The 72,089-nt window shown below is 37.4% G+C and overlaps 1 long non-coding RNA gene across 1 annotated transcript; it reads left to right on the forward strand.

Moving 5' to 3' along the window:
• The first annotated feature begins 23,132 nt into the window (after positions 1-23,132).
• Positions 23,133-54,555, forward strand: LOC309971060. The gene is made up of 5 exons (XR_014326716.1): positions 23,133-23,498; positions 23,993-24,184; positions 31,884-31,977; positions 52,950-53,014; positions 54,222-54,555. It is a non-coding gene; the product is annotated as an uncharacterized lncRNA (long non-coding RNA).
• Positions 54,556-72,089: the final 17,534 nt, after the last annotated feature.

Consider the following 72,089-nt stretch of genomic DNA (forward strand, 5'->3'; position numbering starts at 1 on the left):
TTGCTTAGAACATTAGCAGATTAACCAGTGACTGTAACAGAGGTATTTCTGTTTGATTCCAATTTGGCTTATGCTTATCTTTAATAAAAACAAAAGGAAACTAAAAATCTGTCAATCATAACAGTACGCCTATGTGAACATTTAGAAATAGAGATGATCCGGAACAAGAAAATAAATACCACTCATTATTCTACCATCCAAATATAAACAACATTATATGTTGCTGCCTATTTAATAAATTATTTACAAAAAAAGTATTTTATTGTACTTAAATACATATAGTTTTGTTACTTATTTTTTTCTACTTCTTATGGCATGAATCTTTTTGTTATTAAATATTATACTATTATATTTTATATACGTATATATATAAGATGATGCATTATATGGCCTACCAGAATTTATTGAGAAAATTCACTTATTGGTTATGTTATTTCTATTCTTTTACATGCATCTTCCCTTGAATTCTTTCAGTCAACAAATATTTTTTGAGCATTTACTATATCCCAGACACTGTGGTTAATGATGGAGATATCATGGGAACAAGATAAATAAGGTCCCTGTTCACATGGAGCTACAGTCTAGAGTGAGAGACAAGTATAAATCTCAAACTCATCACGTCTAGAACTTACCTCAAACATGCTTTCTCTGAACTCCCATGATTCACTTAGACTTTTGTAGTCAAGCTGAACTCCTTCTGTTCCCTCATTTCTCATGACCAAAAATTCACTAATTGTGTCAGTTGTCAGTTCTATCTTCTGAAAAGCTCTTGAAGCCCTTGTTCTTCTGTATGTCCCTTATCATTCTCTAGTACAATTCTTATTGTCTTTTGCCATCATTTGTTACCTCTAAAATCTTAATAAGTACTTAATAAGTACTGTCTTTTATGACCATGATTTCCTATTACTCTAGTTTTACTGATTTCCTACTAAATCTCTTCCACAAATTCCATGAAATTTTCTTTTCCTTGATCCCTCTATTTGTCCCATTTCATGGATCTCTACCTGCTTTCCCTCCTTTCCTACTCAGTCTAGACATAATATTTTATATAAGCCCATAAGTCTCAGCTTCCTCAGAATACAACTCACAATGGGTTTGAAAGACATTCTGGCTATTTTCTAGTTACGAATAACATTATCCAGTAATCAGCTCTCACCTTCACTGCTTTTTCAAGTTTTGGATGAAGTCCTTTTCCCTGAAATATTTCAAACATTAGATAGCAGAGACTACACCTCTGTCTGAAGAAAGACAGACAGGCTGAGGTTCACCATGCTCCAGCTCTGTGGGCATGGACTGAAGAAGACTTCCCTGGTGTCCAGTTGACCTGCCTTCCCTTGAGAAGTCAGTGTACTTGAAAATGATGACATCAAGTGGAAACATTTCCTTTCTCATTGGGGGTATGGGCCAGAGCTTCTTTTATTCACTAATGAAAACATTCCAACGGGGCAAATACGGAAAATCCACATGATGTCAGATAGAGTTAGACGTAAAGACTGAAGTAACTTGTATATTTTTGTTCCCCTCCCTCATTATAACTTACCTAAATGGCCTGTGGGAATTGAATAGCCTAAACTTTGCAGCACCATAGTCTCCTACTGATATTAGATCAAGTTCATGAGTTCTTCAATGAAGGAAGCATAGTTACACAACTAACAGCCAAGATATCAGTAAGTTAAAGAAAGATTGTCCAGTGGCTTTCTGACATACCAGTGGATGATGTTAATTCATGATCTAATTTAATGTAGCTCAACAAAAAATTCTGGGACAATGTATTTGATTTCAATGCTTTCCTAGCTTAGTGTGCAGAATAGTAGCCATGATGTGCTTTAATCGTCAGGAGCAAGTGTTACACAGGAAGAATCATATTTTTAAGCAATTAAGGAATTTAATATTAGGTTGATTCCGAAAGGGAAGTGGGTACTTTCATATGAGAGAACACAGGCAGGAAAGAACTACAGTTTCAAATGAGCAGATATATGTCATTCCTATGCTAGCAAGTGAAGTGAGCAGCTCAATTTTATAAGGCTTAGGGGAAAGAAAAATCATTGCAGGGGCTATGGTGAAAGAGAACTTTACATATGTGTGGTGTCAAAACCAAGGGCTACCTATGAAGAGTAACAGGCACTGAACAAGAACATGTCCACCGTTGAAAAAAAGAAATGGTGAGACACCACGATGATTAGAATTAGGACATAGGCGAGAACAAATACTCAGAGCAGATCCACAATGAGGAGGAGCTAGAGATTAATGTCATTATCATTATGATGCTATAGTACTGAGTACCTAGTGTGAGTTAAATTTTATGCTAGTTAGCTTATTCTACACAATTTTCCCGACAACAGTATGAGGTGGGTACTCTTATTTCCATTCTGTAGCCAAGGACATTGGGAAGGCAAACTGCCCAAGGTCATGCTGCTAGTGTGTGTTATTCAACAAATCTGTGTCTGAATTCAGATATCTTAAGCTCCGCAGAACACAGCCTTACCCACTCAATCAATACCAATCTACTTAATAATATTTCATTGCAATTATATACAGTTAGGCTTAAGTTAATGTATGTTAAAGTGTATACAATTCTCCTGTCAGCATTAGGTTCAGATTTTTCCAAAAATCTTTTTGAAACTAAAATAAAGTTTACAAAATTCAGATTTAAAAGTCACCCATTCATAACTAAGTCTCTCTCTTAGTTATGAATAAGATATCCATACTGAATATTCTTTCTGCCTATTCTGATCAAAATATTGGTATATAGCATTAACATAAATTGTCCTTTTTACAGAAATATCTGTTAAGAAAAGTTTTCTTTATGGGCATGCTGCTCACATAGTATTTATTATGATCATTTAAAGTTCTTCACTCACCGAAGAAACCCTACCAATGTAAGCATATAAGCTCAACCACCAAGGCATCTGTTCTGTTGAAGCAAAGACTTTTGAAGTGAGAATATATTGAACATCTTCCTTTCTTTTTTTTCCACTGGTTCCTTCAAGCTGATATGACTTGTCCTTTGTGCTCTGTGTTCTCTGAAAATAATTGGTTTTATTAAAATAATTGTGATGGCACAGTTAGTGCCCTATCAGATATGACAGGCAGCTAGAGCCTGCTGCTCTTCTATATAGAATGCTGCCTCTAGGTTTTTAGTCATCATTTTCTTCTAAAGGTTTTCTCTCCCAATGAGTAAGAAGAATGGATTCTTACTATTTACTTTGTTGGAAAGAATGAAAAACCATAAACGATTGTCAAGTGTATCATTTAAATATGGCTTACTGGATTGCTTATCTCTGGGCCTTTATGTGGAACCTGGAAATGACTGTCTGATAAAATAGGTCTTCTCTTCCTTCGTGGTTTTTGTACACTGCAACCTAAGATCATTAAAAAGACTTTTCTTTTGGGCAGAGAATTTTTTTCCCCTTTTGATCTTGTATTCCCCTAAAACTTCAGGAGCAAACTTATTTATTTTTTTCTTTTATTGTGAAAACAATGTAATTTTTTTTCTGCTTAACTTTTTTTCATACCTCAGCTAGAATTGATCTTGTGACATGCAGAAATAGATACCCCTGTTTTTCCATTGAGTATTATACATAATATTTTTCATTATTTTGGAGAATAATAAAGATAAAAGGGATATAAATATCAATGGAATGGAAAATAATTCTAAGCAGTGATTTTCAATGGGTAAAAGTAACTCTACCAAGGCTACTCTATTGCTCATTCTTTCTAGAACCCTGGTTCTCAAGTGTCTGCCTTTTTATTTACTTTTGTTCCGTTCTCCTCCTTTGAGGACAAGGTTTCACTGCTTATTTATCTCTATATCCTAAAATGTGGACCTCAAGAATCCACAAGGTCTTTTAGTTCAAGAGCTTTCTACCTACTGAGTATAGTTAGTCTTGAAAGAAATTCTTGAAAAAGAAAATATTGGTTGCTGACTAGCAAATTTCCTTTTATTGGATGAACTGTTTACTACTGGTCCGGTTAGTCATGGCAAGTATTATAAGGTCATAAGGTACATTTGGGACCTGTTGGCACGCCAGGCATATTTACATTATATGATCATTAAGAACTGTGACTGGCCAAAGAAATATGGTACTTGTCTTTGTGAAGATTACCTTTTTGCAAGTCTTTAAATACACCTCTCATTTCAAATAGTTAGCCATCTGTATTAGGGAATGATATTTAAAATATCTTCATAGTCTTACTTGACCTTACCATACCTTTAAGGAATCTTGACTTATTCATATTCAGGACTTTTTAGTTTCATTAAAAACAGTTGCATGAGACCCTTCTTACTTTTCTCCTAACTCTAGTCCTATACCATTTTTCCCTTCTGCTTGGCACTTGGCCTTAATGTTTATCTCCTATAGACACCTAGTAGTTGTTCTTAGTTTCTTTCGCTAGACCAGAGGCTCTGTTGCTCTGGCTTTTCCTTCTCCTTGCTGTCTTGGATAGAATGCTTTTTTTAGTTCAGATTCTAAGACTCAAACTTCAGTACTGAAACCCTTTGTGACTATCTTGACTCCCTTCAAATTTCCAAACCTTATTTAGATGATTATTGTGACTGTAATATTTAAATTATTTCTGTGGTTCCCCATTTTCTTTCTAAGGAGAGCTAATGAGAACTCTTAATGGTAGAGACAGTAGTTTTTATAACTTTGTTGGTTATGAATAAAATGTAGAAGAAATATTATTTTCATATTTGTTTTCTGACACCCATGAATGAAAATCAAATCAGCATTTATTTAGGTAAGAAACACATGAGACTATTAGGGTGAAAAATCTTATAGGAAAATCTTCTGGTTGGAAGGACATTTTAACTAGAAGAATATCTTTGGGGGCTAAAGATAAGAGTTCATTCTTATAAATTTTACGTATTATAATTTTTGATATTTTATCTCAGCAGCCTTTGAGACTGATATGAAACTCCAGAAAAATCAGTGATTTCAGTTTTCTTGCTGGCCTCTTAATAGATTCACCATTGGTCTTTTCATCCAAGGAGGATTTAATAATATGTCTGAGACTCTTAACAGCAGTATCAAAGCACTGAATGCTCCTGAGGTCCAGCCCTAGATCAGAACCCAACACAAGATACTATACCATACTGTCTTCCCAGTTCACTGGGATATTAGGATTTTTGAGGTTTGGTAACCAAGGAGATGGCTTATTTGGACTATTAAGATATGAGAAAGATTTTTTAACCCAAAGAGGTAAACCAGCAGTAAGCTCTATTTCCCTTTAAATATCATCTTTCTACCTCACTATGGATTATAGCACTGAACAAGTTCTTGAACTATGATTTTAGAATATATAAAATCTTTGAGAGCTGATTTCTTTGAGTTGGGTTTGGCCTGAAACTGAAGGCATAGAGAAGTACATGCCTGTAAGTAATGAAATTCCCTAAACTTCTGTTGGCTGATGATTGATCTTAACTGTGTAGACCACGGACTCCAGAGTGGAAGTCAGCCACAGGCCACTGTGTGGCTTCAGACATCACGTAGCCTGATAGCCACTATTTCAGTAAGAAACTTATTAAATGTACACAATTAAACATGATTTATATTATTCTTTTCCCCTACAAAATGTTTTTCCTATGAGTTAACTCAGAAGTAGAAAAAAAATTCTTTACCTGTCCACATATCCTGACTTTTATTTTAAAAATATTGTTATTGTACCTAATGCACATTCATGAATATATGCTAGAGAGTAATGTAGACAGTTTGTAAGCCCTTGCAGAGCTCTCATTCTAGCAGTCTTGGGATAAGATGATTATGATCATGGGAAATTTGGAATAAGCCTTACTTTTACTTGGTGCAATCTGATGGAATATTTTATTTTTATTCATTTTCTCCTTCCTCTGTATTTATGCACTGGCACCCTAGTGCTATCTAGAAGTGAAATAAATGGCTTAGAAGCTATGATTCTGTAACTATCAAGATGTTAGAATGGAAATAGCTATCTGGAGGTGTTTGCATACATAATGTACCCATGTCCATTTTAACCTAAGAAGTCTGCAGGAAGCTTCTGCCTATGTGCCTCTGAATCAGTGAAGAATTGTTTTTTAAAAAAGGGAATTATAAATAAAGGCAGATATGACAAAGGAAAAATAACATATTTCAAATAAAATGCGTGAAAAATCATCTTTAGGCAGCCAAACAGGTAAGGCAGCTCTCCAGTCATTGTACACCAGTTCCGTTTGTGTGCTCCGTGGCCCAGACCAATATGAGGAAGCTGTATCAAAGGACGTTTAAATATTACTCCATCTTATAAACACTTTTTGGAATTGGTTGAAAGTAAAAGTGAATCATTTTTGCATCAGGCAGAATTTTAAACTTTTTCTGTTATTTTCATAAAAACTTACATTTGTTCTCAACCACAGTATCTCTAATACCAAAAAAAAAAAAAAAGTAGGAAATCACCAGAGAACTTTTATCATTGGAGTCTGTTCTAAGTCAGGCTTTGATTCTCTATTTCAAGCTCACAGTGCTCTGAAATTGAGTAGTTTCCTTCTCTGAAGCCAGCACAGAGTAAACCATTCTCCCCTTCTTCCTCTACTCTCCTTCTCTCCCTCCCTATCTTTGCTCCTCTCTTCCCCCCCTTTTATTCTCTCCCTACTCCTACCTTTTTCCTTTTTTTCACCTCTCACTTCCCCCTTTTTTTATCTCAAATATTTACTAAGCTCTTAAGTGGCATACACTAAGCACATTACAGACATAAAAACAAATAAAATGTAATCACTGACTCTGAGTTATACACAATCTAGAAAAATGGTTTCAAACTGTTTTTAACTGGGCCCATAGTAAGAAATACATTTTACCTTACAACCCATGTAAGGTAAACATGTAGACACACATGTATTTGTTTGTTAGGGCTGCTTTAACAAAGTACCAAAAACTGAGTGGCTTAAAACAACAGAAATCTATTGTTTCCCAGTTCTGGAGGCTACAAGTCTGAAATCAAGGTTTTGGCAGGGACCATGCTCCCTCTGAAACCTGTAGGAGAGAATCCTTCCTTGCCTCTTCCTAGCTTCTGGTGGTTTGCTGGCAATCGTTGGCATTCCTCAGCTTGCAGCTGTAGCATTTCAGTCTCTGCCTGGCAGGGATCTCCCATGGCATCCTCCCCTCCTGTGTCTTCTCTCTCTGTGTCTCTTCTTTTTTTTTAATTGGCTCATAATTTGTTTTGAAAAGGGTCTTGTAATACAAAGTGTTGAATAATGAAAGATGGTTGATAGGTACCTATGACTAGGGCTGACAGTTTTAGAGAACTATCCCCTTTTCTAAATAAGGGTCCACAGCACAAGTGACCAGTCTTTAATTATATGGAGAAACAGAAGTGATAGAATGAACACAACCCATTCCTGGGAAAGCATGTGAATAGGTGAATTACCATTATCAAATGGCTTACACACTCATCACGTTAGGGCAATACGTGTTTTAAAAATAACAGGTGCCTCCTTTTGGTGATAGTGTATTTTCCCTATTATATAAGAAATTCACAGAGTTCTCTTAAGTTACTTGGCTGTATCAAGGACACTAGACATGTTGGATTAGCGCCCACCCTACTCTAGTATGACCTCATTTTAACTTAACTAATTATATCTGCAATGACCCTGTTTCCAAATAAAGTCATATCCTGAGGTATTGGGGGTTAGGACTTAAACATATATTTGGAGGTGACACAATTAAACCCATAACAACACATACCCAATGAAACAATAGTTTCATGAATCAATATTCAGTTTTTACTGTATGATATTTTTTACTCTTATTATCAAAAAATTTTATTTTGACCAACTAAATTGGTTTACAACTCACTAATAGATGCAAGTCCCAGTTGGAAAAACACTGTTCTAGAAAGGGAGATAAAGATGCACAAGGATACTTAAAATGTAATATTATAGGTGCTAGTAGAAGAGTGTATGTATATCATGAGTGTTCTAGTATGGGAAAAAAATTATGAAAGGATTGAAAATCTACAAAAAGAGGTAACCCCTGCTGAATCTTAAAGGATAAATAGGAATCACCAGTGGTGGGGTATTTGAGGAGTGAAGGAAGAAGAAAGTAGGTGTACAGGGAAGACTTGACCCCTGGAGGATAAAGAGGAGTTCATGAAACAGTGTGACCAGTTTATAAAAGTTCTTATATACGATGCTAAGGTGTTTTGCTTTTATGCTGTAATAATGGAGAATTTTGAACAAAAATAACTGGTTAAGAATATAGGTAGAATTATTTGGATTTAAATCCCAATGTGACCTTACATAAGTCATTTTTCTTTGCTTTGGTTCTCTGATATATATTTGGGAATAATAATACCATGTGCCTCATTGAGTTGTAGGAATAAATGAATTACGACATAAAAAGAATTGTGTCTGACTCACAGGGAGCCCACAATAAGGGTTAGTTATTGCTTTTGTAATTACCATTGAAAACTTTTAAGCAAGGGAGTGAAACAAGGTGAGCAAACGTTAGTGGACAGTTTGAAGATCATTGCAGGTAAATCAATAGAAGACTAAAGTCATTGGGTGAAAAATAATCAGTGCTACACAACAGTTTCAAAGTCCACCTCTCACGAATATTTGATTCCATTTCCCCCTCTTCCAGGTTAACTGGGATAATTGATTGCTCGGTGTCCTCTAAGTATAGCTCCATAAAAGCTCTTTCCCTTTAGACAGTTCTATTGACAGGAGTAAGTTCTTCATCATTTTCATAGTTTTAAGTTCCAAAGTGAGGGCACTGTCTTTCCACCTTACAAACAGTTTTTTCGAAGAAAGGTCTTGGGGTTACACACATATACCTGCAGCCACAAACAAGTAACTCTTTAAAAAATAAGGCGTTTCAAATGAACAAAATAGATAATCTATAATTTCTGAATGTGATATAAAACATTACAGAATAGTTAGGCCTTTGATCAAAGTCAAATAAAAATAAAACGCTTTATCACCAATTGGGATTAATGTTAGAATTAGATTTGGAGGTTTATTGTAATTCGACTTTTTCTTTTGTTTAAACTACCTTCATTTTGTCTCCAGCCGCCCCGCCCCATGGCTTTAACGTTATAAGAACAGAAAATCTAAACTCGCGTTAGTAGTTGTTACAGCAGCTGCACTGCGTGTGGTGAATAAATCTGGGCAGAAATCTGTGTCTTAATTCCACCCAGGGGCAACTGCTTTCACACTGAGCCAAAATCTGAGTCAGCCAAAGAGCCACAGAGATGGCTGGCTATCAAAGGGAAAGGAAGAGGAAACCATCCCAGGAACTTGGGGTCAGCACCCTAGGAGGAGGTCCGCTGTGTAAGCCCGGCAAGACGGGCACCCCTCCACGGGATCACTGCTGCGGGCACAAATCCTACGGGGCGACCGATGAATCCGGTTCCTACGCGGAGGAATAACAGCCAGACAAGAACGCGCTCGCATGAACGCGCCCACACGGAGCGCTGCTCCGTGGCGCTCACCGGGGGTTCTCTTTCTCCTTAGTCTCTTGGAGGTTGCAGGGCTGGGCAGTGCACTGACTCAGCAGCAGTGATTCCGCAGATGATCGTGTTTTGCTTTTGCTAAGGGCGGCTCTGTAGATTCAGTGAAGGTCACTTGCAAATTTCCTGGCTCTAGTTCTGAAAGAGTTCCCCTTTCAGGGCTTGAAAATTAAAGTCAGAGAACTCACCAAGCAAGTTGAAGATTTTGTAGATTTCTCCCCTTGCTGAGAGAAAAGAACTAGTGATTGTAAATAGACCTTGGTGAGGGCCTTAGTCCAGCAAGCAGGGGAGCCAGACTTTCATTTTACATAGCACCACTGCTTAATACAACTTCTGTACATAATAACAGCTGTTAGTGGTTTAACTCTCATTGTGGACAGAGCAGCATAGGAGGAATGTTACAGTCTCCTTTTTTTAGTTTGCAAAGAGGGCTCCTCCTGTTTGGTCCATTACAAGTTTCAAAGGATTTGTAAACTGAGCTTTCATTCTTCTAGCTATCCATTCTTCTCTTTCATTCTGATTCTTAAAATACAGCACACCATTGCCTATAGAAATTATTTACAATATTACCTACATGACATTAGTCATAGATACTGATGGATGCATTTTCTGAATTTACAAAATAAATAGAGGAAGACAAAAAGATTTCAGGCTCTTTAAAAAAAGAAAAAAACCTTTTGTTTCCTTCTATCACAAAATAATACATATCTATTACTGAAAATTTAGAAAATACTGAAAAGCAAAAGAAAGATAAATAATAGCTACCATAATCCTACTGTCCTGAGATGACCAAAATGTAATTTGTATATTCCTTGGGAACAGGAAGGAATATACAAATTCCACAGAACTCAACTCAGAGCCTTGCATAGATGAGGGCATTGGTTACAACCTTGACTGAGCATCTGTGGAACTAAAAATAAGTGCAAAAACAGAATGAGTATGCCTGGGTTCCACCTCAGAGCTACTGCCTCAAAGTTTTTGAGTGATGGCCTAGTGGCAGTATTACAAGGAAATTCCACAAAGGATTCTGCCAGGGTTGCAAAGTAACGGATGCAATACTCAAAAACATCTTTTAAATAGAATTAGAGTTTCTTTTTGCAAAAAAGTAAAATAAAAGAGGGTACACAAAGAGTACATAATGATATTTTTCCCCAACTGCCGAATTTGTGGCTCAACCCAGCAGAAGTTACTGTGCACATTTGAAAATTAGTGTTTCATGTCCTGAGAGCTTACCCTCAATCTTCTTGAACAAGGCGTGGCCTATGATTGTACTCAATGGCTCCATTTCTGGCTTTTGAATGTTGGCTATTCTAGCACGTAAGAGCAAGCTTCAGACATGATTACATGCTTTAAGTAATTGGCTGCACCATGTTCCAAATACTTCTTCCAGCTTCTTAGGCTTTAGTTTCCCATTAAATTCTCTCTGGTTTGGGTTTTGGCCTTTCTCAGTCTTCCTCCCTGGAATTCTTCTCGCCTGCCTTGGTCAGTGGAACCACCAGCTAGGATGATAGTCTGGGCTTTGCCCACAGGGGACCTTAGAACTTGGAGACCAGATCATAAAGAACAATTTAATTAAAGTGCCCTAAGTTTTTCTCTTCACTTCGGAGACTCTCTTTTTCAAGATTCTGTATTCAGGTCTAGAGTGCACACTTTCATTCATTCATCCATTCAACAAATACTGATTGAGCACTCATTATCTCCCAGATACTGTTTGAGGTTCTGGGGATTCAAGAGTAAATAAAACCTACAAAGACCCTGCTCCCATGGATCTTACAATCTAGTGGAAGATGACTGAAAAGAAATCTGTCAGATGGTGATTAGTGCCATGAGGAAAAATTAAACAGCTTAAGGAGATGTCATTGTGAAAGTGACTGTTTTATATAGGGTGGTCAGGGAAAGTTCTCCTAAGGAGCAGTAGGTGGTTGTTTTATACAGAATGGTTAGAGAAGGCTTCTCTCTGACCACAGAATCTAAGGCTAAGGGTTAAAAGCCTTTGGTCAGAGCATGTATGGTTAAAGAAAAGAGAGGGACCAGTGTGTCTAGGCACAGCAATAAAAGCACAGTGGTAGAAGATGAGGTCAGAGAGATATTGCAGGGGCATGGGTGAGATTGTTTAAGGATTTACAGGAAAAGGGAAGCATTTTGCATTAATTCTGAGCTGATATGAGAAGCCATAGGAGGGTTTTGGAAAAATTATCTGACATATTTTAAAAGGAACACACTGACCACCGGGAGGGAATAAGAGTAGAGGCAATTGCAGATATCTAAGTGAGGGTCAGGTAGATTGGATGAGATTAGTGGTAGTGGAGGTAGTGAAAAACCGTCTGCTTTGGATGGTAGAGCCAATAGGATTTGCTGATAGACTGGATGAGGTATGACTGAAAAAAAAGAGTGAAGATGACTCGAGTGTTGGCTAGAGTAACTGACAGAATGGAGTTTCCACTTATTAAGATGGGAAAGAAAGTTGAAGGAGCACATTGGAGGTGGTTGAAATTAAGGATTTGATTTTAGACACATTAAATTTGAGATGCCTATTAGATAGCCAAGTGGAAATGTAAATAGTTAGGTATTTGAATTTGAGTTCAGGGGAGAGGTTGGGGCAGAAGTTACACATTTTGAGGTTGTCAGCTTAAAAATGGATTATCTGTTAGGATTAGATTTGATTGCAAACACCAGAATAGCAACATCACATTGGTTTAAGTAAGTTTATATTCCATTATGCAAAAAGTCGAGGTAAACGAGTAGGAGCATGACTCCACAATCATCAGGAAACTAGACTCCTCTCTGTTGCTCTGCTGTACTCAGTATGTGACTTTTAGCCTCATGGTCTAATGAGGCTACCTGAGCTCCAGTCATTATGCCTCCATTAATGTCAGAAGGAGGAGGAAAGAATGAAAAAGTATGTGGTCCCTCCCTTTAAGAACACTATCTAAAGGCTGCATGTCACATTTCCAATTATAGCCCAATAGGCAGAACTTGGTGTCATTTGGACACAGCCAAATGCAAGGGATGAGAGAAGTGCAGTATTTATTCAAGAAGGCATGATACCAGATGAAAATTGCAGTTTCTCTTACTATTGGAGAACAACTAAAATGCTATGTTACTGATAATATTTAAGTCAAGGCACTGCATGAGATCACTTAAGTAGTGAATGTAGGTATAGAAAGATCAGTCCGTATTTGCCCACATACACAGATATTTCAAGTACTCTGGCAACTGTCAAAGCTGTGCCCTCCTCTATTTCAGCTAACTGTTGCTGTGGAACAAAGCACTCCAAAGCTAAGTTACTTGTAATAACTATGTTGCTAATACCTATGCATCAGTGGGTTGACAAGGGTTTGGTTGAATGGTTTTTCTGCTGATTTCCCTTGAAATCTCCTGAAGCTGTAGACAGATGGCAGCTGTGGCTAGAAAGTCCAAGATGGCTTCACTCGCGTTCCTAGTGTCTTCATGGGGATGAGTGGAAGCCTAGGCTCAGCTGGGATGTTGGGATGGCCAAGCTCCTATCTCTCTCCATGCATTTCAGGGTTTCTCTCTCTCTCCACATGGTCTCTCTAGGTTGTTTCTCCATGAAATCTCTCCAGCAGCATAGCCAGATGTATTACATATAATCTCAAGGCTCAGAAGAGCATAAAAGCAGAAGCTACCTGGCCTTCTTAAGGCTTAGCTCCAGAGCTGTCAGAGCATCATTTCTGCTGTATACTCTTGGTTGAAGTGAGTCACAGGGCCAGATTCATTGTGGGAGGAACCTACACAAAAGTGTGAATAGCAGGAGGCATGACTCATTAGGGACTATCTTCACAGATTAGCTGCTGTGTGCTCTAATGACCAAAAAGGCTGACAAATGTGGTATGCCTGTAAATCATCAAGAAAGATACTAGAAAGCAGATTGAAGACATTATTTTTTCCAAGTGCAAAAGCATGTTTTCCCCAGTGAGATCATTGCGTGTCCTTTAGGAATGATATAATGGAGATCCATAGACAGTCCATTGAAGGCGACAAAGAATGTTCATGGCAATCCCATATGAGTCGGGTTGAATGAACATTTGTGTGCATCCCATGTGCCAGGTGCTGTGCAAAGGACTTTAAGAAATGTTATCATAGTAACATTAACATCCTTATTAGAATATTAAGAAGGAAGTGTTATCTGCATTTCACACCTGAGGTTGAGCAAAGTTTCCAAGGTTACCCATCTAGAAAATGTTAGAACTTGCAGGGTTAGCTCAGGCATCCTCTTACATGTGACCTTCTCCCCAGGCTGCCTCACTTTACATTTCCTGCCTCTGTAGTTTTAGAAATGATGTTCTGTCTGCCAAAAACACTTACTTCTCCTTTGGTTGCCTGGGTATCTATTTTCTAAATGTAGTTTAGGAAATCCTCTTCTTGGAAAGCTGTCTTAATAGCCTCTTTCCCACCTACCAATGGCTTTAGCCTTCCCTCACTTTCTTCTGTGCCTTATACATGTTTCTAATTGTAACTGCAACTTTAATAAGTTTAGCTCTAATTATCATGTTTGTCTCTAATAATAGACTGTGAGCTCCAATGGGGGAACAGATATTTTTTTAAAAATATCTTTAAGCCCCAGGAAACAGTCCAGTGCTTAGCAGTTAGTGATTTTATTGATTAAATGAATGAAGGCATAGTCCCTGCCTTTAGACATTAGTCATAAACTTCTGGGGCCAGGGAGATAACATCAATATAGGCAATTAGACTGAATATAAGCACTGGTTAATGAGGGTGTATGGGGAGAGTGCTATGGTGATTGCAGAAATCTTGGCTCCATCTGAAGATATCCAAGCTCAGATTTTTAATAAGACAACAAGTCAGCTTAAAAAAAAAAAAAAAGAAAGTCTACAGGGGAGAATAGGCTTGTGGGATACAGTTTTCCCCTCCTGCCTCAGTTTATAATCTCATTAAGGGAGGCATCCTAAGAGAAACAAGAAAAGGCTGGATTAATCAGACAAGGGTTATCCACTGAGCTCCCACATTCTGCAGTGCACTAAGGGGACAGCGCAGATTAATTACTTGGGGCACCAGCTACTTCTTTAAGTGGCTTCTGTGGTCACAAGCACTTTCCCTCCTTTATTTAGCTCACTCTTTATTCAGTGGCTGCCATAGTGCCCTAGGGCAGTGCGAGAGTTGACACAGCTTCCAAAGGTGGTGTTGGTGCTATTGAATAATTACCAGAGTCTAGATCACAATTTTATTATCCAGTGCAATGAGCAGTAGGAAGCCTCATATCAGAAAGGACCACTCTATTCATGGACTCATAAATAGAGATGGTTGGGACTTTAGAGATCATTTAAGCCCTGAAAGTTACATTTATTGTTTCGGGTTACATAGGAGATCTGTGTTAGAGTCAAAATTAAAGCTTAAGTCCCTAGATATCCATGTGCTTTTTATACAACATGACATGGAGAAGCTAATGTTCTGACCACTGATCCTTTAGTTGAGTCCTTTATAAAGTGTATTCTCTTGATCCCTCATGAAGGGCCTGGGCCAGGGAGGGAGGGTACAGGGCTCTGCCCTTCTCAGTCCCTGCCATCATAGCTGCTCTAGTTTTTTTTTTTTTTAATATCTTTATTGGAGTATAATTGCTTTACAATGTTGTGTTAGTTTCTGTTGTACAACAAAGTGACTCAGCTCTAAAGAGGCTCTCTGACTTTAACATTTAGCTTTTAATTACCAATTAACCACTCTCAGGTCTATATTTTTGCAGGGCTTCAGTTGAGTTTAGCAAGAGTCACACAATTCCACTGCTCTTACAGTTACTATTTCCTCCATATTTCTCAAATGCCTAGTACATCATACTCATTTCCTTTCATTGGTGAGCCATCTCAGTTCACTGCTTTTAACTATTTTAAGAATTAAACTCTACCTTGTACCAAGGCTATCTGTGCTCTATTTACTACCAATAATGGGGCCCTCATTTAGTTATCTTGGACTTAACTTCAGCTGCATATAGCACTTTATTATTTTTTAATTACGAGCAGATGTATTAATGGGTCTATGATCACAGAGCGGTTCTTCTATGGAGCTAATTTATATTTATATTTTATATCTACAATTCTCATTCTATGATTGGGTTCAGCCCAAGCACTTTCTGCAGTTTTGGACCAATAAGACAGTTGGAGACCAGTTCAGAAATCATAGTTGTAAGCTTAGGCAGGCCATCTCTGTTTATATCAAACTTATGAGAATTCACTAAATGGTGTTTTTATAACACTATCAGTTATCAGTTTGATGTACTCTTTTAAACTACACATTTTCAAGTTTTAGGAGCCTAATTTTTCTTAGCTGGCAAAATTCAATGGAGGTGAAGCTAGAAGGGGGGTCATGGCCAGTCACTGCAGTTTATTTTGTTCTAGTCAAAGTATTTATGAACTACTTTTTTTTTCACTCAAATTTGCACATTAATTTCTATTAATTAAAGTCAGTGACACCTGTTCTAGAATTTTGCTTGTCAGCTAAGATTTTAGCAGTCCCACTTTCTTTGTTTCTCCATGGCTACTGTCACATTAGTAGCTCTATAAATTTCACAAAGTCTTCTTAGACACATGGATTTTGAGATTCTTTTGGGGGGAATTAAATGGAATTTTTCATGGAAGGAATTACATTCAAGTTAAACCAGAGCTTTACACATCAAAATCCATGTTCTGATATTACGGTCTGAAGAGCAAACTCCGCTTACACTGATCTGCTAGGATTATGTGACTTATCAGCTGTTACTGTTGTTTTATCAATGAGATAAGATCATTCATGATATACACTGATGACTCTAGAACATTTAATCTTAAAGATTACCTTGGTAATAAGAGTTTTCTATTTCTAAAAATGTATACCAATCTCCACTTGAGCACTGCAGAGATTTTATGTCAAATAGCTGAATATAGGAAGGAGTGAGTTGAAAACGTCCTAGCATGTCAGAAAAATGTTAGCTCTTATTGAAATTCTTGAGAGAAAGGGAAAATGACTACATATAGGTTATTTTTGTATAAAGCTTAAAAATTAATTTATAATAGAGAAGAAATAGCATGGGCTTAGCTGAGAGTTTAGAAAAGTCCTCCTACTCCATAAACTTAGGAATTATGCCCCAGTTGTAGTAATGACTAACTCAGCAGAGATTTTTTCATTGGTGAACTGTTTTTTGTGGCTCTTAGGAGGGTTGAGCATATATTCCAGAGTGGTCAGTGAAGCAGAAGCAGAAGGAGATGCCAGGTCCATTGTGGAATCTTATTTGGGACACACTGACAGCAGGCCAATAAGCTGGTAAACCACTGGCAAATAGGAGTACGGCTGATGACACACTACAAGGTATGGCCTTGCCAAATCAGGAAGCTCAGTTATTACACACTATTGCTCATTTATTCTTGGAGTTTTCATCTCTATTTCCAAAGAAACTGGCAATCTTGTAGTTCAGTTTAGAGAATTGTTTATAACATTCCTGGTGCTAGAACAGGACATTGATGATGTTCTCATGCCTCGGGGGAGAGAACAGAATCCATGTCTAGGTATCCGTGAATAATGTGTTTGCTTGAAGCTCTGCAGACTTATGGAAGGCCCCTTCTTCTACCAACACTTGTCATATCTGTTATAATTACATTTTGGTTTCACCATCCTATTAGACTGTGAACTCTTCAATAAGAAATAGAAAATTATAAAAATGACTCATGTAAGCCATGAACAACTAGTTAAGAATCATAAATTTAAGTTCTGGAAATTAGCTAGTTCTTAAATGGTAAATAAAAGCTATTTTTTTCAGTTTTACTGTGATATAATTAACATATAGCACTGCATAAGTTTGTGTGCAGCATAATTATTTGACTTACCTATATTGTGAAATGACTGCCACAATAAGTTTACTTAACATCCATCATCTCATATAGATGCAAAAAAGAGGAAAAGAAAAATCATGTTTTTTTTTTCTTATGTAAAAGTTATTTTAATGAGGTGTTCTCTTAAAAGTAGGTTTTGATTTAACAGCATCTTGATAAACAAAGGCCAGTTCCAGAGTTGAGCCAAATTTCTCCTAAACTCTAATTTTATTACTTTGAGGAGCAATTGGCCCAGCATTGTACACATGTTTTACAAGGCTCATAAAATAACCTCTCCCCTGAGCCTCTGGCATCCAGGTATCCAGGTGCATGTGACTTAGTAATATTTGCACAGCAGTATCCTGCATGCTTTGAGTGATGTTGCCATTTGCTGGAGTTCTCAGCAGTGCAGCTCTTCCACCCAGTTGCAACCAATTTCACTGATCAGTAGCTCTGGCTTAGCTTTGCCCTCATAAATGTAATAATTCACTTGGCAGGTACAGAGCAGATGGATCTCAAAAAAAAATGTTCAGGTTCTTGGAAAAGCCAGGAAAAAGACTCACTGATTTTTTTATTAGCTTTTGTATCCTGACATTTAATTTGGGTAAGGGGATGAGGCAGTAGTTCAGGATGCTCAGGCACCAGATGTCTTTTTTTCAGTTCTTCAATTCTTATTCTTCTTTCCTCTGTGAAATGACTCCAGTCTGTGAAATCCATTTAAGAGTCATGGATATCAACAGGTTGTTGAATGTGGCCAGTCAGTGGACCACAGAGCTGGGCTAGTGATGAGTAGGAAAAGAGCATCAGCTTTGTGTTGGCCCTCGACATTCCTGGGGGTACATGCAACTGCTATCATAGAGACTTGGTTTATATTATACAACACACCACACACACACACACACACACACACACACACACACACACACAGCCAGGCTGTCTGGATCCAAATCTGTTATGTTTCTTATTAGCTGAGTAATCTTGGTATATTATTCAGCCTCCTAGTGTCTCATTTTTTATTTTCAGAAATAGACATTTTCTCTCATTGTCTGTGAGGATTCAACAAGTAAACAGATGTAAAGTAGTTTAAAAAAGTGCCAGGCATATAAGAAGCTCTCAATGAATGTTAACTCATTACAATTATTATCATCACTCTCATGTAAAGATCTTTCATTTATAATTTTTCTGTATAGCCAAAAATTAATATTTTTGTTTTTAAATATTTTTTAAATAGGTGAGATGTTCACATGGTAAAAATCCACACAAAACTAAAGTATATATAACAAGAAGTTAAGTCTCCTTCCTATTTCTGCCCCCATGTCCTTTTCTGCCTTCTCAGAGGTAACCATTCTTTCATTTCTTATGTATCTTCCAGAGATGTTGGGCTGCCCAAAAAGTTCGTTCGGGTTTTTGCAACATCTTACCGAAAGATCCGAACGAACTTTTTGGCCAACCCAATATCTGTATGTAGCAATGAATTTACTTAAATCCTCTACCTAGAATTTTTAAATATATTTTGAATAAAAATTGAAGATTATTTCCTCTAAGGGAAAATTAAATTGGCCTCATTTGGATTATGACTAATCAAAATAATAGTAATCATAATTTGAATAATAGCTGTCTTTGCTATGTAGCAGGAACTCTGCTAAGTTCTAAACCCAAAATACCTGATTTAGTACCTGCAACAACCTTCTGAGATGAGTATTATCACCATCCCCACTTGACACGTGAAGAAACTGTTACCAAGAGAGGCTAGATTTCTGAAGATCACTCAGCTAATAGGTGACAGAGCTGAGCTTTGAAACCTGTGCCCTTAAAATTCAAGAAAGTTTCAGTAGAAGAAAGAAATCTACCTATCTTGGATTTCTCTTTTAGAAATACTTTTTGTATCTTCACTTCGATTTCTCTTACCTGTTAAATGTCTTGACCTGGGAGAAAGTGCCCCCAGTCTGGACTGCTCACACAGCCTCTACTTCAGTTCATCCTGCACCTTGTCTATTATTCAGCCTTTTGAAAATTCCACTTTACCAGCCTGTAGTAGTTGGTAGTTAGTTCCCTGACCTATAGCAGATAGTCCTATTCCTCCTTGAATCTGAGAATATTTTGACTTCCCGGAAGGCAGGGGCTGTGTCTCTTTCATTTCCTATTCCCAGGGCTGGGGATATTTGCTGGCACATACTTGTCACTGAGCAAGTGATGGCTGAATGAATGCACGGATGCAGGCAGTGTTTGCCCGTGAAGGGGACTTTGGATATCACTTTCTAGGATGTGGGTCCAGGAGAGCAATGGCAAATTCCCTGATGCTAGAGAATTGTAAATGTAAAATGGGAAATTCTGGTCCATGAAACACTTTAGCAAATCTCAGGGACCTAAAGGTCTAGGTATGATTACTTTCAGGGCATACTAGTGATGTGATGCGTGTACATGTGAGAGCATCTTCTCTGAGCCAGAAATGTCTTCTGATATGTCATGGAACAGTCTTCAGGAGTGTACTTTTGAGCAGAAGGCACTAAACATTGTCATGCTTATTGGATTTGTAGTGTCTCAGAGTCATTTTGTCTTTCACCACTGAAAGACTGATCTCACTAGGCAAACTGAGTCAGAGCAGTTTTTTCGATCCGTTAGCATAATTTCTTATTTATTTTTGAGGAGGAAGTTTGGGTTTTCAGGAACTGGAGGAAAGCTAGACAGGGGGTTAGAGATGGAAGGATTTTTAAATGTGTTTCAGAAGTAAATGACAAGTGAAAAAATGATGGAAAAGGAGAAATTGTGTTCAGCTTCTGGCCTCTGTCTCCTCTCTGCTCTTCAGCCTCAGCACGACCCTTTTGTACTCAGGAAAGCCCCTTGGTACTCATGCAGTCCCTTCCTCTTTGCTGTGAGAACTTGTCTTCAGACAGTTGCCTATAAAATTCCAGTATGCTTAAGTGTGATTGACCAGTAGTTACAAGGGCAAATACAAATTATAAATAAGAGGCTTAATTCTCCCTGTTGAAAATAAGGGAAGAGACTTCCCACTCCTCCCTTTTCCTAGAGCATTTACTTTAGAAACCTTGTAATTTTAAGTTCTTTTTCTATCTCTTTGAAATGTATGTGAATCTTTTTAAAGCTAAATAAGCCTCTTGTCAAAAATGTCTGTCTCAAGGACCTGGGAACAATCTCTTTCAAATATAGTCAATTAAAGTAGATAACACCCCAACTCCCCAGTTTCTGTGGGAGGGTAGGAATCTATGTTCTGTGCACACTTCATTCCAAGTTGCAGTGATACCTCCTTTCAAAAAAATGAGACGTTTACTTTTACTTTGGACAAAGCCAATTAATGAACACAGCTATTACGGTGATTACCAGGTGAATATAGGATGAACTGTGTGACAAATGGTGCTGTTGGGTCCTCTTACTTAAGGACTAGTTATTGGTTGTCTTGAGCACATGTATGTAATGTAATGGGTTGTATCTTCCCAGTTACATAGAAGGGCATGAACTTCCTTTCTGTCTTTGCAGTCTCTTCAGGGACTACCTGTAATGCTTATCACATTCTGGTTTAATGCTTATTCAGCAATACAGTTGTTTTCTTTCTCTTTTACTTTTGTGGAGAGGTTTTCTGGGTTGGGAGGAGATTTTGTTTCAAATTTTATTTCCCTGACACAGTATACTGTCTGTTCAGAGGCAACTGTATTTTAACTGGGGCTAAGCTTTAAAGATTAAGACATGAATTACTTACTATAGAATTTCAAGCACCAGTAAACTGAAATGGGGAGTTTAGTAGGAAGACTGGGACTAGACATGGCCAAAGAATACCTGAAGCTCTACCCAAAAGCCAGTGTCTTAGAGGTGAGAAGTGCTTTTCTGGGGGAAAACAGCTGCCCTCCAGCATTTGACTCACATTTGAGGGACATCCACACTCTCCAAACATTAAAAGAGAGCAACTTATCCTTGTTCACAGGCGTTTCTCTGGCCTGCAAATCCAACACTGTTGCCCCTTCTAAATTTAAATATTTTCATTAAGTAACAAAAGAAACACACATTAAAGATAACATATTTCTTGAGCAGCTCAAGTAGCTCTTTAATGGGTCCCTTTCCAGCTTCCTCGACAATCTTTCCTTATTTTTGGTGGCACTCAAAGAGTATATTGTAGTTTTCCTGGCTACTGGTGATATCATCCATTAGGTTTATGTGTCCCTGTGTCTTATAGAGACCGTGACTTATTCATCTCTGTCCCCCAAACGTCTGGGTACATACCAGCTGCTCATTAAATACTTGGATAAACAAATAAATACATGAGGACTTCCAATGTACAATGCATTATAACACACAATGAGGAATACATAGATGATAAAAAATAGCTAACGATTCTTTAGTTTTTACATAGTTAATATTGAAAAAGCCTGACTCATGGGAGACTAGTATCAAACAGCTTTATTATCTCCCACTCCCACTTTGAAATCCTCTCTGTTGGGATATTTCTTCACCTACCCCATATCTTTCATGGCTATGATTTGGTAAGACAGAGAGTACTGAGTTATAATTACCATCTCCATTCTTATATTAGAATATATACTTTGAACTTGTTTTAACATTGAGGCTTCTTCTCCCCAGCTCAGGTCTGACAAAAAGTGGCGCATTCTTAGTCAGGGAATGGGGGGTGATCAGCTTCTCTTACCTCACCTCACGTGAGATTTTACCTACTTGGGATTTTATTTGTATGGAGTTATGGGATGCCCTCGGACTGAGTTTCCTCTGGTCGTGCCTAACTTAGCAATTGGCAACTTAGTTGTTTTATTGGTTCAGGTAAAAACTTCGGAGTCATCCTTGACACCTATCTTTCTTCCATGTGCTACATCCAATTCTTCAGCAAATCCTTCAGAATACTCCCACATCCAGCCATTTCTCTTGCAAACGCCACCCTAGGGTCGCGTCCCCCTCGCCTTCGTTTAAATTGCTGCACTGGTTTTCTACTTGTTCTCCCTGCGGATTCCACCCTCCATCTGTAAGGCTACTTTCCACATAGTACCCTGAGGGATCCTTTCAATATGCTAGATTTTATCATTTCATTCTTCTATCCTAACACTTCGAAGGTTTCCCATTCCTCTGAGTCACGAATCTTTAGGCCAGCTGATTTGAGAAGAGAAGGTACAAATGCGTCCTGTGACCCTGAATGTCCGTTTTTGTAGATAGCAAGTATCCGCAGAAAAAGCATTAGGAGGCTGTCGTTTCGCGAGTCGGCCCCTAGATGGCACTGTGGGCCCGTGCAGATTTCTGCCCTGCTTGTGCTTTCCCGGGAGCGCAGACAGCTCCGTCATTTCAAGCTGAACACCTCCTTTGGGGCAGCCTGGACTAAAACGGACTGAAGTGCCTGCTCTTTTTCGTTCTTTCCTCTTCTTCTCACTCCCATTTTTAAAAGGGAACAAATTGTAACGTAAAAGAAAGAAATTGGGAAGATTCTGAAGGGGCTGGATTCTCTCAGAGAAACAGTTTGAAGTGTCTGCTGTTTGAGAATACAGAATAACCAGGATTCACGCCCTGGAGGTTGGAGGATCCGGGAGGGGTGCGGCGGGGAGAGCACTCGAGCCCCCAAGAACCTGGCCTCCCTTGAGGGGGCTTGTGCGCGACCCGAGGGGTGCCTGACTAGAGGAGTTGGCAGTTGGGGAAAGAAGTCCGAAAAGTTTCATCCCAATTCGTCACTTTTACAAAATGTCTTCTTTTCTCTGAGGCCGAGCTTCGGCGAGTACAGAAGTTAGGGTTTGTCAGAAGGCGGTCTGAGGCGAGCAGAAGTGCGCTGGCGGCGGCGGGTTGAGGGAAGCGGCTCGTTGGCCCGGGGCTGACGAGGAACTGAGCCTGCGCACGCGGGGCGGTGGGTAGGGGAGGGTTCCCTCAGGCGTCAGAGTGAAGGATGTGCGTGGAGGGCAGAGCCCCCGGCCCGGAGCCGTGTCCGAGGAGGAGCCGGCCGCCCTGAGGCCCGCGGGCCGTGCGCGGGAGGACGCGGCGCTCCCAGCTACCCGTGACGCCCGCGCGCTGAGGGAGGATCCGGCGGGGCGGCGCAGAGAGCGCGAGCGGCCCAGAGGACGCCCGACCCCCTCGCCTCGCGAGGCCTGCGCGGGAGAACCGCTGAGCCCTCCCGGGTCTGCAGGTGGCCCAGCCGGCTCCTGCCAGGCTTCGTCAGGTGGGGCGGGGGACCGCAGGGACTCATGCAAGTTTAAGACTGGAGACACCCGAGCCGTTGGTTGTGCCCCGGTATGGAAACAGTCACCACAGCCCCTCGTCGCAGCTCTTTCGATTTCTGTCGTGGTTTCTTGTGGAGGCTGGAGGGCTCCCTGAGTTTCCTCTGGGTCGTGCCTGCTGTATGGTTTGCGCGACATAGAGAAAAATGAAATTGTGAGTTCCTTGTGAGAAATTTAAGAATTTCAAGGCGGTGGCAGCACAGAATTAAAACAGACTGGTCCTCACAAGTGTGGCTTATGAGCCATGTGTGAATGCTCAGGTGTCACTCATCAAGCCCGTGACGCCAGCCTTGCCTCCGGGCGCCCCATTTTCCAGTGTTAAACCGGGGTATGCTTTTAGCCTCCTCTCTCCTACTTTCTTAAGCTTTAGGGGACATTGTTGTTCTATCTTGGACCTATGGGGAAGGACTCTCAACGGGTGAAAAGAACCACTAACTTTGTAGAAACCATGCTCCTAACCCCTTTTCATTCATGTTAATTTAATGTCTGCCTTGATATCTTTCAAAGGAGCGTCCTCAAAATCGAGCGTTTCTGAAGCCTAGGAACAGACGCTTTCTGTGTTGTTCTGAAACACGCCGGTGAGGAGGAGAATCCTCGGTATGGAAGAGCTCAGGAGAGGCCACAGTTGAACTCAGACACCAGGAGAGAGAGGCTTTGAATCTGCCTAAAAGCCATTCGATTTTTGATGGCAATGTGCAGGTATTTGGCTCTTTTTAATGCAAGGAGAATATGTTAAGTTTCAAAAATGGTCTTTGCCTTTTGATTCAGGGTCTTCCAAATTGTTTCCTTTCTTCCTTTTGAATGAAATTAACTTTCTGTCATAAATCAAATCAATTGATTTACTCTTCCTTGGTTACAAAGGAATAAGCATAAGTTTCAGTGCTATAAGCAATTTTTAGTAATCACACCACCTTCACACACATTTAGCCCTTGCAGCATCCCTGTGAGTAGACCCTCACCTTGCCATTTTCCAGAAGAATGGCAGAAGAATGGAGGCTGAAGAACATAAAGTGAATGACCCAAGGTCATACAGCCAGGAATAAGTGGGGACTTGAGGTTGGATTCTTAGGTCCTCGCAGATCCTTTGTTTCCAAATCTGTGCCTGTTCCACTGCATCAGATACCTTTTCAACAAACAGTATCTTGTTACACAGATATGAAAGTTCAGGGGTTAATCCCTTGTTAGAGTCTCTACTTTTTTTGTAGCCAGAGATAGTGTCACAATAGATTAAAATAAAATTCAGTCAGCATTACCTTCCTCTTGAAAACATTCACTTAGTGGTCAGAGTGGGATAGTTTTGGCCTCATTTTCGGGATAGTTACCCGTGAAGAAGTCCATGTTGAACTATAGCAAAAGTATGCTCAACTGTGCCTTCTCCCATCAGCCAACATCTGTTAAATATATACAAATCCTTTCTGTGTAAATATAAACAGAATTGTCTCAACAATTCGTCACTGAACTCTTAAGTCTAGCATCATTTGTTGGTATTTCAGAGATCTGGTTCCAATAAGTAAGATGATCTGTACAATAACTAACATATAAGAGACCTTCAATTCATTTATCATTATTTCATACATCCACAAATATTTGTTAATCTTATATTTATCCCCTAGGTTTGTTAATATGACAGAAAAAAGCACAGGGAACATTCCTGCTCTCATGCAGCTTACATTCTCGTGAGGAGTATAGAAGATAAATGGTTAATAAATGCATACATCAGAAAGTTATAATAAGGGCAATGAAGAAAAGCGATAGTAAGGATATAGGAGGGCATGGGAGTTGGGTGTCATTTTAGCTGAGGTATTTTTACTGAGGTAACCATTGGATATACAGTAGACTCAAATGAATTGGGGGAATAATAAGTACATTTTAGTTATGATTCTTTCTTTCTGTCTTTTTGCATGTCAGGAGCATCTGACATAAAACCTTATCACTCTTGATGGTGACCTTTCTTCCCAGTCCAATACAATGTTTTCTCTATCATTGAATTCTCTCTAATTTTGTTTTATGCATCTGCAAATGGGATAATAAGACCTCCTGAGCCTTCCTCTCAGAGTAGTTAAGAAGATCAAATATGAAAATGTGTGGGAGATGGTTTTGTAATATTAAAAACACAGTAGACTCATAAGGGATAACCACCTCTTATAAATCTGCCTTTCCAATTGACCCTAAGTTGTCTTTTATTTGATTTTTTTAGTGGTAGCCCATGTGGGGCTGAGCATGCTTGTAATATTTTTACTTTATCAGTTTAGAGTCTAGATTTGCTTAATAAATTTCATCTCTCGTGCTTGTCTTAAAGATTGGCAATGACTTTCTGTAGTACTATTGTGAACTAATGTTCTCCCATGCAGCCCATCATCATAAACAACACTTAAATACACTTAACTTGTCCACCACTTCTCATCTTCTATAGGTTATTTATACTGGGATTGAGGGAAAATGTGTCGATGTTTTTATTATGTCTGCCACTGCTAAAAATGGAAAATCTTCTAGTAGTCTGCTGAATCTTCTTTAGGTCATAGTGACCTGTGCAGAGGTGATAGAAATGTTGTCTGTGTCTTCCTGTTATCAGTCTAGCTGCTTCATTACATCCCAAGTCAATCCTCTGTTCTAATTCAGATTTTCCTGGCATCTCAGTAACTCCTTGGTAGTTACTGAGTAGTAACTCCTCAGTAACTACCAAGTACCACCAAGTACTACCTCCTCAGTAACTACCAAGTACCACCAAGTACTACCAAGTACTCAGTAACTACCAAGTACCACCAAGTACTACCAAGTAGTACTCCTCTCAGTAACTCCTCTTGCTTCCTCCTGGCAAGCCAGCTGACAAATGCCAGATATTGGCTTCCTTTGCTTTGTCCTTCAAATATGTGGCCAGATATTTCCTCATGTGGCCATCTGATTCCATGTTTTGTGCACTCTTCACAGAGACAGGAGTCTCAGGCACAGAAATTTTTCAGAGATAAGTACATCTATATAGAAGTTCTAAGTCTCACTGACTAGAGTAAAATATATGAATCAGATAATTAGAAACTTGAGAGTTGATTCAGATTACAACTAAAACATTAAATGTCTCTTTGTGCCAGATAAATATTTGCCAAATTTAAATCAGAAGATCATAGAATTATGAGAATCTTAACAATTCTCCTAACTGGGCAAGCAGTGATCCCTTTAATTCAGCCCAGAATTTCAGTTTTTCAGGACATGTCTAAGACAGCCAGGGGAAGTCTCTCCTTCTAAGCAAATTTAAGGGGAAGCTTATTTGTGCCTGTGCATTTTTTACTCAAATTTATGGATTTGGAATTTACAATATGAAACCGAAATGGCAAGGTAGGAACTAATAGCATGGAGAAGAGGAGCAGGTGACTTTATGGAGAGGGCCTCCTGGAGTCTGAATAATACAACCAGTTGTAGAGATCAAGTTCAACTTGAAATGGGGCTCTCAGGGACCGGCCTGTACAGGATAGAGCTTTCAACTCAGATTGTTTGTGTTAACAGGTTTACTTTATTGTACCTTGCATTGCAACATCTTTCTCTCAAGTGATTGATCTTTATATAGTTACTTGTTTTATAATATTTTTGATATTAAAAGCTCCCCAAATTTGTCCTTAGAGACAAGTATTCATGGCTGCATGAACCTGTTCTAACACATAGTCTTGTGCCTCTCCACGAGATGGGATTGAAGACCTTGGTATTCACAAGCAGTTCAGCAGGTTTTAGATATGGTTCTCCATTAAAATGTTCTGAATGCTTTTATTCTTTTCGACTTTGCTGACTGTGAAATCTAGAGAACTCAAGTTAAACAGGGACTCTACTTTTATATGGCTTGAAAGATGAGATCTGAATCGGTTGCTTATGACATCTGGGGTACATCTGAAAATCTGAAAAAGCTGTCACTGAAACAAAAATAGTGAACAAAAGGTAGCAGTCTAACTGACTGGTATGGGATGGTATTTTAATAAAACAAAATTTAAATTTAAGACTCCAAGTTAAAAGTGCACAAGGGTACAGTGGAAAAATGAAGGTGTGATTTGCGCTTGAGATGCATGGGCAACTTTATGTGTTTTCATTCAAGTTAAGTATCAAAGGGATAATTTTTAATGATAAATAATAGGTAATAGTTCTTTGAATATAACTGGATAGGTCAGCTAGTTGAGAAAAAGAAGGTAATTTTTTCTGTGAATTTCAAAAAGAAAATATCATTGAAGAGCATGTTTTGAAATCAAGTTAATTTAAGTGTTTTATCTTTAAAAAGAAGGCCAAAGCTATATTTAAATTATAGTTGGTTAGTTTCCTCCATCCGGTTTTTATGCTTTCTGTCTATAGTTGTTGTCAATTCCAAAGCTCGGGGTAGCAGTAGAAATATTGATAGAAGTAGCTACGAAAACAGTGAAGCATGACTACCTGTTCCTGCCTTCTACTGTTAAAGGGATCTTTTATAACTTCTTGCTATTTCCTAGCTTGCAGCTGGTGCTAGGGAAGTATAGCATTTGAGGTCAAAAACCATTTTGTCAGGCTAATAGGAATGATTTTCTCAAGAGTTTCCCTAAAGATGACAAAGTTAGGTGAGAGAGGGCATGTTTTCAAAATGAGAGAGAATTCCTCACATGGGAAAATTCCTCAGGGAAGCTTGTAGGTGGAGATGAAAAGGAATATATCACATTTCTTAGTGACTAGCACTGGGAAGTAGGAGGAGGGTTGAAGTAATCTCTTGTTATCATTCCTTCAACTTCTATGATTTGATTAGTGAGAACCACAAGGAATTAATATTTAGAATATTATAAAACATTATATTTCCTAAGTATTGTTAATGAATGATTCTTTCCTTTCTCCCCATTGCTTTATTCTTACATCCTTTTCTTTCTGGCAAGGTTGCTTCTGAGCTGTTTAGTGGGTATAAAGTCCAGAAACTCCTTATGGAAAAGTATTAAGTGAATAGCAATATTAGAAGGGTAAACAAATTAACACGGGCATGAAGAAAATGTCTCTTCTGAAAAATAAAGTAATATCAATATTTTAAAAATTAACTTCAAAATAAAAAGTTAAAATGTATGTAAGCACGTTTGCATCAATTAATGTTCAGTTTTGCAAGCTCTGCAGTAAAGCAGTTTTTTTTTAAGAACCTTTTCTGCATTTTAGTATTTTATGTGCTAGTACTTGGTTTTCTCTTTGTAGGCCTAATAATGCAGTTATGAGAGACACAGGAAATATCAAAGAAGGTGAATGTAAAAAGATATGCTTAATTTATATTAATTGATAGGAGTTAATTATAAGTGTTTATTGGACATCTACTAAGTCATATGCTTGGGAATAAAATATAAGATATAGCTCTTGTTCAAAGGTATCAACCACTTAGTTATGATTATAAACTTAAGGTTCAATGGACATAGAGAATCACTGAAAACCAGGTGGTTGGCCCTGACTGCAAGTCTATGTGGAGTTTAAAGAAGGGAAGAATCTTGAGTTGGAGTAGTCTTGTGTAGCTCAATATGTTGTTATCAGTGGTTTCTCTTTCACTTCCAGAAGGTAGGGAGACCTTTCCTTTCTAGGGCTAAGTTTTCTCTTCATCTCTTGCCTAAGACAGGAGAGTAGTTATTCAGAATCCTGAAGAGTTTTAGGAGGAGAAGGCAAAGGAGGAGGTGGGTAAGATGAGGAGATTATAGTAAGGAATTTCTGTACATCTGTAGGTGTTCTAAATTAATAAAGTCTGAATTAGAGTAATGGGAATAAAATTTAAATATTTTTTCATTTCCTTAAAGTAAATATAAAATTGTAATGTATTAACTAAGCAGTGTGACCGATCAATGGTCCTATAGGTTTTACTTCAGTGTCAAGACCCGGTTTTCCACAGATGGTACATTTGATCTCAGTTGCTGTTTTAATACTTAAAAAGGGTTTTCTCCAAAATTTCTTCTTTTTTTTAAAAAAAAATCCCTGCTTAATAATACTATTTTTTAGACAGTGGGACAATAAGCTTTGACCTGGATTCAAAGCAAATGGTCACAAATTTGAGATCTGAGTTTATAATCTTTCATTTCTATGGCTTTTTATAGGTGGCTTACCATTTAACAAAGTTTTCTTTGAGCTCCTACCATATGCCAAACACTGTTATTAGGCACTAGGGATGCAATACAGGAGAGATGGAGTGGTAAATATGACAGTCTCTGCTTTCATGGAGCATGTATTATAGTTTAAGGAGTGGAGAATGGGAAGAGGGAAAATGAATGAAAAGCAAAAAAAACCCCACCAGATAATTTATGAGAAGTGCTATGGAAATAAAGAAATGGGGTGATGGGTCAAGATTGAGGTGAAGGGCACAGGAAGATATTACAAAGAGAGATTTAGATAGAACAGGGAAGGCTTTTCTGTGGAGGTGGCTTTCAAGATGAGACCTGAACAAGGAGAATGGGATGACCATGGGGGGAATATTCCAGGCAGAGGCAGCTATAAGAGTAAAAACTGTGAAGCAAAAATGAACTTGGTTTGTTTGAGGAATGTGAAAAAGGCTAGGGTGGCTGTAGTGCAGTGACTAGGGAGTGGTATGATAAAATTGAAGAGGCAGCATAGACTAGATCATGTAGGGCCTTGTAAATAATAGTAAGAAGTTTGTCATTATTCGATTCAATGTACAAAGTATTGGAGGGTATGTGTAGGAAAGCAGAGGGCATTTATGTTTAAAAAATATTGTTCTGGCTACAACCTGGAGAATGAATTGTGGATGGCAAGAGTAAAAACAGGAAGCCAAGTTGAGGATTCTGCAGGGGAAGCTCCTGGCTATTCCCATTTTTGATGGAAGAGACTGAGGTACAGAGATGCTCAGTGACTTTCCCAAGCTCATACATTCAGGGAGCAGCCAAGTGAACCTTTCTCAATTTAGTCCTCTTTTCTTTATATCCCAGATATATAGTCTTTGGGTCACTGAGCCTGATAGTCTTTGGGTCACTGAGCCTGGATAGGAAGAGCAGAAGATTCGGTGGTAGAAAATTCGATTCAGGTCCTGGCTCTGTCACCTACAAGCTGAGAGAACCTGGAGAAGCCACTTGGTACTCAGTTGCTGTCTACTTAATGATGCATTTTTCATAGGGTTCTTATCAGATATGAGATATGATTCTTATGAGAAATAAGATACAGTTATAAAAGAAATACCTATGTTAGCAAATGAAATACCTATATAATGCAAATGAAAGAGCTGTAATTATTTAAAAGGCTTTTAAAAAAATAAAAACAGAAAAGTTGAAACAGGATTAAAAGTAAAGACAGTAGCTTGTTTGCATTCCTGCATTTTAAAAATTGTGTAAGTTCAGGTTAAATTGATCTGGAATATACTGATTCTGTTGTCACTGGCTTGAGACCAATGAAGGGGTCAGTTGTTTAGAACCCAAACAACTGCTGACTCTGGGAAATGCACATATTTGAGAAGACAGGATATTCACCTAGAATATATACAGAAGGATATACAGACCAAAATGGAGTCTATTAGGAATAATATGGCTTATTAGACGAGAGATTTATGAGGGGAAGTTATTTGTTAATGTGTCATTTATTCCACAGAGGGATGGCAACATGTTTTATGGTCTATAGAGCTTGTTTTCACCTAAAGTAAATATCCAAACTCACAAGGACTCATTTATTTGAGGTCACAAGGAGCTAGACAGTTCTGTAGGGGGTCGGCATGTGTGTAAGGAGAAAATCACACAAGCGATTTGGCTAATCACACAAGCTATGTTGGCCAAAACCCTATGGGTTCGGACTGAATGTTTTACTTTACATCCAAGGTACATTTGTGCCCTGTTGGCACAGCTTAATGCTGATGAGCTGGATTTGGAGAAGGAAGATTGTTGTCTCACCAGTTGGCTCTGGGCCATTTTGATGCTTAAAGAAATATTAATCCTGGAACTTTAGAATGCCGGCTGAGAGTGGACATGGGGAGCAGGTCCTAACTTCTTTGACAGTTTAGATTGTGCTGAAAATATATAAACTGTTTGAAATCTGACACATTTTAATAATTGTTGAATTTTGATTTAGAGGCAGAAAGCCTGTGACTGGGAACAATTGCACTAAATTACTTTGCTTATTACATGGAAGCAAATCAGTTACTTAACTCTCAGCTGTTCAACCTTATCTAAATTATTTCTTCTCATTGAACCTTAGTCTCCTAACCTAAACTTTGTAGGGCAATAGCACATCTTCTCTGAGTTGCTGTGGTGGATAAATGCAGTAATATATCTGTAAGAACTGGGTGTCTGGCACACAGTAAGCATTGAATCTATGTGGATTTCTGACTAGAGCAGGAACAATGTGTTAATGGTGGGAAGTAAAAATGGAACTAAGTCTAAAAATACCCTGCAGTTCACTGTCCTTTCTCTTCTCCAATTCTACCACTTTTTTTTTGTTTTAGAATTGCCACTTATGAGTAGAGTTCAGGCAGGCCTGAAGTATGTTGCTGCTCAGAAATGCTGTGTCTGGGAAAGAGACTTAATTCACTCAGCCTGGTAAGAAACCCTCAGTAATGCAGTTACATGATATAAAATTGATTATTTGAACCTGGTAGGAGGTAGGCATCTAGACAGAGTCTCCAGAACAGTCAGGAGGGATCAGAGAGATAAAAAGATCCCATGAGAATGAAAGAAGCTTTTTATATACCCACTGTTAATGAAACTTCATAGAGTTCCATAATCCCTTATCCACAACTCCAAAATATGAAAAGTTCTGGGAAACAAAACTTTTTTTCAAATTGTGCTTGACAGCAAAATATGACCTAACTGACATAAGAACTTAGCTTAGTATGAATATTCTTAAATTCCCCTAAAGAAATACTAATACTGTTTTAATTACTATAGATTTGTAGTATAGTTTGAAATCAGGAAGTGTGATGCATAAAGGCTTTGCTCTCTCTCAGGATTGCTTTAGCTATTCAGGATTTTTTTGTGGTTCAATACAAGTTTGGGATTGGTTTTCCATTTCTGTGGCAAATACCATTTGACTTTTGATAGGGGTTGCATTGAATATATAGATGGCTTTGAGTAGTATGCATATTTTAACAATATTAATTCTGCTGATCCATGAATATAGGATGTCTTTCCATTTGTTTATATCTAATTTGATTCCTTCAGCAATGTCTTGTGTTTTTTGTTGTATGTATCTTTCACTTGCATGGTTAAATTTATTCCTCAGTATTTCATTGTTTTTGGTGTTATTGTGAATGGCATAGTTTTCTTTATTTTTCAGATGTTTCATTACTAGTGTATAGAAATGCAACTAATTTCCGTATGCTTATTTTATATCTTGCATCTTTACTGAATTTGTTGATTAGTTCTATTTTTTTGTTGAGTCTTTGGAATTTTCTATATGTAAAATCATATCATCTGCAAATAATGACAGTTTTACTTGACAGTGATTTTTTGGATATACAGCAAAAGCATAAACAACAAAAGTAAAAATCAATAAGTGGGACTACATCAACCTTAAAAGCTTCTTCACAGTAAAAGAAATAGTCAACAAAACGAAAAGGCACCCAGCATAATGGGAGAACATTTTTGCAAACCATGTATCAGATAAGAGGTCAACATCCAAAATATATAAAAAAAACTTAAACAACTCGATAACAACAACCAAAAACAAATAATCTGATTTAAAAATGGGCAGAGGATCTGAATAAACATTTTTCCAAAAAAGGCATCCATATGGTCAACAGGTACATGAAAAGATGTTCAACATCAATAATCATCAGGGAAATGCACAAAATATCACCTCATACCTGTTAGAATGGCTATTGTCAAAAAGACAAGAAATAACAAGTGTTGGAGAAGATTTGGAGAAAAGGGAATCTTTGTACACTTTTGGTGGGAATGTAAATTGGTTCAGCCACTGTGGAAAACAGTATGGAAGTTCCTCAAAAAATTAAAAATATAACTATCATATGATCCAGCAATTCCACTTTTGGGTATATACTCAAAGGAAATGAAAACAGGATATCAAAGAGATATATGCACTCACATATTTATTACAGCATTATTCACAGTAGTCAGGATCTACTTATCTATCTATCTATCTATCTATTATTCAGCCATGAGAAAGAAGGAAATCCTGCCATTTTCAGCAACATCAATAAACCTTGAGGGCATTATGCTAAGTGAGGTAAGTCACACAAATACTGTATGATATCACTTATAAGTAGAATCTAAAAAAACCAAACTCATATAAAAACAGTAAAATGGTGGTTACCAGGGGCTGGAGGGTAGGGGAATAGGAGAGATGTTATTTAAGGGTACAGACTTGCAACAAGTAGATAAATAAGTCCTAGAGATCTAATGCACAGTATAGTGAATACAGAGAGCAGTATTTATTATAACCATCAAACTTGTTAAGAGACTAGATCTCAATTAATCCCACCATAAAAAATAAATGATAATTATGTAACACTCTGGAGATGTTAGCTCATGCTACAAATGTGAATCATATAACAATATAAAATGTATCAAATCAACATGTTGTACACCTTAAATTTGCACAATGTTGTATGTTAAATATATTTCAATAAGATATAAATTAAAAACACATAATAAAAAATGAAATCTAGTCCCATGGAAGCAAAACGAATTGTCTAAAGGAGTGTGACTGCTCTGCCCATTTGTCATGAGCTGACTGGCTTCTGAGTGGGGTGCAAAGTTCTGTAGATACATTAATATTCAATTCTTCCACAGTTGGGAGAGTGACTCTGAAGTTACTAAAACCAATTAAAATCGTTCCAAAAGCTCAGTGGACTCTGACATGGTGGGAAGTTTTAAAACAGAAAATCAGGTCTTGTACTGTTAGCAAAACTGTACTGAGACACCAAGGGTTAACTCACTGCAAGTTGATTTTTTTTTTTTTTCTATCACAAAGAAAGAGCAATCTATTTGGTAGATCTTTTCATACAGAGGCACCCTTAGTAAGATTTTGAATTCTGGATTTTTGCTCTTTGATCTGCCTGCTGGGTGTCTCAAAGGACTAAATTTTCACTATTAGAAAATTTGGCAGGCAGTGTTATGATGATAGAATTTTTTCATTTGTATCTTTTTCCATTCTTAACTCAGTGCCCCTACCCCTCAAAAAAAAAAACCAAACAAACACAAAAAAACACAAAAAATTAAAAAAACCCAGAAAAACAGCCTTTGAGAGAAGCAAGTTTCTGCACATATTTTCCTCTCATGAAAGTTTTCCAATGGTGATAAGTCACAGTAATTTGCAGTTATGTTAATATCAAGAATCATCCATTTAAATTGGTAACTCTTTGTTGTGTGTCCCTTTCTAATATATACTACCAAATATAAAATAGATAGCTAGTGGGAAGCAGCCACATAGCACAGGGAGATCAGCTCGGTGCTTTGTGACCACCTAGACAGCTGGGATAGGGAGGGTAGGAGGGAGACGCAAGAGGGAGGGGATATGGGGATATATGTATATGTATAGCTGATTCACTTTGTTATACAGCAGAAACTAACACACCATTGTAAAGCAATTATACTCCAGTAAAGAAGTTAATAAATGAATGAATGATCAATTACAAAGTGTGTTTGACTCGAGGAATTATGCTTCAATATTTACTATTAAATAGATTGCTGTAAGATAATCTAATTTTGCCTGATATACTTATGTGCACGTAATGAACAGAAGTAATAACTTGTTATTTGGGGACTGAAGTCGATGAGTCACATATTTTATAATGCATTACTACTGACAATCTGACTATAATAATCACATTATAACATTAACATGTTTATTCATTACCTCTTGGCATGAATGCAAAATTAATTTTGTTAACAATTTTCTCAATAAGGAAAAAATAAACTGTGCTGATACAACCATAGGAATCCTTAACTTTACTATAACTGTTCTACAATTGTTTTATAAATGTTCATTGCAAAGATTCCCCCTTTATACAGTAAGAGCAGATATATTTGTCCAGACCAGGATGATGAGTGTAATGATCTATTGAGAACTTAAATCATCCTTTTGAAGCATAACACCTTATTTAAAATCTTCTCTTTCACAGAGTATGTTTCAAACTTGATACCTTGTAGAACAAACATTTACTGGAAGGACATTAGTAGAGCACGCCATTCACAGGTGCAGTTAAGCTTGAATTCTGTAGTATTCCAGAGGAGAGATGGTGTCTTACCCATTGGACCTCTCCACTTATTCCACCGCTGACTTCTCCATATGCCCCCATAATAAACCTTTGTCATATTAAGTATTAGGATAAATGGTTTACAATTACTCCAAACTACTTAGAACACTTAACTTCATCCATCTGTTTTTTTCCTGTGTTATAGAATAGGGATCAACCACTCCCGCAGGAGCCCTGTAAATTTGGTATAGGTACAAGTGTGAATACAGGTAGTCTCCCGTCTTGGCCCCTTCGCTTTCAGTGTTTTATGTTGCTAAATAAAAAATGAACAAGGTGATGCATTAGAAATTATGGGAAAAGTAGTAAAAATTTTTTTTTTAAATATTTATTGATTTACTTTGTACAAGAAGATATTGTAAAGTGATTGGATAACGTAAATTTTTTCTTTCAAGGGCAAAACACTTTATTAGCTCTTAAGATCGAATATACTTGGGTAGATAGGGAAATAATTTTCTGTGTCTCTTTGTAATAGTGGTTGTCAGAAACAGTGGTTTTTAATTTGGGGGCAGTTTATTAAAATGCAGGCTACCAAGACAGAGATGCAGGACATGAAGGGTGGGATCCAGATATCTGTAGTAGTGGGGAAAAATAAGCACAGGTGATTCTGATGTACATGAATTTTGGAAGTCTATTAGAGAAATGTCATGCCTGTACTTTTATTACCTAATAGTGGAATTATTGCAAATTTGCTAATGTTTCCTTTTTTTCTTATTTTCTGGGTTTAACAGCTTTTTGTGCTTTCGTTAAATCTGATCATTTGATCCTTGGTTTGTTAGTCATACTTTTTTTTTTAAAGTCTCTTTGTCATCCAGCTTAGATCCTAATAATTCTTATGTTTACCTAAATTATGTGCAAAAAAGAAAATCTACTTAGTTATAATAAATTGAGCTAAATCTTCTTAAAGCCAAGATAGGAAATTTTATTAAGAAAAGGTTTTTAAAAAGTTTTAATCTACTTCTTAGAGAAGGGGGAGGGGCAATCTTTCAATTATGTATTAAGTTAGAATTTCATATCCACAGTGCACATGAGACATCAAAGTTCTGAGCTAAAATAATTTCTTATTAACTTTTAAGTAAGATTTTTATCTAATCCTGTCAGAGTCAGAGGCAGAAACCGAAGGGGTTTAATAAGCACCTTGTCATTGAAGGTCAGGTTCCTAACAGAGCCCTTAATTAGCATGTGGAACATCTTAGGGCTGAAAAATCTCTTGCCAAGTGATTTCTTTTTTGGCCGGTTCACTCATGTGGGTGATAGAGAGCATCAAAGAACTTGTGGCTGAAACTTAATTCCCATTCGTTTCCCATAATATGTATGTATTTTCTGTGCTCACAGATTCTCTGCTGACTGAATTGTTTCCTGGGGGAATGGGTAAAAGAGTAATAAACATTTTCTGTAAGGTGAAGGAAATTTCAGATTTCATTAGTAATTTGGATAACAACATAATTTATAGGCCGTTCATTTGCCTTTGGCTCATCAACTGCAATAAACATGTTGGGGATTGTACATAACATGGTTAAATTTTAGGGTTATTTTGTGTCTTGCTATAACTCATTATGACACATGACAAATATCTCTTATTTAAGGGTCCTTCTTGATTGCTCAAGGTTGACTTTTATGCTTTCAGTGTTATTTGGAGGGGCCTGAAATCTGTCTAACCTTGGCACTTCACAAGCCCCATCCCTACATCCTGTAATCCAATCATATCTTTATTAAAGCTCTATTAAAAACACAATTTAATGAAGAATTGTCATGTTAGGACTGGTATAGAAGTGGGAAGGGGTCTATTATTTTACCATTTTGTACAGAATTTATCACATTGTCTAATGAGTAATCATTCAGTATTCATAGATATTTGGGGATAGAAGGTCCTTTGTAGGCTGACTAATAACTGCCTGTTTAATATTAGACAAGTCATATGACCTCACTGGCATTCTTTTATAAAAACATATAAGATAAATTAATTAGATTCAATGTTCATTGGGTTCTCTTATATCAGATATTCAAGGGATTGTCTTCTTTTTTTTTTTTTTGCGCTACGCGGGCCTCTCACTGTTGTGGCCTCTCCCGCTGCGGAGCACAGGCTCCGGACGCGCAGGCTCAGCGGCCATGGCTCACGGGCGCAGCCGCTCCACGGCATGTGGGATCTTCCCGGCAGGTGGACTATCAACCACTGCGCCACCAGGGAAGCCCAGGATTGTCTTCTTGATAGATCTAATTTTTTAGTTTGAACCTGGGAATAATTATTTGGTGTTACAATTTGATTAATTCAATTCAAAATAGCAGACTTTAATGAAGAACCCACTCTGTGCAGACCACAATTTATAAATATCCTTATAGGTCATGTCAGTGTTCCATCAATGTTCTATCTTGTTGAGAAGATGGAGGACTGTTCTAAGGTAAGCAGCGGTGCTTGCTCTTGCAGAATTAAAGAGGAAAGAAACGAGCTGAGTTGACCTCTGAGGAGATCAATACTGGGCCTGGGGAATGGGCAGGAGTGGTGAGGGTCCAGAGCAGAGCAACTTCCTTCTCCTCAGGCAGGGCATTTCTGGGCAATATTAGGGCCTACTAGCATGAACAAGAAGTAAACAAGTTAGTGTAGCCCATCCCTGCTCTCAGGAACCTGGTTATATTTAAAGGACACACATAGGTAAGGCCTTCTATATAAATCTGAACTCTGCCAATCCCAAGTCAACACCAAGCTCAAAACTGTATCTAAGAGGCCCTATAGTAACATTTCTAAGTAATCACATCGATGAACCAACATTTCTCTAGGACTTTTATTTAGTTATTTAAATTGGACACAACATTTTTTCAGCTGGGTTTGAGTAGTAAATTAAATGCTGCAGACACAAACCTGGGAGAGAGAGACCCTAACTAAATTGGAGGAGTCGATCTTAATCTGCAGTTCTGCTGTGCAGAAGAATAAGACATACAGGGGTGTTCCGAGAAGGAGAGTGGCAAACTTGACAGATGAGGGAAGAAGATGCTGCTTTTCTGTGAGGATTGATTGGCGTGAAGATGACTGTGGAGGAAGGGAGATATGGTGTGGTTATTTGGTTAATTTTAACATTCTTAATCCCTGGGATTTCACTATTGCTCTCTAGTCATTTGGTAACTAATTTATGCAATTGCATCTAGTTTAATAAAGAGATTAATATGATTTTTGGGCATACTTCTGTCCATTTCTGTATCATGGCTATTAATGTTGTTTAATTTTGCTCACTTCAAACCATCTTAAGGAAATAAGATAATTCTTAAAGAAATAAGTTCATTAAGCATATTTTATTTTCCTTACTAACCTCAGGTCCATTTTAAATAGACCATTAGCTTGAAGTGCATTCTTTTTGAAAATGACATTCTTTTTTTTGGAGAATTACATTCTTTTTAACTGGAATTGGAGATGTCCCTACTTTCATACTTTTCTGAGTTACCATAGAGGAAACCAAAGACTTTTTTCTGCCTTTGGATTCTCCACATTGGGTGCTGCCTTGCCCAAAGTAAGATGTTACCTCTGAATCGGGGCCAGTTCTTAGTCATTCCTCAAGAATGTTTTCAGCTGAGAGAATCCAAGAACTACCTTATTGTTTCTGGTGCCTAAAGCAGTTTATAAGGAGGGGGAAAAGTAGATTTTATTGGAGAACAGTAACTGAAATGCATTTGGAATGTTGTCAGCAGAAGCCTCATATTAGGTTTATCACAGGCTTCAAAATGGGATGTGCCAGGAAATTCACTTTTGCCATCAAGATAGGAAGACGAATGATGTTATAAATGGAAGTACCTCATTTTTTTTTTTTCATAAGGAGGACACTGGGAACCATTCTGGCTTGAAATGATGCCTCTTATACAAGTGAATCTCAATTCAATTTGGAAGGCCCATATGCTCACCACTATACCACCAATGCTGCATTATCTAAATATTTATATAAATTCTTCAATAATATGATGAGGTACGTGTTAATAGTCTTCTCCATTTTATCTATGTAAATACTGATGACATTGGAAAGGTTTAAGTAGCTTGCTTAAGGTTCCACAGTTGGCCTGGTGTATATTTATATGCAAATCTGAGATAGTTTGACCTCAAAGCCTTGTGCTTTAAAAGTGCTGTTGTCTATATGCCCAAACTTTGAAGGCTCTTTGAAGGCTCTGCAATGTTCTGAAGATCTATGGGGTATGGGGAGGCAGAACTCAGCTCTCTTTTCATGGCCATTCCCTCCCAACTTGATTTGGGTGGCTGTGTGGTAGAGAAGGTGCTTTGGGGGCTCCTAGCCAGCAATTAGTACAAGGGAGGGCCATGGTTCTGCCCTGGATCTCAGCTAGGCTCTGTGAAAACATATGGACAAGACTTCAAAAGAGTCTCCTCTCCTCTTTGCTTCCAGGTAAAAAGCGTTTCCAGAAAAGTGGAGGAAGTTCAGTTCATCATAGTGTAAATGTTAATAAATGAAACTCTTTGAAATAATTCTGATAAGGAGTAGTCTTAGGTGCCCATTTTACAAAAGGGTTAAAGTTGAGGACTCTGTCAGACCTGTTGTTTCTTCTTAGCAAAATTTAATATTGCTTATAAAAATGTAGGCTCTCGGGACTTCCCTGGTGGCACAGTGGTTAAGAATCCACCTGCCAATGCAGGGGACATGGGTTTGAGCCCTGGTCCGGGAAGATCCCACATGCCGCGGAGCACCTAAGCCCGTGCACCACAACTACTGAGCCTGTGCTCTAGAGCCCATGAGCTACAACTACTGAGCCCGTGTGCCACAACTACTGAAGCCCGTCCTCCTAGAGCCCGTGCTGTGCAACAAGAGAAGCCACCTCAATGAGAAGCCCATGCACTGCAACAAAGAGTAGTCCCTGCTTGCTGCAACTAGAGAAAACCTGCATGCAGCAATGAAGACCCAATGCAGCCAAAAATAAATAAAAGAAAAATATAGGCTCTCTATTCCTCTTTTATTATCCAGTCGACATTTTAGCTACTCAGTAAAATCATATTCTCATTTCTTCATGCATTGATTTACTTATCAAATATGTTTTGGGTTCTGACTATGTGCCAACAGTTTTCTGGGCATTGGATTAAAAGAGTCAGAAAGAAAAGGTCTTCATGCTCAAAGGATCTTTTCTTTTAGTAAGCATTAACACTCTCTTCCACTAACACCTAGAAATATATCCCATCTGTGTCTTTTGTTTGTTCTGGTGGTCTTTTTGTTCATCCATTCTTCCAGATTTTAGTAAATTAATTGCTGATTTCTTTGACATGAGCCATATGCTACCTTTCTTCTCTGATAGACTGCCACCATAAGAATATTTTTTTATTGTCCCCTCTAATGTGATTATAATACTGAAATTTCAGTATTATGGCCACTGCCGAAAGAAAAACATGTAAAATTGCAGAACTTATGGGAGATAAGATCTGTATTACAGATGGTGCTATGAATCTCCAGGAGAGTGATCTCTGAAAAAGTTTCCAACAGTATGGCTCAGTCAACACTGAAAACATTAGAAGCCTGTCAAACCTTGGTTTATCAACATTACCTTCTGGGGATTCATGGGAATCTTGTGGCGAAAGCAGCACATGTCCTTTCTATGTGACTTCAACAGCCACCAGTAGTGCAATGCTGAGGCAGCCCAGATTTGATCCTCAGAATAGTTATAAGATTATAATGGCTGAGAGTGGCAAGATGTAATTTATGGTTTGTGGTGTTTTGGCTCATTAGCACATAGGATCGTTGCTTATTTCAGTGATCTGGAGGGCTGCTTGGCTGACTAGTTTCAAAGCAAGAAAGGCTTATTCGTTTAAAGGCTAGTTTATTTCTTGCCTGTCATTATTCTATATTTTTTTATTTTAAATACTGTACATCACGTTAGTCACAAAAGTGTTAAGCAAATATTGACTGGATCATTATTCAGAATGATATTCTTATTTCACATAGGAAACCATTACTGACTAAATCTGTTCCAGAAGTTAGGGCATAAAAATATGGTCTCCCATCTAAAGTAATTCAGTGTAAAAGCTGACAATCTAATAGGGAGGGCAGGAGGCAAGGGAGGAAGGAGGTAAAGAAGGGAGGAAGGAAGGAAGGGTAGACAATTGCCATGCACAATGATAATTACCAAAATTCACATTGGTATGTGGCACTAAGGGACGTCAAGGAAGGGCACCCAATCTAGGGTGATTGTGAGTGTGTGTGAGTGTGTATGAGAGACCATTCTGGAGGAGGTCATCTGACCTGAATTTTGGAGGGTAAGTAGGAATTAGCCATAGGAAGAAGTAGGAGAGAGAACAATCCAGGGGAAGCAAAGAGGCAGGGAAAGGAGATGCTAGAAGAAAGTACTGAGAGATGAGGCTGGGAGGTAGGAAGGGGACAGGTGGTCACAAAAGACCTTGTATGGCAACTGAGCAGTTTGAATTTTACCCAGAATGTAATGGAGAAATATTGAGCGGTTTTAAGTAGTCTGTTTTACTTTAGAAAGCTCATTCTGGGAGTCATAGAGAAGCTGGACTGAAGGGATGGTGGGGAAGGAGGGCAGGCAGAAGAACAGAGACCAGTTGGGGGGCTGCTACAGCGAGTGAGGTGAGACATGAGGAGTGCCTGAACTCAGGCAGTGGTGTCTGCATGCAGAAGCGAAAAAGGATTCCAGGTATTAAGGAAGCAGAAATGACGGGATGCAGACTATTCAGAAAACATGGCCTTTTCTATTAATACTCTAAAAAACTGAAGCAAGTGTGATTTGTCAACTATCAAAGCGGTGCACATTCTCTACCTTCAAATTAATACTAATCCAATTCATGTTTTTGAAGTAGACAATTATCACTGTTAACAACCAGGGCATCTTTACCTTTGAGGAATGTTGAGAGCTGTTAAGCAGATAGCTTTCTGGGCTGCAGTGACTTAATGTGGCTTGAATCTTCACTTACTATTAAGTTTTCAGGTTAAAAAATTCAGTTGGCAGATATTTTTAAAATGTGGATAGATTAAAATCCTTTGTTAAATTAATTTACATTTCATGTGCTTTCTGATAAAATACAAAATGCAGTTTTTCTGTTTATCTACTCTGGGTAACAGAGTTGTCCCAAAGTGCCAGGTATCTAATAATCTCCATTTTGGTGAGATGTGGGGAAGCTTCTAAGTATCAGGTTGGCTTTGTTAGACAGAAAGTACTAGAGTTTCACAGGCTGCTCCTTCTGAGGGGTTTCTGAGATGCTCTTCTTTTTATTAAGGACAGACCTTGTTTGCTCTTTATTAAACTAATACTGGTAAGTCATATCCTCCATAGCACTGGGGAAACCAATTCTGTATCTTACACAAGAATTCCCATGACGTAGTTTATTAATATCTAGTAAATACATGTTAGGTTTAATCCTACCCTTGATTCTAAATATAGGGACGTTGGACTCTACCCTTGGAGAATAGAAATCTGTGCTTTATTTATCATGGAGAGGAAAACAAGAGGAAAACATTGACTTCCTCTCCTTGAAATCTTCTAACAGGTTTATTTGTTATTCAGAAGTGTGCAGTGTGCATAGAAAAATTGTCTTGATATAATAAGAGGAACATAGAAGATAAGAAACAGAGTGTTTTATTTTTTCCATCTAATCCCTCATATCAGACAGAGATAATTATAATGTTTGATGCTGTATTTGGACAGGATGAATTAAGTGTTTCTGGTGAGATCCAGTACAAGAGTCAGGCTGACACTTGTGGGAGAAGTTGAAGTAAGAAAACAGCATGATTATCTTACCAACCTGAAACATGGTCATTTTCTCACCCTGTTCCTGATTCTGACCAATTGCTGATCCTGGACTTAAGTAAATGCTATAAATCATATAGCATTTCCCGAAGTGCAAGACATTGGATGAAAATGTAATTGTTCTGGTGTCAAATTATATGAAGAAAACTGGCTGGACAAAGCCAAACAGATTTATTTACTGCAAAGTTTTTCAAAACCTTTCAATGCTGATATAACCACCATGAAAATAAGAACCAAAATGTTTTGAGTGCCTACTGTGTGTCAGGCACTATTTGAATTAACTTGCCTGAGTTAACTTGTTTAATATGACAGCTCTATGGTCAGATGGGTGCTAATATTATCCTCATTATCCACACGAGGAAACTGACACCAGAGAAGTTCTGAACTTGCCAAGTTTACACAGCTAGCAAGCCTCTCTTTGAGGGCAGAATCCAGTATATAGTATTTTACAAACTTAGTTGACCACATCCTTGGTCCATCCCTTTTACCTTTGTGACATCTATTGAAATTAATAGTCTATAGTATACAACTTTGGAAATGTAGCAGAGGAGACAGTATGGAGGAATGCTGGGAAGAGCAGAGGGAACTTTCATGTGTGTGTTCTTTGCCTTGGCAATTTGCACTGAACTGGACCAATACTTGTGTCAGTGATTTACATGAATATATCAACTACATGCAGAAGACTCAAAGGTACACGGGAAAGATCGATAGTGTGCTTTATGTTAGAATCAATATTCAAAATGATGTGAACCTTGAGCTTGTGAATACAAAGTGGATAGTTCCGCATGTAGTCTAAAAGATCAGTAAAAACAAAAGCCACTCTAAATCATTTGACTAAGAAGCAGCAGCATTTGTTAGCAGTGCAAGTGGTTTACATTTTTTTGTTTTTTGGTCCGTAAACTCAGTATAGGACAACAGTCTATAAAAAAATTGGATGCAAATTTTATGTTATAATGGCTGTTTGGGACTTCCCTGGTGGCACAGTGGTTAAGACTTGGCACTCCCAATGCAGGGGGCCTGGGTTTGATCCCTGGCCAGGGAACTAGATCCCACATGCATGCCACAACTAAGAGTTCATGTGCCACAACTAAGGAGCCCGTGTGCTGCAACTAAGGAGCTGGTGAGCTGCAACTAAGGAACCCACCTGCCACAACTAAGACCTGGCACAACCAAATAAATAAATATTAAAAAAAAATAATGACCGTTTAATATATCCAGACTAGGTAGTAGAGCAATGCTGTTCAGAAATTTTCCAGAACGTTGCACCCATGGGGTATTATATTAGAAAGGAAATGATGAGATACCTGAGTAGTGATCCCTAAACTTTCTCAGTTTGGAGAGTCTATTAAAAGTGATATTCCTCTTCCTTTACAAAATTAACATAGTCACAAAATCCTGCCTGTGAAATCAAGGGGTTCACAAACTAATGTGAAAACATCTTTAAAGTAAAGTAGCAATTATAAGGAGAAGAAGGGTAGAGGAAACCATGCCATTTGAAGAACATGTGAAAGAATTAGGAATGTTTAGATTGGAGAATAAAAGGTCTCAGGAGACCTCGGTTATAATGTGATAGACTTTACCAGTGCTTACCAATATCAAGTTTGCTTCTTCTCCTGGCACTCAGAAGATTGCATTTCCATGAGATTATTTCTGGCCAATGGGACATGACCAGAGAAGGGGTGTGTATTATTTCTGAGCTATGACACCTCATTACTGCTGTGAGATGCATCAGTGCTCTTTCCCCCTTCTATTTGCATTAAAGAAGCAACATATTCAAGATAGTGAGGTTAATATTGGGGAATTTTCCACCAGCTTGAGTCTCTTAGTAACTGTGCTAATGCATAGTATACATGCATTGTGAAATTAGTCTTGGTTGAGCTAAGCAGCTGGGGTTTTGGGGTTAATTTGCTTTTGCAGCATAATTTATCTTTTTCAGATGACTGCTTCCAATTTTTTTTCAGAAACAAGCTTATTGAGGCATAATTGATATATAAAGAACTGTAATGGAAATTTCAAGACACTAAAAAATAGAGATTGGCCCGACTATTTCATTGTTTTCATTTATATTGAATCTGTGCCCAGCAAAAAAATAGTTAATCGTATACTCTATTGTGCTCACTGCATGAGGGTGACACTCTTCACCTGGCTATCCTGTCCTGGGCCCCAAAGCTGGCATGGTCAATGGATGACTTACTGTGGGACCACTAACTACAGCTGGGCCTTTGCCAGCATTGGTCAATCAGTCATTCCAGGAGGGGTGGGAGTGGAAGGCACTGAAACCTTGAATTGCTTCTCTCTGGGCAGAAATTATGCCCATGTGGCCACATCTAAGCCCAATTCCCATTCATCATTTGGGACACTGAAATTAAAAGTAAAGCACACATTATATCTAAACAAAGGGGCTTGAAAGCATGAGATTTTCAGACATTCTGCCTTCCTCTCCCTAGTTTCATATATGTAGTCTACACACTGAGAAGGGGCACATACATCTTTGGGGCTTCTTAAAAACTCATAGATAATAATCTTAGTCTGGCTGCCATGAGAACAGAAAACAGTTACTTGCTACCAGATGATCTCAGGCCTCATGAAGAGGATTTTCCCATGATTCTCCACAATAATGAGGAATAACTTTCTAATAATTAGACCTAATGGAAAATTAAAAGAATCAGGTGTTTTCCCATAGCTAGAAATATTCAAACAGTGTTTATATGAAAGGAATCAGGCACCAGGTAGGGGATTAGACTCAGTGACCTCTAAATTACAGTCAAAAGCCTAGAGAGTGTGGTGGTTTTTGCCTAAATGTCTTCAGTTCCCTTTATTTTCTCAGGCACTTTTTCTCATGAGCAATAGACCATACATATTTTTATTTAATGCATTTAAATGAATATTTATGAATAATTTTTGAAGGCTTTATAAGATACTACTTTTTAATATAGGCTGTAAGTGTAAAAGTCCAAATTTTAAAGGTAACAACCACACTGGCTTATAACTAGACTATACAAAGATAGAGTAGAATTGAATGATTCAAGAAAGTGTCAGGTAGCACATAATGAGCAGCCTTTTTTAAGTAGTGAGAGTAAACACCAGTTCAAGGATCACAACATAAAATTTTTATGTCCAGAACACTAGTCTATGTCGCATAATATTCAGAAGACTAATTCCTCACTAATGACCTTAAGCATCAATGAGTAATTTTGCAGCTTATCCCACAATAACCTGGAGGAGTTGCTGCAGTCTTCTGCCTCTCCATTTTGTGGCTTGTTTTATTTGTCTTAAAATAAATGTGAATTCATAACCTCTAGAAAATGAATCTCACTCTATTGAATAGCATTCCCAAGGAAATGAGATTAGCATTACTGGATATTGTTACTGTCATTGTAATGACCTTTAGGGGAACTAATTCTTGTTTCAGGATCAAATATAATAAAACATACATCACTGCTTTCTGAAACAGTTTGTATCTTTGTTTCTGGTATGGCAAATACCTTTTGTGACACAACACTGAGTTCCTTTGTCTGGGCATGTAAATAATGTGTTCAAATAAGGAAAAACTTAACAGAGTTGGTTTATATGACTTTAAATTTTTCTGTGGTTTACATTTGGAAATGATTCCACGGGAATCAGGATATTATTTGCTGGTTGAAACAATGTAATTCTTGAGAAGCAATTAAGATATATTCTGACAGTGGGTATATTAGCTACTGCAGATGAAACATAAAAAGAGAATATTTTCATCAGGAAGGACAATGGTAATATAATGGTCAGAGGCACAGTTAACTGGCATTTTCTTGGTGTGTTCACTGTGAGTAAATTTTTAACCTTTCTCAGTGGAAGTTTCCTCATCAGTAAAATGGGGATACTTGTACCTTGCGTGTACTAATTATATGATTACATGAGGAAATATATAAATGCAAAACATGGAATAGATTGCCTAGTATATAGTAAGTGCTTGATAAATATTAGTCTATTGTTACTGTTATTATTGTTACTGTTAACTCTTATTGGGATTGAATGCTCTTGGTGTGGGCAACGAAGTAAGACTAGCATGGAGGAAGAGCTATGATGGTGGAAATTGTAGGAGATTGTGCACCAGCACCCTGGCTTCTAGTCCTTGTTTTTCTGCTAACAAACAGTGGTGGTCAGCAATCACTTATCTCTTTGAGTTAAAATTAAGATGCCTATTTGTATTTTGTTATATTTGTCTAGACTAAGGAATCCCCAGTTTTTTCTAGTTATAAATTTATTTCATTTTATGTGAGCAAGCATCGTGAATGTCAAAACATTTTAGTGCATGTATTTTATTAATTTAAATGTTGAAAACTACAAATAATGGCAATCAAGTGATTCACAGCTACAAGTAACTCTACTAGATCCACAGCCTCTCGCTGAGAACCAACTGTGTTGAGGGCCTTGTGAAGCAGAAGCAGAGTAGAATAGGCCCTATCCTCAAGGATGCCAGAGTTAGGATATGTAAAGTGATCCTCCAGCCATTCTTCTGTAATCTTATCCATTTATTTAAAAATACATGTTGGTGGGCTTCCCTGGTGGCGCAGTGGTTGAGAGTCCGCCTGCCGATGCAGGGGACACGGGTTCATGCCCCGGTCCGGGAGGATCCCACATGCCGTGGAGCGGCTGGGCCCATGAGCCATGGCCACTGGGCTTGCGTGTCCAGGGCCTGTGCTCCGTGGCGGGAGGGGCCACAGCAGTGAGAGGCCCGCATACCACAAAAAAAAAAAAACAAAAAAAAAACATGTTGGTTATAACTCTATCAGATCATGTATGAAAGGATGAAGGCCACACAACTATGTGAGTTTGAGTGTCAGTATCCTACCATCCACACCTATTTGTGGTCAGAGCAGTTTGGATGAAAATAAAGGAGAGCTAAGTGAAATAAATCAATATGCCAGAACTTCAGTATCAAATTATTATGCCAAATCAGAAAAGTAAATGGGTGGGTTTGTAAGAGTCACGTGAAAAAAACGAAGAGCCTTTTAGAACTAAAATTAGACAGAATTTATTGGATAGATGCCATGGTAAAGATTTTTTTTTTTAAATCTGGTCTTTAGGCTGGAAAAAAATTCACGTAATGGGCAAAGCCAACTATCCTGAATAGAACTAAACCCTGAAGAATTGTAGTACCTAAGCAACTGAGCTGTCTGATGCATTTCTCAGTCAAGGTAAAACTGCCGTTATTAACCACTGAAGAGTTCCTATTTTCAGAAATGGTCATAAAATTTACTTCTAAGGATTATGGATAAGTTTGCCTTTAGTACAAAGCATTTTTCATGAAATCTAGGCACTTGAATCTGTCAGGGCAAGTGTCCTGAAGGAGAAAGAAACTCAGTGGGTAAAGAGAAGTGAATCTAGTAGTTGATCCAGGGGCAGCTGTGATTCACATTCAAAAAGTTAGTTAACAATGAGCAGAAAGAGAGGAGCCCTTTCCACAGCACCAGTTAGGGTGGCAAGAGAGGATCATGCAGAGCGAATCCACCAGCTCTGTCAGGTTGAGATTTGCTTTCGTATCTTGCTTTTTTAAAAATATTTTTGATCATAGGGTCTGAGAATGCACTTGGCTGACCAGACATATCTGCTAATTATGATCCTTTCCCTTTCACTCAGCCTTTCAAGTCAAAAAGAGAGAGGGAGCAGGGAGACATAAATGAGCCTGGAGAAGGATGATGGGCTGGACTTTCAGACTGAAGGTAGCTGATGGCCTTTTGGTAGGAAACTCTGTTAGAGTATAGAAAGGGTCCTATAAAGCATTCAAAGGGAAAGTTAAATGACAAAAAATGTGTGTGAAGCTTTGATCCCTTCAATCCCAAATGTCCATAGTAATGGCTATGTACTAAAAAATGTCTCAAAGAAGAGCTGAGACATCTTCAGAAGGCTGTGGGACATCCTGTTCATTTACATACATATGCGCCTACATAACTTTAAAGAGTACATATTAATATGTAGAAATTAATAGGATATATAAATGCATAAAATTTTATAGTCTGCATAAACATTTACAAAATAACTATAAATACATAAAATGATTATTAATATAATAAAATTTACTGAATAAATTTATATAACACACATATAAATAAATAAATATATAAATTTGAATTTTTATGTAAAATCTTGTTTTAAAAAGCAGCATGTGGTAAATCCTCTGTTATTTTCTCTTTACAGTTGTGTGTTTTACTATTGCTTTTTTTCCTGGGTGAGGTAGCCTGGTACTTGGTATTTTCTCATTTGGACCTGGATAACTTGTTGCTGATCAACAATGAGAGGGATTGACTTGGATCAAAAGATAGAGTCCTCTTTCTTCCAGCAGATCATCTTGCCTCTCTCCCCAAACTAACCTTAACAACCCCCCAGTAAGATACGGTTTTGGAGGCCAAAATAAGGCAAATAATCGGATTGTTACTTTCTGCCACTATTCATTCTTTGGCTCTACATAGAAATAAAATCATGCTTTTCCTCACAAATGTGAAGAATTTCCGTTTGTAATGAATTGAAGTCCTTGAATTTCCTTTGTAATTTCAAGATAAAATTTATTCCAAATTGGATAACTTTGTTAGAGTTTTCTGGCATTGAATTTTTTATACTCATAATAATAAACTCATGGTTTTGAAACTCTATCTTCAGAAAGAAAAAGGAAGAAAACATTTGATGTTAAGTGTAAACAAATTCATGCTGATGAATCCCAATATTACCTTGAAGTTATGTTTCCTTGTGTATATTGAGTCTATGGTAGAGTCTCTATTTGAATGCTGCTCTCTTTAAATCCAGTCTTTTGCACAGCAGAGGAAACCATTGACAAAACGAAAACAACCTACTGAATGGGAGAAAATATTTGCAAATGATATGACTGATAAGGGATTAATATCCCACGTACATAAAGAGCTCATACAACTCAACATCAAAAAAACAAAAAACAACAAAATGAAAAATGGGCAGAAGAACTGAAAATACATTTTTCCAAAGAGGAAATGCAGATGGCTAACAGTTGCATGAAAAGTTGCTCAACATTGCTAATCATCAGGGAAATACAAATCAGAACCACAGTAAGATATCATCCAACTGTCAGAATGGCTATCATCAAAAAAGAACATAAATAACAAATGTTGGCGAGGATGTGGAAAAAAGGGAACCCTCTTACACTAATGGTGGGAATGTAAATTGGTGTAGCCATGGTGGAAAACAGTATGGAAGTTTCTCAAAAACTAAAAATAGAATTACCGTATGACCTAGCAGTTCCACTCCTGGCTGTACATCCAAAAAAAAAAACCAGCAAAAACACTAATTTGAAAAGATACATGCACCCCAACGTTCATAGTAGCATTATTTACCATTGTCAAGATATTGAAACAACCTAAGTGTCTATCAACAGATGAATGGATAAAGAATATGTGGTATATATACACAATGGAATACTACTCAGCCATAAAAAAGAATGGAATTTTGACATTTGCAGCAACATGGGTGGACTTGGAGGGCATTATGCTAATTGAAATAAGTCAGACAGAGAAAGACATACTGTATAATATCACTTATATGTGGAATCTAAAAAATACAGGAAACTAGTGAATACAACAAAAAAAGAAGCAGACTCACAGATAAAGAGAACAAACTAGTGGTTACCAGTGGGGAGGAGGGGAAGGACAGTATAGAGGTGGGGGAGTGGGAGGTACAAACTATTGGGTGTAACATAGGCTACAAGGATGTATTATACAACATGGGGAATATAGCTAATATTTTGTAATAACTGTAAATGGAGTGTAACTTTTAAAAATTGTATAAAAATTAATTAATTTAAAAAAAACACAAAAATGTCTGTTCCTCCTGGTGCTCCTGCTTCCTCCAAGTCAGCTTAGATCAAAGTTTCATGCTCGCATTCCCATTTCAAGGCCTGACTCTGTTGGAGGAGAGCCTGTAAGGGGGGGAAATTGACTGGATAGTATTAATAAATTCTCCAGAATTATGGCATTACTTCTGGGTTAATTCCTTATTGGGAGAACTTTGGAAGACATTTATTACAGTGCATGACTCTTTGAAGGTATTTTCCTTAGATATAAGTAGCCCTAAATAATTGTAATTGAATTGCTTTTCATTTTGCTTAGTACTGTAAGAACAAATATGCAAATGATTTTGAAGCATTTTGGAAGGTGATTTGAGACCCGCTGTTGGATCAGGCAACACTTGAGAAACACACAGTAGTAGAAAAATGTGTGCATGTAATAGATTGTTTGTGATATAATGAATTTTGGTTATTAGGTTAATACATATTTTAATATATGTTTCAATTAAGAAAATGTATATTATTTGAAGGGTGAGATTTTTGTCTGCAGCAGGTCTTATGAGGACTTAAAAATTACATGATGAATTCACAGATTTTTAAAAATTCAGCTTTAGCTTAAATTGAACTTAGGTTGAAAAAAGAAGGCAACTACTTGTGAATCTCTCCAGACATGAAGTAAGTGTTATTTCTAAAACAAATAATCACTCCAGGAAACTGTTAAGCCCGTGATCCTGGGAAAACCACAGGAGACAGTACAGAATAGGGAAAAGAACAGTGAACTAGGAATCAGCACTTGCTCTAGCAGGAACTAACTATATCCGTGACCTTGGACAAGTCACTTTACCAGTGTCAGGCTCATCTTCCTCATCTGTGAAGCAAGTGTGTTTGCAACAGTTTCTAAAGTCCCATTGAGCTGCATATACTGCGATTTGAATTGTATGTAGAATTAAGCACTTACCATCAGTAAGGATGTTTATTTTCTATTTCTTTCCTTAGATGTCCTTTAACAAAGGTAACTTTAAGTTGTTGAATTTAAATAGTACTGGTTTTTCTAAGAATCAGAACTTTTTCACGTGTTAACCCTTTTTTGTCACATCAGCACTTTGGAATATATGTATATTTCTACCAATTTATACATGTAGGAAAAGGTAATAGCTATCTGAATTACTGGCTTTACTGAGGTGTAACAGAGATATTAGAATAGAGGTTTCTTAATTACAGGCAAGCAATTACATTTCTTAATCTTGTGACTCTAAAAGGTAAATTAATGGGCTGAATTCTGTCTCCCTCTCAAAATTCAGAACTTGAAGCTCTCACCCTCAGTACCTTAGAATGTGACTGTGTTTGGAGATAGGGCCTTTAAAGAAAAGTTATTTAAATTCCTGTGCTTTTTCCTCCCTTCACATCATGAATGGAAATAAAAGTACCTCATAAATTTGTTGGGAGGATTAAATTAGATGCAGCACACATAGCATTTAGTATAGGCCTTGGCATATTTTTAGAAGTCAATATATATTAGCTATTCATAATACTATTATTGTTATATTAATTATTTTATTTGATCATGCAACTACTTTGAGTAATAGACAGATTGAGGGATGGCTGAAGTTTTCATGACCACACCTTTCATGTTACAGCAGAAGAAATTAAGGCTCTGAAATTACACCAAATCAAATTGAATGAGATCAAAGATCTGTTGTTTTCTTAAATATATTTTACTTTTATTTTGTAAATTAAATTAGCTTATTATAACTTCTGTTTATTTACAGCAGCAGTATGGTTATTGTTGGTGGAAGAGTCTGGAAAACCCTCCTCCTGTGGGCCTCGGTTCTTGGTAAGGACGCAAAGAAGAATCTGAGGTCTTACCCATTGCAAGAGAGTTTATTGAAGCTAAGGAGAGAACAGAGAGAACACGTCAAGAGAGAAGTGGGCCAGGCCAAGGAAGGCAGTGTCCCTTGAGTGCTGGAGTGTAGGGTTTTTAAGGCAAGATCGTTGATTGACAGTCTTGATTGACAGCTGTAGGTTATATAACAAGAGGCTCTGCTGCACATGTCCTACCCATAATTCAGTCTGTTATAATCAGATGTATATTCTACATAGAATATTTATGAACTTTTAATGAGCCTAATGGCCGCCAAAGGTTATCTATGGACATGGTAGCTTGAGGTGTGTGCATATGCCAGAGTGGGGAAAGTCCGTCCAGTCGGCAAGTGGGGGATTTTTCCGGTCCCCTGACCATTTTGGAGTACTGATGGGGGCGTGTTTGGGACGGGATTGGCAAATAGCTTGGCGGGTTTAGGTGGCTGTTGGACATTCAGCCTACAGGGCCCCCTCTCGTTACTCATGGCTAACTTCCTGCCTAACAGTTATGACTTAATTTTTTATCTATTTACTGAAATAATGGGGTGATGGATATTCAACACAGGTTGGTTGAGCTAAACTATGATTTTTTTCTTTTTTACACGTTTAAGATACTGTCCTCAGTATTAAAAAAAAACCTGTTCATTTGTAGTGATCTTTTATGACTCAAAGTATTTTTATTATACCTGAAAACTATAATTTTCTCCCCTTAAACATTTGAGTCTTAAAATTTCTTCAGGTTTAAAAATATTTAAGTCATTTTACAATTAACCTTTCTTGTCCCCCCTCCCATTCCAATTTGTAACAAAATGCACTGTGACAAAAAGGATTTACAGAACATTGCTATGTAGGAAAGCTTTTTAGGAATATGTTGTTAAGTGTCCTCAACATTAAATAAATGGTTTTAGTAACAAGGGTTGAATTAAGCAAAAACAAACAAAACAAAAACAAACAAAACAAACAAAACAAACAAAAACAAAAGGATTTTTCTCCTTAGCACTTGTTTAAACAGGAATTTCTATAAATTGGATAAATAATAACAATCTAATTATGTGACTTCTTTTAATTGATTAAGCATTTAACCATGTCATGCTGGGCTTTTTTAAAAAAGTCTTTTATAACTCATTTAAGTGTTTTTTGTCAGTCATCATTTCCTGAAGTGGTTCTTTGTTAATTCCTAGGATATAATTCAGGAAGCAGTGGGAAATTAGATTGGAGAAGAAAGTTTAGGCCACGGGATGAGGAGGAAGAAAGTGAAGGTAAGAATTTTGTTCTGTGGGCAGTGAAGAATCTTTGAAGATTTCTTAGTAGGAAAGTGATTTCTTATGAACTCTGCAAGATTAATTTGGCAAAGATATCTACAATCTATTAGACCATAAACTGAAGTTAGGAGTTTAATTGTCCTGGTAAGAGACAATGAGCATCTGAGCAATGATGCCTACATTGAGAATGGAGAGGAGAGAGGCGCAGATGAGAAATATCACTTAGGTTGATTAAATATACATGAAAAATATGGGAGAGGCAGAGTAAAATGTTACTTGGTTAGGGTAAAATATAATGTGTAAACTAGAAAAGGAGAAAGAAATATTCAGGAGCAATTTAAAGCACAAGAGAGTGATTTTTAATTTTAACTGTTAAATGAATTTGCATCAACAGATTCAGATGAATCATATTCCAGGATAATAGTAATAGCCATGAAATTTCAAGGAAGTAACAGAAGGACAGTTACCCTCTTCTCTTAGAATACCACCTTACCTTTACAAGCAGGATCCTGGGCAAAGACATTAAGGGCTCCAGTAGTCTTGGGTTGTCATAGTTGGTGTAGTCCTTCTGCCCTACAAGAGGGAGCTAGGTAAAGAGAGAGAGCCACAGGCTTCTCAGCTGCTCTTGTTTAGAGTAGAATTTCTGCAACACAAAGCTGGGTCTATGTCATAAACGTTTGTGGCCTCACCTTCCCAGGGAGGAACCATAACGGTAGACTGGGAGCTAGAGATGGAGGAACCATGTTCTTGGCTTCACCCTTAGGGACAGAGTTTCTTATAATTCCAAGCTGGAGAGAGGGAGAGGGAGTGGATTGTGGGTTAAATGTCACAGACTTTTGCAATTTCTACTGAGATTTAGTGGATTTTCTTGAATAAATATGTCTATGTGCCCTTAGGACAATTTACAGGCACTTTAGTTGCATGTGTTGTTTTAATACTTTTCGCTAGTTATGATTGTTTCACTGAGAGCTTCTCACACTGTCATTCCAAAGGTATCTCTTTAGTTGTCATTTGTTAATAGAGATGTTGGCAAGTGAAGTGTGCTTAGAAAAAGAGAAAGGATTGTGAATGGGTCTGAAAATCAGGCCATATCAGCAGTATCTCAGAGAACTAAAATACAGAAGAGAGATGCTAGGAAGCAGGGTCTTCATAGATTTAAAATGGTAAAGATAACTTTAATCTGTGTAACTCCACTGAGCAGAACTAAAACTAATACACAGAATTACTGGGAGGCAGATTTCATTAATTTTTGAAACAAGTTTAGTTGAGTGAAAAAGAAATGCAGCCAAATGTGTAGTACTGAGATCCCTTTTCCTGGAGATACGTGAACAAAGCTGAGACCTTTTAAAGGAATGCCAGAGGAGGTGTCTGCAATGATAGATGATCAGGCAAGATGAACATAGAAATGTTTACATTGCACAGAAGACAGTTGGAGGCTTCTATATTAATCAAGGTGAGAGATGATGCTGGTCTGAAGGGGACAGTAGCAGACAGAATGGAGAGAAGTGGACTAGCACCTAGCATTATGGTACATGCTATAGGGAAGGATGCAAGGATGTATGAGATTAATGACAGCCTGTTGTAGACTAAGAGTTCACTTGACACTGAGTTAGAAATTCTTTTTCCTTTATAGTCTAATGGGCCACAGTTGTGATTTAAGGGATGTTTAGGTACCCATAAATCTTGCATCTTCTCATCTTTGCTTAGATGTAGAATTGTTTCATTGGAGCTTGACTTCATGTATTTTCAACACATTTGAAAATGTGATCCTTCCTCTGACATATCAAGCAACAAAGATAAAAATAAAATGTTTACTAGCACGAAAGTTTTCAGATATTTTGACTTTATCTCTACACCAACTAACGGTAGAAGTTTCTAGAAGCAACAAGATGAACAGTAACACAAATGAAAACAAATAAAACAATGAATAAATGTTTATAAGCTGCAGACCCAGATCACAAGGTCAAGCATACTTTCATGCACTTTTAAAGTCAAGAATATAAATGAGGGCTATCTCCGCACTGAAGATCTCTAAGAAGAATTAAAAAACAGTAAAAGATCAGCAGTATAAATGGGGGAAAGTTTGAAATGTATAGTTTTAAAGCAGCAAGTAGGTAGAAACTCTAAAGGGAATTAGGATATAATAAGAAAAATTGGGGGCACTAGATGATCAATTTTGGTAATAATGAAAAGAATGCAAGAACCTCACAATTTAAATTGTGATTCTACAGATTGTGATTCACTAAACTTTGTTTTGTTTAGTAAAAACACAGTATTTGAAATGTACCTAATTAGGCAGAATGCTAGAAACTTTTTTTAAATGCTTGTGTTTTCCTGACACTTATACAAATATTTAATGTTTAATTAAAATGGTTAATTTCTCCCTTGGTTTAGGAGTAGACACACTTAAACTGCATTTAGATCAATAAGAGAAAATAGGATCTCTGTAAATATTTAAGGATAAGAAGCCAGTATTCTGTAATAGTTCTGTACTTAGGTGTTTGTAATCAGATTTACGGGATACTTACTATTATAAAATGTATTTCAGCAAGAAATTCTCAAGAAAGTTTGTTTTGTTTGTGAATCCTGCCCTTACAATTAAAATAATGCACTGCAATTCATCCAGGGATCTAAGAAGTTCTGTTACAGGCATTTGAATTATTTATTTTCCATCTTGCTGTAATTGGGGATTTTCAGGTTTTATGTTCCTTGAATTTTCTACCTGCAGTTGTAATAGGACATTATTAGGTATAATGGGGCAGACATTGTAGAAGAAATTCCCTTCATGAATTTATGTAGCTTCAAATATAAATGAACATTTTAAAACGAATTAGAAAAATGTACCAGAAAAAATGCTATAGTTACAAACACAGACATTAATTTGAATATGTTCCTTGTACTTATGTCCCTCTATTCCTTCTGGACAGATAAGATTTTAATTTTCAAAAGATGATAGTTTCCTAAGTTGAAATTTAGAAAACCATTAACAAGTCATGAGTACAGATTTAACATAAATTTGCTTTGGAGGGGATTTCATAAAACTGTTTTTCGTCAAAAATGACATGTGTTGTTATAAGAAATTTGAACATTGGATGGTTTAATCATGAAGTTGTCAGTCGTTTACCACAGAATATGTGAACAAATGAAATGTGTTGGCATTTTATTGGTAATCATTATGGCCACTTGGGATATCATGCTATTTGAATATAGGTAAGGATAGAATGCTTATATATTAATAAAATATAATAAATTATAATAGTCTTCAAATGAACATATACCTAATCTACAGATGAATCAATTTACAGATAATTAATAAATGATGTGATTTGTGTGATGTGTAAATCAAATGATGTTTTTAATTTTGTCCAAAGAGAGTTTCAGTTTTTAATGGATGTCATGAAATGAAAAGGCTGACCTTGATTTTAGAAGGAAGGGTAATAATATTATTATTTTAGAAGGAAGGATAATAATATTTTGGAGAGTAAGTTTACATAATTTCTTTCAGAAAAAATAAGGAGAGAATGCCTGTTTTTCTATATGAAATTAAATAGGTAGCAACTTTGAACTTTGTCTCATGCTAAAAGTAGTCCCTAGGTACTAATTAGATTATAAAGCCTACCAAGTATATATATGTGACTAATTCATTCAGGCTCTCTTTAGTAGCTGTGTTAGTCAGAATAGGCTACATAATGCTGTAGTATTAAAAATCCTTAAAATCTCAGTAGTTTAATTCAATGAAAGGCTATTTCTTATTAACGCTATATGTCCAACATGTCAGCAGGGCCTCCTTTCACATGTTACCCAGGTTGAAAAGGGATTCTTCGTTTTTTTTTCTTTTTTCAAATTTTAGTGTCATTTTATTTAATACTATTTTTAACATCTTTATTGGAGTATAATTGCTTTACAATGGTGTGTTAGTTTCTGCTTTATGACAAAGTGAATCAGCTATACATATACATATATCCCCATATCTCCTCCCTCTTGCATCTCCCTCCCACCCTCCCTATCCCACCCCTCTAGGTGGTCACAAAGCACCGAGCTGGTCTCCCTGTGCTCTGCAGCTGCTTCCCACTAGCTATCTATTTTACATTTGGTGGTGTATATATGTCCATGCCACTCTCTCACTTTGTCCCAGCTTACCCTTCCCCCTCCCCACATCCTGAGATCCATTCTCTACGTCTGCGTTTTTATTCCTGTCCTGCCCCTAGGTTCTTCAGAACCTTTTTTTTTTTTTTAGATTCCATATATGTGTGAGCATATGGTATTTTTTTTTTCTCTTTCCGACTTACTTCACTCTGTATGAAAGTCTCTAGGTCCATCCACCTCACTACAAATAACTCAATTTCGTGTCTTTTTATGGCTGAGTAATATTCCATTGTATATATGTGCCACATCATCTGACAGGGCTTCTTAGCCCTTCTTTTCATACTCATCTGGCTGCAGGAAGAAAGAATATTTAGTCTAGCACTGGCTGCTTTAGCTACTGCCTGGAATTGACATTTTTGCTAACATTTTACTGGCCAAAGAAAGGTCACATGGCCACGCCTAACTTCAGAGTTGCAGAGACATGAAATCTCATTATGTGCCCAGAAAGCAGAGAACCAGAAGTATTTAGCAAACAGAATTAATGAAAAAACATTCTGAATCTTATCTCTAGGTCATTGTTGGATAATCCTATATATGTTTGATTAGTGTCAAAAGCTAAAGAACATGCGCCAAATTTTTTTGAAAATTGAGGGATTAACTTTAACATACATCTGAATATATGCAAATAATGGTAATTCCTTTAACAACTCAAGATGCTGTCATATTATAGAGGTCACTTGGATCCAGTGACATTATTGAGCTCCAAGTAAAATGGCCGAAATGTAATGGGATCATAACAAGCAGATTAGATGCACAGGACTTCTTCAGTAAGGAATACACATATTCTTAAATGGTCTAATAAAAGAATCTGGGTAGGTGCCTAAGCTAAGAGTGCAGTTAAATTTGGTTTGAGCACTTGGAATAAGAAATTTGAGTAAAATCAGGAAAGGAGGGGATGGTTCTAGGGTAATCAGAATAAACAGACTGGCCAGAGGTGCCGACTGGCTAGTAGGAGAAAGGATCCAGACAGGGATCTTGACCAGGATCGACGAGATGGGAGCAGGTTAAAAAAGAGCTGATATTGGTATAGGCAAGGGCACAGGTACTGGATTGTTTCAGAAGGAAAGGATATAAATCACACTGTAGTTGCAGCCTACTTGACAGTAAATTGCATAGTCTCTCGTGTCAGAATACATCATTGAAAGATTTTTGGCTCAAATATGACTTTTAAAGAGGGTATACAAAGTGCAACCAAAAAACATCACTATGGGGCAGGATATCCCAGCCTTTTAAGAGTCTAATCCATTAAGGATTAATTGATACTGACAAAAGATATGACTTCTTTGTTTCTGGAACTCTCTGAATTTAATTTATGAGGTAGAAACACCACTTTGGTATTTATAAGGAACTTCTTTGTGGACTAAATAGGAGTTGAGCTCTTCACATGCCTGGGAGTATTTCCTGAGACAGTATATGCTTGTAAACACATCACTAGGATGAAGGTGAGAGATTTAGTTGGGCAGAGCTAGGAATTGAGTGAATACATTTATCTCAGAGAAGTATTATAATTTTAATATTAAATTGGAACACTTGAATTTGAATTCTGTAATAGTTGAGAATGCTTTCTATAGTAGTTATTTCAGTCCAGACATTTTACAGTTCATATCTGTAATCAGAAGTTTTTATTTTTCTTTTCTTTACTCTTTATTTTACCATATTATATTTAAAAGTTAATTAATAACTTTGTTTTACATATATTATATGAAATTATATAAAAACACTGAGAATAGGAATGTTGTTCTTGATTAACTTTCTATACTTAAATTTGTATATTTACTAAGTTTATCAATCTAGATACCAGTTACCAGTCTGCTGGTAACACTAAGCTGACAGAAAAGCAAAGCCCAGTGAAGAATTGAAACTATCCCTTGTGTATAATACCATAAACTTTAATGTTTTATAACAATGGAAACAGCAAATCTTTAGAGCTTTTCCTTCCATATGAGTTTAATGTTTAAGAAGTCTTTTTAATAACTGCATCTTTAAATACATCATTACTCTGAAAATCAATATTGTCCTATTTAAAAGACTAGCATATATTTCATTGTGTTCACTACATATTGGTTTTTAAGCTCAAAGCATTTTTAATGGGACTTTGGCATTTTGTAATTTTTATGCTAAAACTGAACTTCCTAAGTATGACCACTTGATCTAATGTTAAATTTTAAATTATTTAGAATAGGAATTTTCTCCCAATAAGAATAAAGCTTTTTTTTTAAACTAATTTGCTCCATATCTGTTTACAGCACAAGTCCTTTAACTTCATTAATAATAAATTTTTCTTAATGTAAGACTAGGCAGAAAATAAGTAGATATGTTCATATTTTGTTCCTAATAATCTTTGGTTGAAACTTTGTTAAGCCATTTTGAAATATATTAAAAATAGTGCCTTTGGTTAGTGACGTTTCAATATTATACTTGTATATCTTTTAAAGAAAGATTGCATTTTATAACATATTAGGTATTTTGTAAATCATTTTATATTCATAATATACAGATTTTAAATGTGCATACTATGTTGGCTTCTAATTTATGGAAAATTATTTTACATTTTATGGAAATATTTTAAGGCACATAAAATATGTGTGTTTAGTTTAATAAAATGCAATAGACCTAAACACCTATATTTAAGAGATTTTTTCCCCCAAAGTATAGCAGTATGTGAAATAATTTGCCCTTATACTCTCAATCAGAGACATTCCTTATTTAACTGTTGACACTAGAAGAGATTATTCATGACCTAGAGACCACACTGTGGGCCTCTTTGCTTCCTCAGTTTTCTCATACTCAAATTTATACAAATTATCGAACGCCTTATTAATCTTTAAGAATCTACCCAGGAATGTTTTAAAATCATAGTCCTTCATGCACAAGAAGCCTAAATATTTTAAGTGTTATACAATTACATTTTTTAGAGAATAATAATGCTATGGTAAAGCAGAGATGTAAATGCAGGGTAAAACAAAGGTTTATCGAGTTATTTTCTTTGAATAAGATTTTAATGTTTACAGTTGCTGTAAACAAGCATTATCATAATCCCTGCTTGGAACAGGGATTGGAATAGGAGAAAGAGCATATGCGAAAAGTTAAGACTAGGCAGGGGGCCTGAGGAGTTACGGACAGGTTGAAGACTAGTATTTCTCCAAAGTTTCATTAAACCTGAAGGTTATGATTTTCCTCATCCTCTCTATTCCCTTTTATTTGACTCTTTTACCTTTAATATCATTTTTTTTTCCAGGAAGCTCTTCTAACCTTTAAGATTCTGTAGGGCATTTGAATCATCCAAGTACATAACACCCCATATTTATCCCTATCATACAAAGTACATCTGTAAATTGGCTTTTTACCAACTGTGATCTCTTTTAGGACAGGAACTATATCCTGCTAACCGTTTATTCTTAGCACTTGGCACAGTAATCGATGTATTCTTGGTGTGTAATAAATGTTTGTGGAAAGAATGAACAATTAAAATTTAGCTTGGGTGAATGGAATGAGTTGTATGCATTGGAATATGTTAGACATAAAAGATGATAGGAAAGGTAATTAATTCACTGTTAGAATTGTTGGAGTAGAATTCCTTTCTCTTTTCCATACTCACATTTTAGGGAAAATGAAAGCATAATTAGTTAGGAATAGGATTTCTGAATTCTGATCCTAGTTTTGTGAAAAGTTACCTTTGTGATGGACAAATTTTCTGACTACGCTAGCATTCATTTCTGCATTCATATAAAGCAGAAACTTAACTCCATGATTGAAAAGTTTCTTTGAGTAACAAAGTCATATGACGGTGTGAAAAATTCTCTGACATCAATAATAGAGCTGAGAAATTAGCTGGGTACAAGGGGTTTCTATTGGATAGAGGATGAGTATTGCCTTGTTTTGTCATATTTTAGTAGCATCAGAAGCAGAAAAAATTTGGGCTCTTTGGTGGGGTTGATGGTGGACTCCAGGAGGGCTCATGCTAAGGAGTACTTCCCAGAACTTCTGCTGCCAGTGTCCTTGTCCCTGCAGTGAGCCACAGCCACCGGCCCACCTCTGCAGGAGACCCTCCAACACTAGCAGATTTGAAATTATTGTTCCTGGAGTTATTGCAATATATTTCTTCTTGAAAGTGATGACACACTGGATAGAATGTTGATCCAAATTAAGGATCCTAATTGCAAACTAAGAAAATACACTAGTGCATTTTGGGAGCTTTTGGACCATAAGGATTGAAATCAAAGGATATCAGATAAATCCTCAGCTGTAAGAATGCATGAACTCTATAATGCTCAAATGGGCTGATGTTTGGACTGTACACTGCTGTCATATAAAGAGGAAGGAGCAGACCTTCAAGATGGCAGAGGAGTAAGACATGGAGATTATGTTCCTCCCCACAAATGCATCAGAAATACATCTACATGTGGAACAACTCCTATACAACACCTACTGAACACTGGCAGAAGACCTCAGACTTCCAAAAAGCAAGAAATTCGCCACATACCTGGCCGTGTGGCTGACAGTGTTTTGGGGCTCCAACCGGGTGTCAGACCTGTGCTTCTGAGGTGGGAGAGCCGAGTTCAGGACATTGGTCCACCAGAGACCTCCCAGCCCTATGTAATATCAAATGGCAAAAGCTCTCCCAGAGATCTCCATCTCAACTCTAAGACCCAGCTCCACTCAACAACCAGCAAGCTACAGTGCTGGACACCCTATGCCAAACAACTAGCAAGACAGGAACACAACCACACCTATTAGCAGAGAGGATGCCTAAAATCATAATACGGTCACAGACACCCCAGAACACACCACCAGACGTGGTCCTGCCCACCAGAAAGAAAAGATCCAGCCTCATCCACCAGAACACAGGCACTAGTCCCCTCCACCAGGAAGCCTACACAACCCAAGGAACCAACCTAAGCCACTGGGGGCAGACACCAAAATCAACAGGAACTGCGAACCTGCAGCCTGTGAAAAGGAGACCCCAAACACAGTAAGTTAAGCAAAATGAGAAGACAGAGAAACACACAGCAGATGAAGGAGCAAGGTAAAAACCTACCAGACAAAACAAATGAAGAGGAAATAGGCAGGCTACCTGAAAAATAATTCAGAGTAATGATAGTAAAGATGATCCAAAATCTTGGAAATAGAATGGAGAAAATACAAGAAACGTTTAACAAGGGCCTAGAAGAACTAAAGAGCAAACAAACTGATGAACAGCACAAGAGATGAAATTAAAAATTCTCTAGAAGGAATCAATAGCAGAATAACTGAGGCAGAAGAACGGATAAGTGACCTGGAAGAGAAAATAGTGGAAATAACTACTGCAGAGCAGAATAAAGTAAAAAGAATGAAAAGAATGGAGGACAGTCTCAGAGACCTCTGGGAAAACATTAAACGCACCAACATTCGAATTATAGGGGTCCCAGAAGAAGAAGAGAAAAAGAAAGGGACTGAGAAGATATTTGAAGAGATTATAGTTGAAAACCTCCCTAATATTGGAAAGGAAATAGTCAACTCCAGGAAGCACAGAGAGTCCCATACAGGATAAATCCAAGTAGGAACATGCCAAGACACATATTAAAATTAAATACAAAGAAAAAATATTAAAAGCAACCAGGAAAAAACAACAAATAAGATACAAGGGAATCCCCATAAGGTTAACAGCTGATCTTTCAGCAGAAACTCTGCAAGCCAGAAAGGATGGCAAGACATACTTAAAGTGATGAAAGGGAAAAACCTCAAACAAAGGTTACTCTACCCAGCAAGGATCTCATTCACATTCGATGGAGAAATTAAAACCTTTACAGACAAACAAAAGCTAAGAGAATTCAGCACCACTAAACCAGCTTTACAACAAATGCTAAAGGAACTTCTCTAGGCAGCGAACACAAGAGAAGGAAAAGACCTACGGTAACAAACCCAAAACAATTAAGAAAATGGTAATAGGAACAAACATATTGATAATTACCTGAAATGTAAATGGATTAAATGCTCCCACCAAAAGACATAGACTGGCTGAATGGATACAAAAACAAGACCCATATATACGCTGTCTACAAGAGACCCACTTCAGACCTAGGGACACATACAGACTGAAAGTGAGGGGATGGAAAAAGATATTCCATGCAAATGGAAATCAAAAGAAAGCTGGAGTAGCAATTCTCATATCAGACAAAATAGACTTTAAAATAAAGACTATTATAAGAGACAAAGAAGGACACTACATAATGATGAAGGGATCAATCCAAGAAGAAAATATAACAATTTTAAGTATTTATGCACCCAACATAGGAGCACCTCAATACATAAGGCAAATGCTAACAGCCATAAAAGGGGAAATCGACAGTAACACAATCATAGTAGGGGACTTTAACACCCCACTTTCACCAATGGACAGATCATCCAAAATGAAAATAAGGAAACATAAGCTTTAAATGATACATTAAACAAGATGGACTTAATTGGTATTTATAGGACACTCCATCCAAAAACAACAGAATACACTTTATTCTCAAGTGCTCATGGAACATTCTCCAGGATAGATCATATCTTGGGTCACAAATCAAGCCTCGGTAAATTTAAGAAAATTGAAATCGTATCAAGTACATTTTCTGACCACAATGCTATGAGACTAGATATCAATTACAGGAAAAAAACTGTAAAAAATAAATAACACATGGAAGCTAAACAATACACTGCTTAATAACCAAGAGATCACTGAAGAAATCAAAGAGGAAATCAAAAAATACCTAGAGACAAATGACAATGAAAACACCATGACAAAAAACCTACGGGAAGCAGCAAAAGCAGTTCTAAGAGGGAAGTTTATAGCAATACAATCCTACCTCAAGAAACAAGAAACATCTCAAATAAATGACCTAACCTTACACCTAAAGCAATTAGAGAAAGAAGAACAAAAATACCCCAAAGTTAGCAGAAGGAAAGAAATCATAAAGATCAAATCAGAAATAAATGAAAAAGAAATGAAGGAATCGATAGCAAAGGTGAATAAAACTAAAAGCTCGTTCTTTGAGAACATAAACAAAATTGATAAACCGTTAGCCAGACGCATCAAGACTAAAAGGGAGAAAACACAAATCAATAGAATTAGGACTGAAAAAGGAGAAGTAACAACTGACTCTGCAGAAATACAAAGGATCATGAGAGATTACTACAAGCAACTGTATGCCAATAAAATGGACAACCTGGAAGAAATGGACAAATTCTTAGAAAAGCACAACCTTCCGAGTCTGAACTGTGTTCACGCCGCCAACCCCAGTCCTCCCCCTGCACTCTGACCAAAGCACGAGCCTCAGCTCCCAGCCCCACCCGCCCCAGCGGGTGAGCAGACAAACCTCTTGGGCTGGTGAGTGCCGGTTGGCACTGATCCTCTGTGCGGGAATCTCTCCGCTTTGCCCTCCGCACCCCTGTTGCTGTGCTCTTCTCTGCGGCTCCGAAGCTTCCCCCTCCGCCACCCGCAGTCTCTGCCCGCAAAGGGGCTTCCTAGTGTGTGGAAACCTTTCCTCCTTCACAGCTCCCTCCCACTGGTGCAGGTCCTGTCCCTATCCTTTTGTCTCTGTTTATTCTTTTTTCTTTTGCTCTACCCAGGTACGTGGGTAGTTTCTTGCCCTTTGGGAGGTCTGAGGTCTTCTGCCAGCGTTCAGTAGGTGTTCTGTAAGAGTTGTTCCACGTGTCGATGTATTTCTGGTGTATCTGTGGGGAGGAAGGTGATCTTTGCGTCTTACTCTTCCGCCATCTTCCCCTCGTCCTCCTCAGGTATTTCTTATGTGATGATTGTGCCCTATGCCTGGGGAAAAAAATTGCTAAAATTTGTAGACATGCAATAAAATCTGAGATGCAGTTGGGAATTCAGGAGCAGTTTTATTATCATGAAAGTCAATTATATAGCTCCATTGCGACATTCATAGATGAGAGATTTAAGGGCATTTTCCTCTAATGATTGTGTTATGCAGCCTAGATACATTTTAAAAACTCAGAAATAAAAATTAGAGTGAAGAACAATATATCTACTTCTGTAAATATTGGGTTGGCCAAAGAGTTCTTTTGTTTTTTTCCCGTAAAAATGGCTCTAGTAGTGCTTAGTTGTCTTTAACTTCAATCGAAACAATTTTGTTAGATTGTATTGTGACAGCTGTCATATCAGTGTGCATTTTTTAAAAAAAGAACTTACCGGGCTTCCCTGGTGGCGCAGTGGTTGAGAGTCCGCCTGCCGATGCAAGGGATACGGGTTCGTGCCCTGGTCCGGGAAGATCCTGCATGCCACGGAGCGGTTGGGCCCGTGAGCCATGGCCGCTGAGCCTGCGCGTCCGGAGCCTGTGCTCCGCAATGGGAGAGGCCACAACAGTGAGAGGCCCGCGTACCGCAAAAAAAAAAAAAAAAAAAAAAAAGAACTTATCAAAATTGGTGAATTTTTGTGTAGCCATTTTACTATTGAAGATGGAAGAAAAAAAGCAACATTTTTGATGTATTCTTTATTATTTCAAGAAAGGTAAAAACGCCAAAAAAAAAAAAAAGATCTGTGCAATATACTGAGAAGGTGCTGATTGAACGTGTCAAAAGTGGTTTGCAAAGTTTCGTGCTGGAGATTTCTTGCTGGACGATGCTCCACAGTCGGGTAGATCAGTTGAAGTTGATAGCGATCAAATTGAAACAATAATTGAGAACAATCATTGTTATACCACATGGGAGATAGCCGACATACTCAAAATATCCAAATCAAGCGTTGAAAATCATTTGCACCATCTTGGTTATGTTCATCGCTTTGATGTTTGGGTTCCACATAAGTTAAGTGAAAAAAAACCTTCACCTATTTCCGCATGCGATTCTCTACTGAAACGTAACAAAAACATTCCATTTTTAAAACAACTTGTGACGGGTGATGAAAAGTGGATACTGTACAATAATGTGGAATGGAAGAGATTGTGGGACAAGTGAAATGAACCACCACCAACCATACGAAAAGCCGGTCTTCATCCAAAGAAGGTGATGTGTATATGGTGGGATTGGAAGGGTGTCCTCTATTATGAGCAACTTCTGGAAAACCAAATGATTAATTCCAACAAGTACTGCTTCCAATTAGACCAACTGAAAGCAGCACTCGATGAAAAGTGTCCGGAATTACTCAACAGAAAACGCATAATCTTCCATCAGGATAACGCAAAACTGCATGTTTCTTCCATGACCAGGCAAAGACTGTTACAGCTTGGCAAGGAAGTTCTGATTCATCTGCCATATTCACCAGACATTGTACCTTTGGATTTCCATTTATTTCGGTCTTTATAAAATTCTCTTAATGGAAAAAATTTTAATTCCCTGGAAGACTGTAAAAGGCAGCTGGAACAGTTCTTTGCTTAAAAAGATAAAAAGTTTTGGGAAGGTAGAATTATGAAGTTGTCTGAAAAATGGCAGAAGGTAGTGGAACAAGATGGTGAATATGTTGTTCAATAAAGTTCTTGGTGAAAATGAAAAATGTGTCTTTTATTTTTACTTAAAAAGGAACTTTTTGGCCAACCCAGTAGAAAGTATCTTCTCAAGTTGTGTACAAAACTTCATTTTTGGGGCTTGCTTCAGTGAATGAAATTGCAGTATCTCCATCAACTAAATCTTCATGTCTAAAGAAGTTGTCTCTAATTGGCTATTATAGATAAAAGAAAACTTAAGAATTTGTGGCAGCATCACGCTTGATTATAACCTATTGAGGTTTAGCTGAACCAAAACATATCTTGCTCCTTCAGTGATTTAAATTACAAGTAAGCAACTATTTAGTATTAAAAATACTCAGTCTAGTATCTGTAGAAGGAATTAGCAAGAGGTAGTGCTGATCATTATTTTTTTCTGTAAAGTCAAAATAATAACCAAAAAGTTCTCAACACTACCCTTTTAAAAATTATAGAGTTATAATACAATTCTACAATTTTGGGATGTGTTTTAGCTTCTTTTGTGTATCTCAAATATTCATTCTATGCTAGTGATATACAGCTTCAGCCTTGGCTTGGGATTAATTGTGATTTTAACACAGCTCTCTAGCTGGTAGTCAAAGGGTTTATTTGTTCAGTTTTTAATATGTACATTTCTTTGCCAAAGGCTTAGGGCAATTTATGAAGGAAATTACATTGTAAGAAGTTAAAGGTTAAAATTCCGCCTAACTTCATCTTTTCTTCGACCTCTGGAAAAGAGTCTCCGGTGGAAAGCCCCTCATCATGACCTGGATTTCTTGACTTCAAGTTGACATGGGTTTTCTAAGAAACCCTTTTATCAAGCCCCTCTAAAACTCAGATCTTTTCCCACAGTGAGAGAGCGTGTTTCCTGGTTTCTTCCATCTTCCCCCTGTGCCAGCCTCCACTGTGGGTGACGTCTTTACAAGATACACCTTACACTAATGTTCATTAGGTCTTAGTTTCGCAAGTATCTGGGAGGATTGGTAAGTGCTGTCAGTGGGCTCCTGTGCCACTTCTATGGGCCAGAGAAATACTTTTCTTTCAATTCAAGTTTCCTTGCAATATTCCTTCCCGTAGGAGCTGAAGCTTGTTGGTCTTTTACATAATAAATACTGACCTATTCAATACTTACCTCTTTTCCAAGGACACACATTAATATTTTAAGAGATTATATGCTTTTTAGTTCATATTTAGAAATAATATTTCCTACATTAACAATGTCTCTACCCTGCCCTTGGAGTATTTGGTTCCTCAGTGTTGCTCTGAGGGGCTTGTAATTTCTTTTTTGTACTTTCCCATGACCCACAGGAATCATAAAAATGTACATTAGGCTTTAATGTCCACTTTTATTGAGACCTAGGGACAAACTCTCTATTCTATTCCACTCTTTGGTGTCAGAGCCTTCCTTTGATTTCAGGGAAATGGAAGACTGTGATTACCAATGTGTCCTACAACTGACCCACAGATAAATAGTTAAAGACGTGAATAGGCACATTATTGTGCCCCATAACAGATAGACATGCATGAGAAGAAAGGTTGGAATTAAAATAACAACAACAACAATAATAATAATAATTCAGACTTCCAGTTCTCAGTGCAGATAACTTCATCCTACCCCAGCTTCCAGAGGGTAAAATGACTGTTCTGAAAGGGTCCTCAGGGTGAGCTGAGGCTAGAGAATTCCTTTATGGAACTACAGAAAAATAGAATTCTGGGGACTGTAACTACCCAGAAAGCGTTAAATTAACTATCCAGAATTATCCGATGACAAAAAAGCTAGAACTGGGCCTGCTGAGGAGGAGATGGGCTGTAGAAAGGAAGGTATTTTTTGGTCCAGTGGAGGGAACAAGCAACTGGGCAGAGCAGGAAGTCATACTATTGGAAACTCAGAAAGCTGGGTGTTCTGTCTTCTAACAAGGAATATTAATCATCTGTTTTTCCAGGAAGATCATGGTATGCAAGAATAAATGTGCTTATTTCCCAGTATGGTGCAATGCTCATCAGTCATTCACTTACTCAATAACTTTTTATTGAGTTCTAGGTTTTAGAAATAAGTAAAGCAGGGAAAGATCACTGTCATCATGGAGCTAACATTCTGCAGGAGAAAGACAATAAAAAATAAATTGATTAATTAATAAAATATTAGTTTAAAATATAAGAAGTGCTATGAAGAGAAGGCAAGGAAGGGAGAAAGAGATAGCCTTGGTGAGGAATAGGTATAAAGGTTTTAAAGAAGTTGGTTTCTGAGAAGGCCATACTTGAGATGATGGAATAGCTCTGTTAACATCTGGAAGAAGAGACTTTTGAGCAGAGGCAGCACCAGTCAAAGACCCTGAGGCAGATTATAGCTGGAATATTTCATAAACAGCAAAGAAGCTAGAGTGACTGGAAAGAAGTGAGCACAGAGGAGAGAGCAGGGGGAGAAGGTGTCAGAGGAATAATGGGGCACTAGAATCATGTACAGATTTGTGGGCCACTGTACAGACTTTGGCCCTTTCTTCTGAGTGATATGGGATTATCCTTGATGATTTGAGCAGAATAGTGACGTTATCTGCTTTATCTTTTAAAGGAATCATTCTTACTGCAAAGAGGGGAAGAGTAGAAGCAGAGGACCATTTAGAAGGATGTTAGAACAAGACAGGCAATATATTATGGTGGCTTGGAACAAGGATATGTAGATTATATATAGAGAGGTAGACAGATTCAGAATATGTATTTAAGGAATAACCAACAATATTTACTAACAACTTGGATGTGGATTATTTGAGAAAGAGGAATCAAGAATGTATCCAGGTCTGTATGTTAAGCAACTGGGATGATGGAAATGCTATTTATTAAGTTGATTAATTGGAGAAAACTGCAAGAGAGGTTTGTTTGCAAGGAGTGAGCTGGGGAAAATTCATGGTTTTGAAAATGTTAAGTTTGGCATACCTAGCAGAAAGTGGAGAGGTCAAGTGGGACGGTTGGATATAGGTCTGGCTTTCATGAGAAATGTGTGAGTGCAGAAATTAATTTGGGAATCAACATCATGTATGAATTATAATAAAAATTTCTCTGGTGTTGAGGGAACTTCAGAGAGCAGGGCTAATTTTGGCATGCCTCCTTAATCAACATCTTAATTCATTAATATAATCCAGTGCTTGTATGAGCATATGTATTGACATGTGCTTATTATGAGGCAGTGTGTTTTACTGGTTAACAACAGAACCTGAAATGAATTGTCTGAGTTTTAATCCCCCAAAGGATGGCTTTTGTGGCATCCCACAAATTTTTATGTTTTTAATTTTCATTCAAGTCATGATACTTTTCAATTTCTATTTTGATTAATTATCTGATATACAGGTTGTTTAGAGGTGTGTCATTTATTTTCCAAATATTTTTGGGTTTTCCTATGACCTTTCAGTAATTAATTGATAATTTAATTCCATGATGATGAGGGATGACACTTTGTAAAGCTTGAATCCTTTCAGATTTACTGAGATTTGTTTTATAGATCAGAATAAGGTATATTTTCATAAATGTCTAATTTGAGAAAATGTACATTCTGCTGTTGTGTGGCATTTCCTCTGTATGTCAGTTTGATCAAGTTTATTTATTGTATTGTTCAAGTCTTCTATATTATCACTGATTTTTTGTCTCATATCTATTGTTTTTATTGAGAGAAAGGTATGGAAGTCTGCCCTTAATTGTTGATTTGTATTGATATATTGTTCCTTGAAGGTTTATCAGCTTTACTTCTTGTATTTGAAGTACTGTGATGTGTTATGATAGTTAATTTTATGTGTAAACTTGACTAGACCATGGTACTCAGATATTTGGTCATACATTATTCTGTATGTTTCTGTGAAGGTAATTTTGGATGAGATTAACATTTAAATCAGTAGACTTTAAGTAAAGCAGATTGCCTCCCATAACGTGAGTGGACCTTATCTAATCAGTGAAGACCTTAAGAAAAAGACTGACCTCCTCAAGGTAGAGGGGGTTCTACTAGCAGATTGCCTTCAAACTTGAAGTGCAACTCTTCCCTGGGTCTTCAGCATGCTGGCTTACCCTGCGGATTTGCACTTGCCAGCCTCCACAATCACTTGAGCTAGTTCTTTTGTTGGAGAACGCTTACTAGTACAGCTATGTAAACTTTTAGGATTTTTATGGTCTTTTGATGAATAGACCTTTCATCATTATAAAATGACATTTATTTACT

This window comes from Leucopleurus acutus (assembly GCF_964270905.1).
Source record: "Leucopleurus acutus genome assembly, chromosome: 14".
Taxonomy (NCBI): Eukaryota; Metazoa; Chordata; class Mammalia; order Artiodactyla; family Delphinidae; genus Leucopleurus; species Leucopleurus acutus.